Here is a 72,089-nt window from a genome sequence, read left to right on the forward strand (position 1 = left end):
CATTTATTTGCCCTCTAGTAGACACATAAATTACCGCATTTAAATGCATTTATTTGCCCTCTAGTGGACATATACGGTACTGCATTAATATTACTTATTTCCCCTCTGGTAGACACATAAATTACTGCATTTATGTAGTAATTAGTGGACTAGTGGACACATAAATTACTGCATTTAAATGCATTTATTTGCCCTCTAGTGGACATATAAGGTACTGCATTAAAATTACTTATTTGCCCTCTAGCGGACACATATATTACTGCATTTATATGCATCTTTTTGCCCTCTAGTGGACATATAAATTACCGCATTTAAATTACTTATTAGTGGACATATAAATTACTGCATTTAAATTACTTATTAGTGGACACATAAATTACTGCATTTAAATGCATTTATTTTCCCTCTAGTGGACACATAAATTACTGCATTAACATAACTTATTTTCCCCCTAGTGGACATATAAGGTAGTGCATTAAAATTACTTATTTGCCCTCTAGTGGACACATAAATTACTGCATTTAAATGCATTTATTTGCCCTCTAGTGGACATATAAGGTACTGCCATAAAATTACTTATTTGCCCTCTAGTGGACATATTAGGCTCGGTTTAACAGACTGGCCCAAGTCAGCCAAATACTGGTTAATCCCAGGAATGGAGTCATCAGGGGCAATAACCAAACAATCAACATGAAAACCTATAAATCTGAACAAAAGTATCAAGCGGAAAGTAAAGGCTACATAAGGGGACTGGTAAACACCTCCAGAAAAAAATTTAAAAACTAAGTACATAAAAAATATTCTGATAATCCAGTCTGAAATTACCGGAAGTCCAGGTTTATGGTAGAGACATATGTAATCCATTTTTGCTAATTATCAATAAATACCTCTCTTTGTGTTCTTAAATTAACAGTAATAATTTCCATTCCATATTTTGTAACAACATTCATCCATTCATCTACACCAGGCTCCTCCCTCTTCAGACAGTTATTGTTATTACAGTTATTCTTTGTTATTGATTTCTTACAAGCCACCAGTTAATATTCTCAGTAAGTATTTATCTTTATTCCTCCATTCCAGTTCCTCTAGATCAGGGGTCGGAAACTGAAAATGTTTAGAGCCATATTGGACCAAAAACACAAAAAACAAATATGTCTGGAGCCGCAAAAAATGTAAAGTCTTGTATCAGAATTAGAATAAAGAAACACATGCTGTATGTTTCTATATTAGTTAGAACTGGGGGGAGAATTATTTATTTATTATGCACTTCAAGAAAAAAGTCAAAATGTCGAGAAAAAAGTTGAAATTAGATCAAATAGGAAAGGAAAAAGGAAGAAAAAAAGAAGAAAAAAGGGGAAAAAAGAGAAAAAAATGAATAAAAGAAGAAAAAAAGGAAAAAAGGAAAAAAAAAAAAAAGGGAAAAAAATGATCAAACATTTGTGAAAAAGCTCCAGGAGCCACTAGGGCGGCGCTAAAGAGCCACGGGTTTACAACCCCTGCTCTAGATCCACCAAATATAACAAATTAAAGCAAAAAGTTATTTTTGTTGAAAACACAGTCAAGAATTGAATGTACTGGCAACCAAAATTGCGTCAAACAGGGCGACAGCAGAATATCTGATAGTGATATAATATAATATATAATAATATAATATATGATAGTGATTCTTTGCTTCGGCAACATCTCCAAAATTCTGTCTGATTAGAATACGATCTCTTTTGATATGGAGTGCAAAAATAGCAGATTACATTTTTCCAGAGTGGAGAATTGGTTGTTTTCCATTGTTGTTTAAAGATTTCCTTCCACTTTTCCTGAGAAATGATGACGTTGCCTTCAGTTTACCATCTTGATCTAACATTAGCTGTATTTTCTTTGTTAGATGATTAAAGATTTGTGTATAATTTTGAAATTATCTTCTTATAAGGTTCGTCTTTATAAGCGTTTAAAAATACCTGTAGAAAATCATTTTCAGGTTCATAATTTTTTATCATTTTTTCCCAACAGTTTTTTAAATGATTTGAAAGGTTTTTTTGTCTCTATAAAAAAATCAAAGTAAAAAAAAAAGTCAAATAACTGCAAAAAAATAATTAGCCGATATATCAAAGTATCTTTTAATTTTAATATCTTTCTGAAATGTTGATGCCATTTGTCTTAAAATGCCTTAGTGTTTTTTTGTTATTAATTTTACTTGTTTGCCTTATTGTTTGTGTCTATGTCTCTTGTTCATGAAACCTCCCAAAATGTTTTATTTTATTTTCTTATATTGTATTGTATTTCCTCCACACGCAGTTTGTATAAATGTGTTTTCTTGTTTTTGAATTGTGTTCAATAAAAAAAGAGACAAAAACGTAACATTTATTTTAATTTACCTGATTTTTGCAGGCCAAACATTTTATTAGGGAACCCTGTTTCCACATGAGTGGTTGTTTAGATTAAAGTCAATCCGAATTTTACATTTTAAAAGGGAAATAAAAATGTTTAGAAGTAAAAATAGAAAATAGAAATGTTGCTCTGATGAACTCTCAACACTCAGAGTCCCAGTGTAATCAATCACTGTGCAATAATGATAATAATAATGTAAATTGTTATGATGTAAACTAAAAACTAGGGATGCCCCGATACCGATACTGGTATCAGTATCGGGGCCGATACTGCCGATACCGGGCACCAATACTTCATTGTTGTTGTAGTTACTGATTAGCGCCGCTAGGGGGAGATGTTGAGATGTTGAGCCGCCCCGCGGTCAGTGTGCAGCCTGGGGGCGGAGCAGCTGTTAGCCACTGCTGCTAACCAGCTGTTCCATGTTTCAGTTTGTTCTATCTTCCTCAATTATACAAACTGGACAAGCCTTACTCACAGGGAACTTCATTAAACACTCCACGTAATTCACAGTACAACATAAACAATCCCATTGTTACATTCCGGTTAGCCGCGTTAACAAGTTAGCCGCGTTAGCCGCCCCGACAGCCTGCAGTCTGTCTCGCTTCTGTCGTCGTCCCTTATTTTGAAAGATGTCCACACTGCTGACGTCCCGCTGCATTAATTGTCACTATCTTTCCTGAAACGGCGCTGCCAGTCTCACCCACGGGTATCACTCTATAACCAGACTGTAACAATGGGATTGTTTAGGGTCTTATTCTTCTCTGTTTTATTGGTGGATTGCAACCAACTGTAAGGAGCATACTGCCACCTACTGTACAAGAGTGTGTAACATCATTTCATTAAGCCTGTTTTTTAAATTCTGTTTGATTGTTTATGTTGTTTCACACGGACGGCTTCAGGTGAAACACCGCACATGCTCAGTTCAGGTGAAGCCCCGCACATGCTCAGTTCAGGTGAAGCCCCGCACATGCTCAGTTGATGTTCCTGCGATGAGACTAAAGCGCGGAGGAAAGACCGGCTGCTGAATTTTGTTTAAAATTTTAAAAAAAAACATAAAACCACCAAAAAACCAGCTCGAGCATCAAAGGTACACTTTTTATGATATGTTTTATTTGTTGTGCACTAACTACGCTTAGTGTAAGTCTGTTACAAATACTCAGGTCCCTGAAAAAGTCCCTATAAAAAAGTTTCCTCCTCACACAAGGCCATCTCTGTTCTGTTATGTCGTTTTAAAGAGGGTTTCCAAACCAAAGAGCCGGCTTTTAATTTCTCTTCCAAATAAACCTGTCTTCCAATTCATTGCATTTTTAACCTAGTAATTTTTGTGGTAGAAGTATCGTATCGGTACTCGGTATCGGCGAGTACACAAATTAAAATACTCATACTCGGTGTGAAAAAAATGGTATCGGGGCATCCCTACTAAAAACAGATCAGACCAATCACAACATTGTATGAACTTAAAATGCACATGTGTAAACTGGAACATGAAGGAAATAAATGGAAAATGGACGATAAGTTGTTGTAAAGTCTGTCCAGCGTGACATTGGTGACAAAGTTGCTTTTGTCATCACAGAAATATGAAACTAGCATATTTCAAAAGCTGCCGCCTTAAAAGTTATGCTTAATTTACAAACTAGTTTATCAATATGATTTTTAAAAATCGTAGTTTTTTTTTGTTATTTACTTGCAGACTTCAAAAAAAGAAGCGTCATCATCGTTTTATTTTACTGTAATTTTACCCGTAAAACATCGTTTTAAGTTCACAATAATGGGTGTTCCTTAATTTATATATTTATACGTATCTTAGCGTCCTTAGTTACAGTTTAACTGACGTGGATCATTATATCCAGACACATTTATCAAGTTATAAAACTGCATTTATTTATGACAAATCAAAGCGTTTACAGAGCAAACAGACTTTTATGAGGAAGCATCAACTTTATACACGACAATAAAACAGTTTCATTGCAACAATAATTCTCAGGAAAACTTCAGAATAACAAGATAAAACAACGTTTTGTGCCTTAAACCAAATGCTGTAAAAATTAACATGTGAGTTTAAGAAACGAAATAGGTATAAAAAGCGCATAATAGCATCTAAAAAGAATAAAAATTGGAAAAAAAAAAAAAAAAGACAAAGCCTTTACTTGTCTCGTTTTCCAGAGTCCAAAAGGTTCAATATTAAATAAAATAATACACAGAAATTCAGATTTTTTTTTTAACCTTAGCTGCTTAATCGCAGGATTTGAGGAAAAATCCAAAAATTACTGGGGAATTATCGTATCAATCTGGGAATAAAAACGTTTTTGTGCAACTGTTTTACTTGAAAAATTTAAAAAGAAAATTATTGGAAAACTACTTTACTTTTTTTTACTTTAAAATTACTTTTTGGACCGACCTTTTAACCAAGCCGTGATTAACGTTGTTGGTTAGCAGGACGTTTTTTTCTGAACTTTTTATAGTTTTATTTAATATTTCCATCTTTTGGACTCCGTTCATGTCGACTTGAGACAGATTTTACAAACTAAACGAGCTTTAAATGATATAAAAGCAGATAAAACTGATGTAAAACTGCAGTTAATGTTTCCGTCTTTTTCTTTTTACATCTCAGTATCTACAAGTGGAATAAAAACTTCAAATCCAGACGGAATCTTCAAACTTAACATTTAATTTATGAAATACTTTCCAAAAAAGCGACACTATTTAAATATTCAATTTATCTATTTCAATAATATTTTGTTTCAATATCACAATTATCCTGTGTAACGATTAATTAATGATTAACACTAAACTGGGATTGTAGGAGGAAGTAACGGCCACTAGTTGCAGTTGATTAGCACCAAAACATGCTGCTAACACGCTGCTAATGCTAACGAGAACCTGGTAGCTACAAACGCTAACTACGGTCAAACAACGGAAACTAGTTTGTTTTTATCTAAAACCTGCTGGTTTTTCACGCTGCGCTAGCTGCGATGCCGTTTTGCTTCAAAAAAATTTATTTGGATCGGATGCAAAGTCAATAACCAGAAGGAGTAGTTTTACGCGTATTTATGCTAACAAATGTTAGCTTAAATGCAGGAGTTTTACGTTTCCATGGCAACAGCAAATCACTCAGGAGCATAAACACCAGAGACGGCATGTTAACGTACAAAGTTTAGGCTTAAAAAACTTTTATTCCGCCCGACTCATCCAAATATTCATAGTTGTTTTGTTCTTTTTTCAGAAAAATCTGCATTTATTCTAACAAATGTTAGCTTAAAGGCTAACAAATGTTAGCTTAAATGCTAACAAAACCTACATTCAGAAACACGTTTTTTGTCTGTTTTGGGACTTGTCATCTAAATATTCATATTTGTTTAGTTTTTTTCAGAAAAATCTGCATTTATTCTAACAAATGCTAGCTTAAAGGCTAACAAATGTTAGCTCAAATGCTAACAAAACGTACCTTCAGAAACACGTTTTTTGTCTGTTTTGGGACTCGTCACACCTTTAAATCTTTAAAAAACAGAAGACCCGTCTGCTCATTTAATAGAGAAACTTCAGCCAGTTCGTCCGTTAGCGGTTAGCGGGGACGTTAGCGGTTAGCGGGTTGTTAACGGGCAGGAAGCGGCTGCATCTGCAGGGACTGGTACGTGTCTCTGGTGGCCGAGCTGAGACCCTGGTACACTGGGTCGTTCTTCTTCTGGCGCTGCAGAAAACATCAACAATCATCAACATTAGCTCCTGAGTAACATTCTGTAAACGTTTTAGCGCGCGGATGAAGCTAACCACTCACCTCTCTCTTGACAGGAAGCTCCTTGTAAATCCCGCCCGGTTGTTTCTTCCAGTCCTGGATTCATTTAAACAAATAAATAGATCGTTAATCTTGTAATGTCTGAATACTGATGTCAGTGAGGTTAGCGTTAACTACCGTGTAGGTGGAGTCGTCCGGCGTCCTGCGGTTCTGTAAGACAGAGGTAACAATGAGTCAGCAGAATTTACAGGCAGAGCTAACAATGAATCAGCAGAATTTACAGACGGAGGTAACAATGAATCAGCAGAATTTACAGACGGAGGTAACAATGAATCTGCAGAATTTACAGGCAGAGCTAACAATGAGTCTGCAGAATTTACAGGCAAAGCTAACAATGAATCAGCAGAATTTACAGACGGAGGTAACAATGAATCAGCAGAATTTACAGACAGAGCTAACAATGAGCAATTCTTGAGCAATTAATCAATGTACAGATCAAGGACTTCCTGGCCTTACACAATATCCTTTCACCCTTGCAGTCTGGTTTTAGGAAGCAGCATAGCACAGTATCCGCTGCTCTTAAAGTGGTCAACGACATCACTGAGGCCTTGGACAGGAAGAACCACTGTGCCGCCCTTTTTGTCGACTTGTCAAAGGCATTCGACACCGTCGACCACTCCATCTTATGTCAGCGCCTCTCGGACATTGGTTTTTCCTCCCATGCTGTTGGCTGGTTTACAAACTACCTGTCTCAGCGTAAACAGGCTGTGCAGTTTGGTGATCTGTCCTCCAACATGCTTACTACCTCTAATGGGGTGCCACAGGGTTCGGTCTTAGGGCCAACCCTATTCACCATTTACATTAATGAAATAGGATCAACCTCAAATGCTGCTGTTCATCTTTACGCGGATGACACAATTATGTACTGCTTTGCTTCTTCCATCTCCCGTGCCTTGGAGTCTCTACAGACTGCTTTTGACACCCTTCAGTCCCAGTTGTCTCAGCTTAGACTGGTGGTGAATGCAGGGAAGACCAAGGTCATGCTCTTCTCCAACAGCAAGCAGGCGTCAGCGGCACTTCCTGGCATTGTGTCTCGTCAGGGTACACCTATTGAGATTGTGTCAAACTACAAATATCTTGGCGTTGTTCTTGACGACACTCTCACCTTCCAACTTCACATCAATATGCTCTTGAAGAAACTGAAGTTGAAACTGAGCTTTTTCTTCAGAAACAAGTCCTACTTTTCAGCTCTTGCTAGGAAACGGCTGGTTACTGCCACCTTCTTGCCTCTTTTGGACTATGGTGATGTCCTCTACATGAATGCATCTGCAAGCTGTCTCCAACTTCTGGATGCTGCGTACCATGGAGCGCTGCGCTTCATAACCGGTTGTAAACCACTTACACACCATTGTGTGCTTTACTGTCTGGTTAACTGGCCATCTCTTTCCATCCGCCGAACCCTCCACTGGTACACTCTCATTTACAAATCCATTCTTGGTCTGCTCCCACCCTACCTCTCTGTCTACTTTCCACGCAAGCGATCCAGATACGCTCTCCGTACGCAGGATATCATTTCTTACTCCATCCCCTTGGTCCGCACAGAGAAAGGCAAAAGGGCGTTCTCTTTTGCAGCCCCGTCCGCTTGGAACTCCTTGCAACAGAGTCTGAAGTTGACGAACCTGATTCCCCTTGCTAGTTTTAAGCTTTTGCTTAGAGACATGGAGAGTGCATCTTTATCTTGTACTTGCACTAGATGACCTCTGCCGCAGCTAAGCATTTAAAGCACATAAGCTAGTCTGTGTTCTACAAGTTTTATTTTTGTCTGGGGCTAGTGTACTAACCTGATATCTCTATTTTCCAGCTATTTAACGGTTATAGTGTATTGTCATTTCCACTCTGCATCAGTTTCAAGTGTTATGTCCTGTCATATCTTGTCATGTCTCATTTTTATGTTTTATGTAACTGTGTGGATGTGAACAGGTCACACTTGAAAATGAGTCTTCGGACTCAAGTGTTTTATCTGTATAAATAAAGGATAAATAAAAAAAAAAAAATAAAATGAGTCAGCAGAATTTACAGCTTTAATCAATCTACAGTGATGGACCTGGTAGGATCTACTGACGCAGGAAACTACCGCTCCATCAGTTGGGGGCGGAGCTACGCCAGTTTAGCTGTTTGTCAAATCAGCAATAAATAGAAAATGAAAAATAACATTAAGAGAAAAGAAAAGGAAAATGATGAGATGGTTGTTGAATCTCTTTGCTGCCTTTGCATTTATGCTAATGCTAATGTACCATAATATAAGACGACCCTGATTATAAGACGTATGGAGGTAGATTTGTTTCTTAATTATTCAATCAAAACAGATTACTTCAATCAAAAAAATGTATTTCAATCAAAGAAAAAAAGTGTTTGAATGCAAACAAATATTTGAGACAATAAAAATGCATTTGAACTGTTTTTTCTTTGATTGGAAATGTTTTCTTTGATAGAAGTTTTTTGTTTGAAGCAACGTTTTTGTTGTTTTGTGTTTGAGCCATATTATTATGGGTACGATATTTGTGTCTTTATCATTTAATCAAAAAAGAAGTTCCTATATATATATATATATATATATATATATATATATATATATATATATATATATATATATATATATATATATATATATATATATATTCAATCAAAAAAAATCACTTCAATAAAAAAAAACTTTTTCAATCAAAGAAAAAAAGTGTTCAAATGCATTTTTTTGAGTCTCAAATATTTCTTTACATTCAAACACTTTTTTTCTTTGATTGAAATATTTTTTTTTGATTGAAGTGATTTTTTTTAATTGAAAATATATTTTTTGATTGAAGCAATCTTTTTTTTATTGAATAATTAAGACACAAATCTACCTCCATAGTGTTTCACATACTTTCTCCAACTCTTCCATTACTGAACAGAAGATTCTAGAATAAGTCAACGAGTCCAGAGGATGAAGATCCATAATAATTCCAGAATGTTCTGAGTGGAATAAGTCAGATTTTTAAGTCTGTTATCTTCAGATATGAACTTACTCTTCTTCCTCCTTCAATATCTGATGTTCCAGGTTCTCTCAGGTCCTGGAAACAAGAACAGGTTCATTTAGGGATTTAAATATGGAAACATGTTGAGTCACGTTCAGCTAAAGTCCAGGTTTTGGTTTGGACTTACGGAGTAAAGGGCATCGTCCAACGCCTTCGCTTTGGTTTTGAAGAACTATGGAAAAAACACACAAGTGAAAGTTTACTGTACAATACTGTCTGACTCTCTTAAGATACATTAGAATATCATCAGCGTACAGGTGTTTCTCCATTTTCTGTTATCTCTTCTTTTCTTCTCTTTTCTTTCTCACCGCTATTTTTTATTTTTCTTCTTCGTGACAGGAAAGCTTTGTACAGAAGAGTATCAGGGCCAGGCAGGAGAAAAATATGAATAATATTTGAGAGGAGGAAGATTTTTTTTCATTAAGCACTTAGAGAAAAAAGTCAAAATGTCAAGATCAATGTTGAAGTACAATTTCAAGAAAAAAGTTGAAATGTTGAGAAAAAAAGGCAAGATTTCGACTTTATTCACGAAATTTCGACGTTATTCTTGAAATTGTACTTCAACATCAATCTACAGTAGGGTATCATCAGCGTACAGGTGTATTCAATTCAAATAAGCAGCGAATGTTTAGAGCAGTGGGCCTGAAACAGAGCCTTGTGGGACACCAGAGGACGGTTAGGGAGGTTAAAAACTAAACTAGCTGTGGCTAGCTAAAAACTAGACGAAGAGCCAACGCAGCGCAGCGTGAAACCTCCATCCAAGCTAGCGCAGGAAGTCGTTTTTGTCGACATACGAAGGTAGAAATGTGACAAAATACACAAGCTTGTGAAAACTCGTAGAATACATTGTGAGGTCAGACGCCCCAACCAATCATCAATCAATCAAAATATTTGTACAGCACCTTTCATCCAGGTACAGGAAATACAAAGTGCTTAACATTTTGACTGAAAAATAAGCACAATAAAAATAAAATAAAAACTGGGAGACCAAAAATTAAATAATGATACAAGTTCAAGAATTAAGGCTAAAAAATAATCAGTCCACAACAATAAAATATAATAATGATAAAAACATTACAAGAAATAGATAAATAAATAAAACAAAGACCTCTAAAAAATGTTAAACAGAATAAAACTATAACATTTGATGCTAAATAAAAGCCAGACCAAAGAAATGAGTTTTTAGTTTAAAAATGTCCACATTTCCAGCTGCTCTCAGAAGCTCCTCCCAAGTCCCGGTCAGAGTCCCCAGGTCCCCCTCCAGCTGGTCCTGGTGGGACCAGGTTCTGATGGACCCCCCTAGGAACCAGGACCAGGACCAGGTCTTGGTGGACCCCCCTAGGAACCAGAACCAGGTTACCCACCTTCTCTCTCAGGAACATCCCCGTCACCACCAGCCCGTACAGACCCAGGAAACAGTCCAGCAGGTAACAGAGACGGGGGTCGGACAGATGCAGAGCTGCTTCTGGAGGGGTCAAAGAGAGGTCAGAGGTCACATGTTAGTGTGTGTGTGTGTTAGGATTGCCACCTTTCAGAAATAGAAATAAGGGACGCCCTGATTTCAGCAGCACAGGAGCAAAAAAAAAGCCCCAAAACTTCTAAACTGAATAAAAATGTGTTTATTTTATATGAAAAAACTAAATGCTTTGATTTAAAGTTTAAAGTGCTTTAATAGCGTTGAACTTGCATGACTGTAGAGACAGACAACCATACTAGCAACTGAAATAGCCGCCTATGCTACGTATGTCAACATCAGCCAAGATGTAGAATATAGTTACAGGTGAAGAATATGGTGTAAAAGTTAATTTATTTCAATAATTCAACTAGAATTTGGTGTAAAAGTTAATTTATTTCAATAATTCAACTAGAATATGGTGTAAAAGTTAACTTATTTCAATAATTCAACTAGAATATGGTGTAAAAGTTAATTTATTTCAATAATTCAACTAGAATATGGTGTAAAAGTTAGTTTATTTCAATAATTCAACTAGAATATCGTGTAAAAGTTAATTTATTTCAATAATTCAACTAGAATATGGTGTAAAAGTTAATTTATTTCAATAATTCAACTAGAATATGGCGTAAAAGTTAACTTATTTCAATAATTCAACTAGAATATGGTGTAAAAGTTAATTTATTTCAATAATTCAACTAGAATATGGTGTAAAAGTTAATTTATTTCAATAATTCAACTAGAATATGGCGTAAAAGTTAACTTATTTCAATAATTCAACTAGAATATGGTGTAAAAGTTAATTTATTTCAATAATTCAACTAGAATATGGTGTAAAGGTTCATTTATTTCAATAATTCAACTAGAATATGGTGTAAAAGTTAATTTATTTCATTAATTCAACTAGAATATGGTGTAAAAGTTAATTTATTTCAATAATTCAACTAGAATATGGTGTAAAAGTTAATTTATTTCAATAATTCAACTAGAATATGGTGTAAAAGTTAATTTATTTCAATAATTCAACTAGAATATGGTGTAAAAGTTAATTTATTTCAATAATTCAACTAAAATATGGTGTAAAAGTTAACTTATTTCAATAATTCAACTAGAATATGGTGTAAAGGTTCATTTATTTCAATAATTCAACTAGAATATGGTGTAAAAGTTAACTTATTTCAATTATTCAACTAGAATATGGTGTAAAAGTTAATTTATTTCAATAATTCAACTAGAATATGGTGTAAAAGTTAACTTATTTCAATAATTCAACTAGAATATGGTGTAAAAGTTCATTTATTTCAATAATTCAACTAGAATATGGTGTAAAAGTTAACTTATTTCAATAATTCAACTAGAATATGGTGTAAAAGTTCATTTATTTCAATAATTCAACTAGAATATGGTGTAAAAGTTAATGAAAATACGGTACAAATCGTGTCCCGTATTAGTTCAATACGGGACGCAACATTTTTTTCTCAAATAAAGGACAATTCCGTATTTTACGGGACGGGTGGCAACCCTAGTGTGTGTGTGTGCGACTGCGACTGAGACCAAGCTTCCTGACACTAGGCAGCACATTTCTCTCCAGAATGCCTTGATAGTCTTCAGATTTCATTTTACCTTGCACACATTCAAGACACCCTGTGCCAGATGCAGCAAAGCAGCCCCAAAACATTACTGAGCCTCCTCCATGTTTCACCGTAGGGACAGTGTTCTTTTCTTCGTATTAGGCCTGTGTTGAAAAAATTGATTTTCCGATTCTAAATCGATTCTCATATTAATTCCTAAAAATCGATTCTTGTGTCTAAAGATCAATTTTTTTTTTTTTTTTTTTTTTTTCATCATTTTCACCAGGTGAACTTTAATCCCAGTAGTCGGACACAGTTTGTCATGACACTTCTGAAAAATGCCAGGTGCTTCATGGCAATATGTGTGTGTGGTGACATAATAAATTAGATAAGCTAAAATGATTTGTTTACTGCATGAACTGTTGCAATTTCTTTCTTTTTTGCACTTTAAATGGATATTGAAAGGCCTGTTTGAGTTATTTATTTCTTAGTTATTTCACAATAATTATTGTGAAATTGTTATTTCACTAGTTATTTTACAGTCATATAATTCAGGCAACAGCTCAAAAAACATTTTAAATAACACTAAGCCAAATCAATATCGAATTGGATGGAATCGAAACATGATAATCGATTCTGAATATTAAGAATCCCAATCGAATCGATTCTTGACATTTGAATCGATACCCAGCCCTACTTCGTATGCTTGGTTTTTGAGTCTATGAACATAGAGTTGATGTGCCATAAAAAAGCGAGACTGGAATTTGCAAAAATGCATGTTGACAAGCCACAAAGCTTCTGGGAGAATGTCCTTTGGACAGATGAGACCAAACTGGAGCTTTTTGGTGGAGCAGTTTGCTCATGAGGAGTGGGGCCAAACACCTGTTGACAGCTGCAGAACGCTCATTGACAAATACAGAAATACAGAAATCGTTTAATTGCATTGATTGCCTCAAAAGGTTGTGCAACAAAATATTAAGTTATGGGTACCATCATTTTTGTCCAGCCCTTTTTCATTAGTTTGTTTTTTTTAATAATTATGTTAATCAACAATTCAAAAATAATGGCTGATTTTTATTATTTAATTTTCAATACATTTTTATTTATTGTTACTTTTGTAAGTTTTAAGTGATTTCAGTGAGAATTGTGGGTTTTTCCTTCTTTAACTGAGGGGTACCAACAATTTTTTCCACGTGTATATATATGTGTGCATATGTGTGTATTAATGAATGAATGAATGAATGAATGAATGAATGAATGAATGTTATTTTTGTGTCATGTCCCTTACAGGATTATAAGACACCAGAAACAGAAAATCATCAATATAGATCACACTCACTTCATTGGGAGCTACACAATGTACACCAGAAAAACAAAATAAATCAATCAAATAAAAATAAATAAAAATAAAATAAAAATACTTAATATTTCTTTCTCCCCAACAAAAAACCAGAATGTATATTTTCACATATGTTACTTTTCTTCGTTTATCCCACGCTTTTTCTAAATAGTCAGCAAGTGCAAATACTTATACTATATACCAATGTGTGTGTGTGTGTGTGTGTGTGTGTGTGTACCAGCTAACCGTTTCCTCAGCTGCTAGCTTAGCTCTCATTGTGGTTCATTAGCTGACAGGTGTGTGTCGCCGTGTGGTCTAGTGTGTGTGCGTGTGTGTGTGTGTGTGTGTGTGTGTGTGTGTGTGTGTGTGTGTGTGTGTGTGTATGTATGTATGTATGTATGTATGTATGTATGTATGTATGTATGTATGTATGTGTGTGTGTGTGTGTGTGTGTGTGTGTGTGTGTGTGTGTGTGTGTGTGTGTTACAATGAGATGCAGCAGTCGCTTCTCATTTCAGAACTCGTTTACACAGAAAACTCTTTTAGTCTTGAAAAACTTTTACGATTCCGCTGGACTAAAGTGTGATTTCACAACCAGACGGAGGCAACTTTAGCAATCAATTGAACTATTTTTGATCACGTGACTCGGTACAATAAACACATGCATCAAACAAGCTGGAAAACGTTCCACTTTCGTCGCATATAAAGACGGTTTCCACCTGAATAAAACACAATGACAACATTAAGCAGCTGGAGGAACTTGGAGTGACATCACAGACAAGTCTACCAAGTTGGAACAGGTACATATACACACACATATGCAGACGATACTGTTATAAATAGTCAGTATAATAATGTATGCAGACGATACTGTTATATATAGTCAGCATAATAATGTATGCAGACGATACTGTTATATATAGTCATTAATAATAATGTATGCAGACGATACTGTTATATATAGTCAGTATAATAATGTATGCAGACGATACTGTAATATATAGTCAGTATAATAATGTATGCAGACGATACTGTTATATATAGTCAGCATAATAATGTATGCAGACGATACTGTTATACATAGTCATTAATAATAATGTATGCAGATGATACTGTTATATATAGTCATTAATAATAATGTATGCAGACGATACTGTTATATATAGTCAGTATAATAATGTATGCAGACGATACTGTAATATATAGTCAGTATAATAATGTATGCAGACGATACTGTTATATATAGTCAGCATAATAATGTATGCAGACGATACTGTTATATATAGTCATTAATAATAATGTATGCAGACGATACTGTTATATATAGTAACATAATAAGGTATGCAGACGATACTGTTATATATAGTCAGTATAATAATGTATGCAGACGATACTGTTATATATAGTCAGTATAATAATGTATGCAGACGATACTGTTATATATAGTCAGTATAATAATGTATGCAGACGATACTGTTATATATAGTCAGTATAATAATGTATGCAGACGATACTGTTATATATAGTCAGTATAATAATGTATGCAGACGATACTGTTATATATAGTAATTAATAATATTGTATGCAGACGATACTGTTATATATAGTCAGTATAATAATGTATGCAGACGATACTGTTGTATATAGTCAGTATAATAATGTATGCAGACGATACTGTTATATATAGTAATTAATAATATTGTATGCAGACGATACTGTTATATATAGTCAGTATAATAATGTATGCAGACGATACTGTTGTATATAGTCAGTATAATAATGTATGCAGACGATACTGTTATATATAGTCAGTATAATAATGTATGCAGACGATACTGTTATATATAGTCAGTATAATGATGTATGTAGACGATACTGTTCTATATAGTCAGTATAATAATGTATGCAGACGATACTGTTATATATATTCATTAATAATAATGTATGCAGACGATACTGTTATATATAGTCAGTATAATAATGTATGCAGACGATACTGTTATATATAGTCAGCATAATAATGTATGCAGACGATACTGTTATATATATAGTCAGCATAATAATGTATGCAGACGATACTGTTATATATAGTCAGCATAATAATGTATGCAGACGATACTGTTATATATATAGTCAGCATAATAATGTATGCAGACGATACTGTTATATATAGTCAGTATAACACTGTATGCAGACAATACTGTTATATATAGTCAACATAATAATGTATGCAGACGATACTGTTATATATAGTCAGTATAACACTGTATGCAGACAATACTGTTATATATAGTTATTAATAATAATGTATGCAGACGATACTGTTATATATAGTCAGTATAACACTGTATGCAGACGATACTGTTATATATAGTCAGCATAATAATGTATGCAGACGAATACTGTTATATATAGTCAGTATAATAATGTATGCAGACGATACTGTTATATATAGTCAGTATAATAATGTATGCAGACGATACTGTTATATACAGTCAGTATAATGTATGCAGACGATACTGTTATATATAGTCAGTATAATGTATGCAGACGATACTGTTATATATAGTCAGTATAATAATGTATGCAGACAATACTGTTATATATAGTCATTAATAATAATGTATGCAGACGATACTGTTATATATAGTCAGACTAACACTATGCAGACGATACTGTTATAGTCATTAATAATAATGTATGCAGACGATACTGTTATATATAGTCAGTATAATAATGTATGCAGACGATACTGTTATATATAGTCAGCATAATAATGTATGCAGACGATACTGTTATATATAGTCATTAATAATAATGTATGCAGACGATACTGTTATATATAGTCATTAATAATAATGTATGCAGACGATACTGTTATATATAGTCAGCATAATAATGTATGCAGACGATACTGTTATATATAGTCAGTATAATAATGTATGCAGACGATACTGTTATATATAGTCAGTATAATAATGTATGGTTACGTAACTCATGCCTCACTTTAAACTTAGAAAAAACTGCTCTGTTGAATATGCTTCCATGTTTCTATTTATCTAGTTTATCTGTTGTCTCTTTTCTTTTTTTCTGCTCTTTTACTTATTTTTTCTTTTTCTATACTAATTTTTATGTACTATTATTCCATCAACCTGCCCAGGGACGACAGGTGGAAAACAGCAAGCTGCTACAACCTGGCACTATGCATATTCTCTTGTACAAGATTAATGTCTTATAGTGCACTGTCGCTGTTTTGAAATACATAAATAAATAACAAAATAACAGACAGAACTGTCTGGGTAGAAACATGGAAAACAAGGTAGAAACCGGGGGACACGGTTGAACATCTTCTCCCAATCTAATGTTGTGTTTTGTTGGTCTAAATTGTGCTACTCAGCAAATCCGACATGTATGGCTAAGATGAAAACTTAGCCTTAAAAATAAAAATATCCCCACGATAAGTCATAATTATGAGATAAAAAGTCAAAATTATGAGATAGAAAATCGAAATTATGAGATAGAATGTCATAATTATGAGATAGAAAGTCGAAATTATGTAATAGAAAGTCATAATTATGAGATAAAAAGTTGAAATTATGACTTTTTATCTCATAATTATGATTTACCGTGGGGATATTTTTATTTTTAAGGCTAAGATTTCATCTTATTTTTTTCTTTTACTGGCGGAAATGAGCTTCCATAGACAATCTAATGTTGTGTTTTGTTGGTATGGATGTCATATCTGGCATTAATTTGCCGCCGGGACGAATGGTGGAAATTACTGGCTACAACCGTGAATATTTACACTAGTGTTCATTAATATGTACAGTCCCTGTTCAACAAATAAAGTCAATTGAATTGAATCCAGAAACTACATGTGGGGGGGTTGGAAAAATTATTTAGTCCAGACTAAAACTCAGTGTTCCTCCAGAATCGGGGGTTTGACTGCGTACAGGTCCAACAGATAGTTTTATTTAAGTAACAAAAATGTTCAACAGTGATTCTGCAACGGGAATCAAGACGGTGAACCAACAGAAAGCTGATCTTCAACATTTGCAAATGAGAAATCAGTGGTTCAGTAGACGACCAGAACCTCCACCACAGTCTACCAATCAGGACGGAACCAGAATGGAACCAGGACGGAACCAGGACGAACCGGTTCCACCCAGAACAGGGAACTAGTTCATGAGAAAACGCACTTCAAACCAACTCGATAACGTCTCCTTTAAACCCGACGACTGGGAAGAGTTTGGTTTTAGCATCACTAAGCTACGATAGCAAGCTCGTCGTTGGTTCCCAGAACCGTCTATCTCCTTCCATCACTACGGTTCCCTCTCCTCACGTCGTCATGGCAACACAGATGTAAAAACCAGATGCCTGCACAGCGTTCAGGGTCACTTTAGCCTCGTTTGGTGTTTAACTGAGCGCTGGGCTGATAAAAACAGAGATATTTGAATACGAGCAGCACAGGAAGTGGTTGTGGTGGCGACGCCGAGGCGAGTGGGGGGAAACTGATGAAGACCAGAACAGATTAACACGAGACAGAACATGAGTCTCTATTTGTTCTTAACTAAATTGTTGATCAGTTCACATGTTGTAGAAGCCCCAAGATATCAGTCTTTTTAATATTTAGGCGAGGCAAGTTTATCTTAAAAGTGCTTTAAAAGCGGCAAGACACACTTAAAACATAAATAACAAATAAAATTAAATGTATTTAATCTATATATCTACGGTACATCTTAATAACAGAAGTAAGTTGAAATAACTTAAACTTTGGAAAAAGTTGTGGTCCCTCATTGCCATCAGTTAAGATAACTCAAAAATGAATTAAATAAATGTTTGAAGCTGGTATAAGATGTCTGTGTTTGTTTTGTGTTAAAGCAACTTAAAGTTGAGTTATTTAAGTTATGACAACTAAAATGGTTTAAAATCGGTTTCCTAAAATGAATTGAGGAGCTAGAAGTTGTGACCACTAGAATGTGAACATTTAATTTAGAGGAATAAAACTGAGTAAATTGAACTTAAGTGCTAACATTTATGTAAAGAAGATTCAATTAAGTTAGTCTGGCTTGATGCAAATTAATACAATCAACACTTTTTAAATAAGTCTGAAGGAAATACCACATATGACAGTATAATACGTATTAGTTTTAAGTTCAGTTTACTGAATGAAATGGTACTATCAAATTTAAATAATAATAAATAAATATTTGAGTATCATATACATCTCCAGAAAAAATACTGTATTCTCTTAGACAAAAACAAAAAAAAAACTTATTTGGGGCCTTTTTGATTTTTTTGCCTTTATTGGACTAATAATGATCTGAATCATCTACTGCATTAATTAATGTGTTTTTCAGGAGTTGATTATTTACTTTATTATTAATTTGTTCCAGTATTTTTATGCATATGTGAAAAGAAGCTAAATGATTTTGAAAAATGTAATTATTAACCATAATTTTTCTTTTCTTATTATTATTATTTATTTTTGTTTAATTATGTTATGAAAAGTAAAAAAAGGGGAAAATATTGATATTTCTATCGTTATTGTAAATCTTTTTTTTTCTTATTGCCCTCAATGAATTTATCCATAAAAAAAACTAATAAAATGAGATAAAATGATAAGAAAAGAGGTAAAATAATAAAAAGTAAAGGCAGTAGATCCAGCAGGTTCATCTCATTCTTACAATGGTAAGAATTACTATTACTAATTACTAATCTGTAACTATTCATACGGTGAATTAAACCAATTTGAATATTCTACGCTACAATTCCTGCATTCAGGGATTATCCATAACTTTGCGCGGTTTTCAAAAAGTATTTCATTTAAGATGCTCAAATCAAATTAAATTATCAAATAAAAAAAAGATGCTCAAATTATTAAAATGATAAGAAAAGAGGTAAAATAATAAAAAGCACAAGTTGTTAAAAACTAAGAGCAGTTTAGTATCATCAGGAGAAAGCCACGCCCCCTGTGATGTCTCATGAAATCTCTTATTTCCTGTAAGTTGGTTATTTCTGTACAATATCGGAATAAATTACGCCTTTGGGTTAAATTACAGAGGCAAATGAAACCAAACAATGATTTTCTTTGAATGAATGAGTCAGTATTTTAGCTTTTCCCCACAAGCTTCTTTTCCTGCCTCTTAGTAGAAACAGAACTTATTCTCATGCTGCTGTGATAGAAGTACAGTCACATTTTCACATTTCAGACACTCCTAGAAATGAGTGAATGAGTGAATCAGAGAAAATGAAACTAACGACCTTCTCAAGTTCAGTATATCTACATTTACAGTTTCTGTTTTTGTGCATTTATTAAAAACGAGCAGATAAAACAGCCAAAAAGAACCTGTTAGCTTTTAACTTTAGAGTGATGTATGTAGTTTAAGAGTAAACCATGTATCAATATCAAAAACCCTGCAAGTTCTACACAAAACATTATGTTTCAGTTCATAAAATCATAGCTACAGCACCAGACATGAACACATGAAGACATGAAGACATGAACACGTGAACACGTGCTCTCAGAGGAAACTTTTACTGCCCATAATAAAGAATAAAGACCAACTCTGGTAAAAGAATAAAAGAACAGTGATTACAGATCTACGTCTGCATGAAACCACTTCCTAAACTCTTTAAACTATTAACACCAAATAATTCAAAGTGTTAGTAAAGAAACATCTCTTGAATAGATATATATAAAACTGATTTCATTATTATTAAGTAAATAAATAAATAATGTATATAATGAATGTATAATAAATGTCGAGAAAAAAGTCAAAATTTTGAGAAAAAAGTCGAAATCTTGGGATTAAAAAGGAAAGGAAAAAGGAAGAAAAAAAAGAGAAAAAAAGGAAAGAGTAGAAAAAAGAAAAAAAGGAAAAAAAGAAGAAATAAAAAGAGAAAAAAGGAAAAAAAAAGGAAAAAGAAAAAATGAAGAAAAAAAGGAAAAAGAGAAGAAAAAAGGAAAAAAGGAAAAGAAGAAAAAAAGAAGAAAAAAGAAAGAGAAAAAAAGAAAAAAAGGGAAAAAAAGAAAAAAAGAAGAAAAAAAGGAAAAAAAAAGAAAAAAAAGAAAAAAAAAGAAAAAAAGGAAAAAGAGAAGAAAAAAGGAAAAACAGAAAAGAAGAAAAAAGAAATGACAAAAAAAGAAAAAAGGGAAAAAAAGAAGAAAAAAAAAGGAAAAAAAGAAGAAAAAAAAGGAAAAAAAGAAAAAAAGAAGAAAAAAAAGGAAAAAAAGAAAAAAAAGAAGAAAAAAAGGGAAAAAAAGAAAAAAAAGAAGAAAAAAAGGAAAAAAAAGGTCAAACATTTCTGAAAAAGCTCCAGGAGCCTCTAGGGCGGCGCTAAAGAGCCGCGGGTTGCTGATCCCTGGTATAGATGCAGGATGGGAAATCATGACCTATTTAGGGCATTAATAGCTGAGGGGACAAAACTACATTTATACCTTTTAGTTTTGCACAAAGGCATTTTAAACCTAAAAAATAAATAAATAATGTAGATAGTATATGGGTATGTGTACATATATATATATATACATACACACACGTATATACACATTATATTATGTATATTATATATTATATAATATAAATAATCGAATATTTATTAAAAATGGTTATTGGTGCAAACTATGATAACTATACATTGTTTGAATTTGTTGATGTTATAAAATGTATGAATATGTATTGTTTGTATTTATATCTTTCCTTTTTATCTGCTACCTCTTTAGGTTTTAATGTTTTGTTGTAATGTTCTGTGTTTTATGGAGCTGATGGGGATCCACATAAAAACTATAAAACGATGTAACCAGTGAAACCGCTGAACTCCTCATATCAGCCCCGTATTGATCCCACAGGGCTCCGTCCTGGGCCCACTTTACATCCAGATCCAGAGTTACAGTAAAGAGAGATGTACGAGGTAAATATTCCTGCTAAACCTCAAAAAGAAACCTCCGAGTAACTGATGTCACATGACCTTTCAGTTCCATCTACAGGAAAACACCAACCGTCTGAAAGTCAAGAGCTTCAGAAACTAAACTTTTACGTAGAAAAACTGGAGAAAACATCATTAGAGCTGGGGATCGATTCAAATGTCAAGAATCGATTCGATTCTTAAGATTCCGAATTGATTATCAAGATTTGATTCTGATATTGATTTGGGTTAGTGTTAATAAAACTGTTTTCAGCTGTTGCATGAATGATATGACTGTAGTTCTGCAACATATTCATACTAGTATTATATTGAAATTCAACAGCAAGTATTGCAGCTAATGATGATTTTAGTTTTAGTTTTTCCCACATTCCGTTTTTATTTTTTTCCATTTTCGGTCTATTTCGGTTTTTAATTTTTGAGAATTTGGTTTTTAGCATTTTATGAAAATGTAACCCCAAAACAGTATATAAAGTAATGAAATATAGACAATTTATGCAATTATAACTGAAAACTTTAATGTTTTCATACCTTGAAACATATTTAAAAGGTGAAAACATGGCACTAGTTATTCTGGTGTCCAACAAAACGTTCCATAAAGAAAAAAACACCAAAAGTTGTATTAAAAAAAAAACAAATTTTAAAAATGTATCTTTACACATACGAATCGATTTTTAGGAATTTAATATGAGAATCGATTTAGAATCGAAAAATTTGATTTTTTCAACACAGGCCTAAACACCACTGCTTCAAAACCAGCAGCTCGACTGTAGGAAGGATCATATGTGACTGTTTGAAGCTTCTCACAGGGATTAAAACGATTAAAAGGTTATAAAAATGTGTTTTATTCCATCACATTGTGCAACTTTCTCTCTTCTGTGCATTTTTGCCCTAAAAAACCAAACCAAAGTGTTTGAGAACTTGGTTATTTTCCACTGAAACAGAATGAACATAAAGAAACTGGAGTGACAGAAAGTCAGCAGTTGTAACAAGTGGAAACAGATTCTTAGATTCTCAGAAATCATGATTCATCTCTGAGACGAAGCTGAGCTGCTTTCAGTTATTCTGATGACTGTTTCTATTTTAGTTTTTATTAGTTTTATTCTCCTTTTAGTCTTGTCAAGTTTCAGTCGACTAAAAGTCTGAGCATTTTAGTCTTATTCTAGTCAGAATTGTCCATTTTAGTCTAGTTTTTATTCCTCTACGATATTGCATTCTATATTTAATCATCGTTATCGTCACATGACCAGCATTTTTGTTGCGTCTCCTTTTCCACAGGTGATAAAGGTTCGTTGACGAAGATATTTAGTCACAATTTTAGTTGATGAAGCATCTTTATGGCGGAGTAGTGGAAAGGTTAATGGGGTTTGAGCCCACGTCTCATCGCTTGCTTCCAAAATAGTGTTTTTGTGGACTGACTCAAAAGGTGGTACAAATAAGAGTGAACAGAGTTCCACTACAACTATGTTGTGGGACCGGGTGCTGCATAGATTTAAGGCAACTAGTGCTCAACTACCAGTGTGACATTCAACATGTGAGAAAAAGAAAGACATTTGCAGACGAGTGTGCTAATGGCAGTGGAGTAGCTTTTAATGACAGTAGTCAGAACTTTGAGGTTGAAACATATCATGTCATCGTTGACAGACTTTGTGCAAGCTTATCGAAGCAGATATGGATAGTTCCTTATCAGAGGAACTTATTCACTTCAAGCATTTATGTGCAGAATGAGACTTCACCTGTACAGCTGCTGCAAGCTCTTGAGAGACATGGACTTAAAACAGCATTTCCAAATGTTTATGTTGCACTAAGACTGTTTTTAACCTTGCCTGTGTCTAACTGTGAGGGCGAGAGGTCGTTTTCTGTATTGAAAAGGGTTAAAAATGAGCCGAGGACCACAATGTCCCAGACACGGTTTTCTGCACTCTCTCTCTTGGCCATTGAACATGAACTTGTTAGTGGACTTAATTTTGATGATATTATACACAAGTCTGTACAGTCAAAGTCCAGAAAAAAGACAGTTTAAGATGTGTTCGTCAAATGAAAGCATTGCTTTCAATTATAGCAGACTATAGTAGATTTAACTGTGTCATACTCAAGTCTATTGTGCTTTTCATGACGAAAGCGTTTCGTTTCCTCTAGTTTGGACCAGGATGATGGAGATGATGATGGAGCGAGACAAACACCAGACTGAGCAGTTCAGTCGTCCACTTGGGGAAGTCGTTCTAAACCGAACTAAAGAGCAATGAAGTGGAAACAGGACTTTTTCTCCAACCTGAGAGTTTAATGAGCAGATTAAACTGAGTGTAAATACAACTGAGGTTTCATTAACGAGTTCATCAGGTCATTCTCCACCTGCCGGAAACTTCAGAGGATAAGATATCAGCAACGCTTTCCTGAATGAAAGTAGAGAAATAACTGATGGTTTGATGTTTTTAGGCGTTTTATCTGATCCAGTAAAAGCTGGAGACACAAAAAAGAGCTAAGCCAGGTCGTAGTCATAGTTACTGAGACGACCACCTCTGGATGGTATGACAGGAAGTAATTAACACCATAACTGCCATTCAAGAGACCACGCCCCTAATTATGCACACACTTATGGTCTGATGTCATTTTAACTTTGAAGGGAATATAAAAGAGCTCCAAACTTTGATCCAGCACCTAGTGGTGATTCCAGGAAGTGCAACATGAGGTTCTGCAGGGATCCTGACCCGGCCCACTGTAGTTTGGCTTTCCTCCATCATACTTTATGTATATTTTCAACTTCAATTTTGACCGTTACCTCATTAAAAATAAGTGATTAATCACTAGATAATTCTCTGCACTCTAAGGGCCTGATTTACTAAGATCCTAAATAAAGAGTACTAAATTGCGTGTGCACTGAAAAAGTTTGCACGTGCTGTTGTTGTGTGTTTTGCGGGTGATCAACTAAGAATTATTATTATTTTGTTTATTTCGGCATGTTTATATAGACACATTTCATCTCCAGAACATTATACATTGCATACTCAGCACATGACGAAAAGGGTACGGGAGAAGCTGACGCTTATCAAAGTCCCGCCCCGTTCTATGTAAGATTCATGATCACATCAACAACAGAATTCAGTAAGATACATAGTTTACCACATAGCAATTTGCTATGCACAATTGTGCAATGCTTGCACAATTGATAACAGGTGCAAACTGCAGTATTTAAATGAGGTGTTGCGCGTCTTACGGTTTGCGCCATGGAGAGTCTGGATGGAAAGCAGGATAGTCGCAAGCACAAAATGAAATTTGACGAGTTGGAGTTAGAGATATTAGTGGAAGAGGCAAATAAACACATTCATGAACTACAGCAAAGAAATTTAAACATTACCAAAAGAAACGCAATATGGGAGAAAATCTGCAATAGAATAAATGCAGTTGGTAAGACAAAAAGAACAGATGAGGTTAAAAGAAGGTGGCAAGATATAAGGCGAAGAACTAAAGAAAAAGTGGCCTTTAATAAAACTTGTGCAACCATTTTTAAAATAGCATGCAGCAGAATAAAGACTCTCTCTCTGCGTATTCTTTGATTTTGGATGTCGCCTCCTTGCCACAATAACAGCAGCAGCAGATTAGCACCTTCCTTTCAAACGTATTAAATACAGACGCTTTCAGGCTTGGTAAATCTCATTGCGCGTGGTAAATGAACCTATTTGCATTTTCCCCTCCCAGTATTTATGATTTCTGGCGGGTACGCCCCATATTGATTATTCATCAGGGCAAAAGTACTAAATGAACAGCGTGTGCTATTTTGCTCATTTGAGAGGCGCAGTCCTCTTTGCACGCTGTTAGTAGATCAGCTGTTAGTAGATCAGCTGTTAGTAGATCAGCTGGCACTTTGGTTTGCGGGTGATGTCAAGTTTGCACACGTTTTTACACACGCAAACCTTTAGTAAATCAGGCCCTAAATATAATCAAACGTCTATTTTATGGGGAATTTGTTTACATATAGTAGAACATTATAAACTACCAAATAAATGATTAGCATAAGAAAACTTAGACGGGCAGGAAAAGCAAAAACAAAACCAGACTTTGATGTTTCACTCAGTAAAATGAGAGAACAAGAACATGAAGATCTTATACGAGGTTGATGGGGTTTTCAACAAAACTAGCTTTAGTACTGAGAATTTACATCTAAAACAAGCCAAGTTTATTTATATAGCATAATTCAACACAAGGTAATTTAAAGTGTACATCTCATTCTTACAATGGCAAGAATTACGTTCTATACGGTCAAAACGTACAAAGACCGGGTCAAATACAGGATTACAAAAGTAATCTGTAACAATTCGTACAGTGAATTAAACCAATTTGACAATTCTACGTCACAATTCCTGCATTCAGGGCTTATACATAACTTTGTACGGTTTTCAAAAATTACAAGTATTTAAAATGAAACAAAACCATCTGCTGCTAAAACTGAATCTGTAAACCGGTTTCAAGTGTCAGAAATAAGAATAGAGGGAGACAGGAGTCCCACAGGGCTCTGCCCTCGGCCCACTTTACTTTCACAGGGAATATTCTGGACATCTGGACCCTTTATTGGTCATTTTATCTTGGAAAAAGGCTTTAAAGGTTAAATCAAACATAACTGTCTCGTCTTAGAGCAGATTCTGGTCCTCAGGTTCTCTGTCCTGCACGTTTAGATGCTAACAAGCTAATAATCCGTTCATCTGAACCCGGTTTACCAAAGCAACAACTGAAACATGCAGGATCCTTGAGGACGGAAATGGACGTCTTTAACTATTTAACATCAGTATTTGTAGAAACCTGTACAAAGTTGGTTTAGTTACAGCTTTTAGTTTCAGTGAACCGGAAATAACGGTAGACGGGTTTCCTGTACAAAGACCACAACATGAGCTGCAGCAGCAGACATGAACACATGAACACATGAAGACATGAAGACATGAAGACATGAACACATGCTCTCAGAGTTCCACTGCCAGAAATAAAAACCAAATGGTAAAAGGCCGGTGATGTACAGAACTACATCTGCATGGAACCCCTTCCTAAGCTTTTGTGTGGTCCAGGTCCATTAATCATGTTGCAAAGGGACGGCAGCTCAAAACACTTACAAGCAACTGAATTTGAAATCATTCTGATTGTTTTTAAGAAATGTATGCTAATTCTTTTTAAAGTCCTGGTGGTGTTGCACAGGTCCAGTTTTTCCCATCCCTTCATGACGTGATACAGGGCCGGTTCTATAAAATGATGACTAGGCTGCATCTCAGATCAGAGGGGGTGCACATGCCTGGCACGTTATTCAACACTAAATTATGCATTTTCCCATAATTTCAAGCAGAATGATACTAGCAAAACAATAATATTTAAAGTGTCTTTCAAGTGCATTTTTGCAGCAATATCACTGCAGAACAAAGAAAATGCTACATTTAGTCTGGACTACCTCACCCATCAGACAATCTAGCAACAGAAAATAAAACATAGCAACAAAAATAAATATAACTATAAATATACAGGACTGTCTCAGAAAATTAGAATATTGTGATAAAGTTCTTTATTTTCTGTAATGCAAAAATGTCCTACATTCTGGATTCATTACAAATCAACTGAAATATTGCAAGCCTTTTATTATTTTAATATTGCTGATCAGGGGTTACAGCTTAAGAAAACTCAAATATCCTATCTCAAAAAATTAGAATATTCTGGGAATCTTAATCTTAAACTGTAAGCCATAATCAGCAATATTAAAATAATAAAAGGCTTGCAATATTTCAGTTGATTTGTAATGAATCCAGAATGTATGCCTTTTTTGCATTACAGAAAATAAAGGACTTTATCACAATATTCTAATCATCTGAGACAGTCCTGTAAACTTGCTTGCGTCGTTGTGCTTGAACCACTTCCGAATATCCATCGTTACTTTGTTAACGGAGCAGCAGAGAGCAGCGTCTTGCTGGTGCAGGAACGGCTGGACGCAGATCAGTGACGGACACTGGCTGATTTATGGTTCCGCGTTGCACCAACGCAGAACCTACGGCCAAGGACGGATTACCGCATGGGCAATGTGGGCGTGTGCCCAGGGCCCTGGAGCCAATGGGGGCCCTCGGGCCTCGGCTTTCAAAAAAATTTTTTATGTGTAAATTAAAATAAAATAAATATATAAATTACATAAATGTGATTTTGAAAATGTAATTATTATGTAATTGTTTGAATGTTATGCAAATTATTGTATTAAATAATTTCAATATCCTACTGACGTTATGACGTAGTTCAAACGCAGGGCAAACCGTTACTCTAGCGCGCAAATGGAGAAGCGAACAATAAGCGGGGCGGCAAAGAGGAAAAAAAAGAAAGAAAAAGATGCTAAAGATGCTGCTTTGGCGCAACAAACGCCCAGTATATCACATTTTTTTAACAAAAAACGGGACGTGGAAGAAGAGGGGCTTGGCAGCGGTGCTGTTGCTACAGCGCTGCCTCCGAGGGACACAATGGATGACGCCGGCTCTACTAGCGCCACCTGCCCGCCGGTCTCAGAGGGAAGTCGGCTATGCCCTCTCACATCGTCTGTGGATAAAGACGGACTGCCGCCGGCTGAAGACGCACCTGACGGCCCGTCAGGTGCGTGCGTCAGTGACGGGAGCGCATCACATAAGAGCGGGGATGGAGACGCCTGGTGTGAGACTGTTACAGACCCCGCGCTGTGGGGAAATACATCCAGTGACAGAATAAAAACTATTCTAATTGAAAGAGGCCCTTCGTCTGTGGATAAAGACGGACTGCCGCCGGCTGAAGACGCACCTGACGGCCCGTCAGGTGCGTGCGTCAGTGACGGGAGCGCATCACATCAGAGCGGGGATGGAGACGCCTGGTGTGAGACTGTTACAGACCCCGCGCTGTGGGGAAATACATCCAGTGACAGAATAAAAACTATTCTAATTGAAAGAGGCCCTTCTTCGTTTCACAACAGGAGGACGAAATACCCTGCATCGGCAAGAGACTGCGGTCTAGGTGGTCGGGTTCGTTCTTTAACAAATGACAGCCTGTGCAGCCGGTTGCCAAATGGACAGTTTACACCACGAGAATGGCTGTTATATTCACCATCTACTGGACATGTATTTTGCTTCGCCTGCAAACTTTTTGGGACAAAAAGGAATGTATTTGTGGATGGTTTTTGTGACTGGAAACACTCGCACCGCATTTCTGAACACGAGAGGAGCCCGGATCACATGTCCAACGTGCTGATACTGATGAAGAGGCAGAGTGCTAAAGGGACCATTGACTCAGCACTGACAAAACAAACTTCGGATGCGAGGCAATATTGGCGGGAGGTACTACGACGTGTTGTGACAGTGATCAAGTTTTTAGGAGAAAGAGGACTGGCTTTCAGAGGAAATGACGAGCTCCTGGGATCACCACACAATGGAAACTACCTGGGGATTTTAGAGGTAATTTCCCAGTTTGACCCATTTCTGGCAGAGCACATTAAAACTTATGGTCAGAAGGGCAGAGGGAGTGTCTCATACTTATCATCAACAACATGTGAGGAGTTCATTGATTTAATGGGAGAAAAAACCAGGCAAGTAATTGCAGATGAGCTTCGTGATGCAAAATATTTCTCTGTCATTGTGGATTCGACTCCTGATTTATCTCATGTTGATCAGTTAACATTTATATTCAGATTTGTTAGCAAGCAAGGTAAGACTGTAGAGCGTTTTCTGGCTTTTGAGCCAATTCAAAGCCATACAGGACAAAGTTTAGCAGATTGTGTGGTTGCCATGGTGACCAGTCTTGGGCTGGACTTGTCTAACTGTAGAGGCCAATCATTTGATAATGCCAGCAACATGTCGGGGCGGTACAATGGACTGCAGGCGCATTTGAAACAAAAAAATCCATTAATACATTATGTGCCTTGTGCTGCGCATTCTCTTAATTTAGTAGGTGTAAACAGCATAGACGCCAGCAGCTCAGATGTGGGAGAATATTTTGATTTACTGCAATCCGTGTACACATTCAGCGCTGCATCTACACACAGGTGGGGGCGAATTTTTCGCAACTCTGATTTTGATATAGACTTGACGTTAAAGTCACTTTCAAACACCAGGTGGAGCTGCCGAGCTGATTCAACTAAAGCTCTCTGGCAAAACTATTGTAAAATAAGAGAAGCCTTGGAGAGCATATCTGCAGATGAAAATGAGAAAAGAGACACCCGAAGTGAAGCCGGCTCACTTGCTGCAAAGTTAAATAAACTGGAAAGTGCATTTATGGCTAACTTTTGGAATACTATTCTTATGCGATTCCAAATGACAAGTTTGCAGCTTCAGAAAGTGGACATTGACCTCATGACAGCAGTGCGGCTTTTGAGGTCTCTGCGTGATTTTGTGTCAGCCCAACGAGATCGTTTTGCAGACTTTGAGAGAGAGGCTTTGGCTGTATCAGGTGTGTGTCAGATGTACAAACACGACCGCCAGCGCACCAGAAAGCGCAAAAGATTTGAAGATGAAAGTGCAGAAAATGACACTGTATTTGATGGGCAAAAGAAATTCCAAATAGAAACATTTAATGTGGTTATTGATAAATTAGTCAGCTGTCTTGGCCACAGGCTTGACGCATACGAGCACCTGTGTGATCTGTTTGGAGTTCTGTTTTTGTCAGAGACTGCACCGGACAGTGAAGTGATTAAAAAAGCGAACACGCTTTCCGCTGCCTATCCCGCTGATCTGGATATAAATCTTGCAGATGAACTGATTCACTTCAGATCTTTTGTCAGATCTGACGGAATGAGCATCTCCCCTCCATCACAACTTCTGAAAACAATACTAGATTGTGGTTTACAGTCAACATTTCCTAACGTATTTATTGCGTTAAGACTGTTTCTGACGCTTCCTGTCAGCAACTGTGAGGGAGAACGGTCCTTTTCAAAGATGACGAGGATTAAAAATGAACTGCGGACTAAAATGACACAGCGACGTCTCAACATGCTGTCACTCATGGCAATCGAGTCAGAGCTTACCCGGGAGTTGGACTTTGACGATCTGATTAATGACTTTTCCTCCAAGAAGGCCAGAAAAAAGACAATTTAGACGATTTAGGCGAGATGTTTTTCCACTGTGGTTTTGTGTGATCGGTTTTGTGTGATTGCACTGTAGTTTTGTGTGAAGTGGAGCTGTATGTTTGATCCAAAGCTGTATGTTTGATCCAAAGCGATCAGTTTTTTTACGTTTCATTATTAATGGTAAATGTTTTTTGTTTTTTTTACCAGTGAAGAAACGTAGATAGAATGGCAGTAATTTAACCTGTTAAAATAAATAGCATATAATTTAAAAGTAATGCCGTGTGATTGTGGATTCTTTGTGCTATTGTGTGACCAAACTGACTGCTTGAGGAGGGCATGCACCGTGCATGTAGGATATTATTGTAGGTAGGGGGGCCCATAGCGAGTTTGTGCCCAGGGCCCATGGTCATGATAATCCGTCCATGCCTACGGCGTAGGATACGCGGGGACGCGAACGTACGGTGCGCGTCGCCGCGTATCCTACGCCGTCGAATTAACGCGAACCATAAATCAGGCTTAACGCACGCGCATTTGTCAGTTTTCTTTTCGTCTTTTCAACTGAGCATGCAAACAGCTTCAGCCCCCGGGTCTGGCACTCAGAAGGCGTGCCGGTTTCCCCCAGTGGTCAGCCGCGGTACTGCAACCAAAAATCCCATGGGGCCCAGAAAGCTTTTTTCCCATAGACCGCAATAGTAAAAGATCGTCCTCTAAAACTGTTCACAGGAACCTCCAGCTGGAATCACCGGTAATTACTAATCTTTGTATTCTATATTTTTAAGTCATGGACTTTATATCCGTCAAAAATGTTTTATAACGGCCAGAAAAGTCAAAGAAAAGTCTCTTTCTGGGCGTGACGTCACGGCTGACGTCACAGCCGTGTCCGTGCATTCATGGATGTTTATATTAATATATATTATATTAATACATTAATAATATATGTAATACTATACATGTGATAATATACATTAATTAATATATTATATTAATATATATTATGTAATTATATTAATACATTAATAATATATGCAATACTATACATGTAATAATATACATTAATTAATATATTATATTAATATATATTATGTAATTATATTATATTAATACATTAATAATATATGCAATACTATACATGTAATAATATACATTAATTAATATATTATATAAATATATATTATGTAATTATATTATATTAATGCATTAATAATATATCTAATACTATACATGTAATAATATACATTAATTAATATATTATATAAATATATATTATGTAATTATATTATATTAATGCATTAATAATATATCTAATACTATACATGTAATAATATACATTAATTAATATATTATATTAATATATATTATATTAATACTCGCGTCATTGCCCCGGGGCATGATGGGAGGCCCCAGAGCATCATGGGAGGTGACTCAACTGAGCATGCTCTATGGGCCCGTTAACACGGAAGTAAACCCGGAAGTCAGAAATTTTTTCTGCGTATGTGCTGGCTGAGCAAATTACATTGAAATGAATGGGCGGCCATTTTTAGTGTCCCATCCAGTTCTATAATACATCCATGATGCAAACACATAAACTGAGGGTGCAATGCTGATGCACCCTCGTAGAACCGGGCCTGACGTGATGGACGGCATTTGTTTGCTTCCTGTGTCAAATGTCTTTAGACGACTTTAGTTGGTGTTGAATGTTTTGAGAATAAGTTGAGTTGAGTTCCTCAGGGAGCAGAACTGGGACATCTGTACCTGTAGATGAGCTAGAGCTGGTGCTACGTGGGGATATAAACGTATCTTTATATCTTCTTCACATTACTCCAGGACACACGAAGGTCTGGTTTTGAGTGGCCCAGTGATCAGTTTTAACTTGTTTTCTTCTGCTTTTTTACTTGTTCAGTTATTGAACCTCCTCGGATTTGGTTTCCTTCTTTAATTCTGAGCAGAAATTACCTTCAATTGTGTCTCCTTAAAACTGGTTAAACCTAAGTGGTGGGGCGGCGCTTTTATGACTCTTCGTCAGGAGTCAAACCCTAAGATTGGTAACTCTGCTCACGCTTCTGGGTAAAGTTATTAACCTTATATTTTTTGTTAGAAGGAACCCCTAGGAGGAATAATAGGGTGTTTCATCTTGGATTGTTTTGCTGGTGACCACTGGAGGCGCTGTAACATTCAAATACTCAATTCATGCATATGGTCACAATAATGGTCCAAATGTACAGTTTATGCAAAATCTTCAATGTTCAACATTTTATATTTAGGGAAATGGATAAAACATCAATTGAACAACTTTTTTTTTTTTTTTTTTTTTTTTTTTTTAAATTGTATTGCTATATTTTGTCCAATATTGGTTAAAAAATATGACTTTTTTATAGGCGTTTTTAACACACACATAATAACAAAAAAGTTGAAATTTCAAGAAAAAAAGTCAAAATGTGAAAAAAGTCAAAATGTCGAGCAAAAAAGTTGAAATTTCAAGAAAAAAAGTCAAAATGTCGATAAAAAGTCAAAATGTCGATAAAAAGTCAAAATGTCGAGCAAAAAAGTTGAAATTTCAAGAGAAAAAGCCGAAATGTCAAGAAAAAAAGTTGAAATTGAGAAAAAAAGTCGAAACTTTTTTATAGGCGTTTTTAACACACATAATAACCATCTTTTTTTCTTTTTTTTTTTACAGTGAAACACATTTTCTATGAAATCCTGTGTCAAAAAGTCTATAAAAAAGTGATATTTAGTATCAAATATTGGCTAAAATATTACAAAATGATTCATAAAGGCTTTTTTACTATTGTTTTATCTATTTCCTTAGATATACAATGTTTTAATGTTGACAATTATGCATATACATTGTACACACCAAAACTGACCATATGCCTGAATGGAGAACTTGAATATTCTAGCGCCTCTAGTGGTCACCAGCTAAACAATTCAAGATGACGACACCCCTAAAATTCCTTCTTTAGATTTGTTCTAACAAAAAAAATAGGTTGTCAAACTTTACCCAGACATGTGAGCAAAAGTCTTAACGGAGGCTTTTATAAAGTTGCCCCTTGACTATCTGGACTGCTGATTGTGATCAGGAGATTAGCTGCCGCGGCCTTGCTAGCGTCCGCAGAGCCGAGGGCCTGATGGAACCAACACAGATGAACCAACACCGATGAACCAACACCGATGCTGCAGATGTTTTAACGATTGTCGCTTCACAAACAGCCGGAGAAACCCCAGATCTACTTTAGTGTCTCTGTGGTTTCACCGTTTTGGCAGTTTCAGCAGCTGAATCTGAATCCAGGTCGTTACACCGTCTGAGTTTGACTTTCTTGTTCAGGTTTCCTGACTTCACATGACACCATTTCCCTCCATCTTAGAGACGAGAAACGACCTGAGCTAGAGGTCCGTCCTCCTTCCTTCCTGTCGCCATGGCGACACAGCGGTGCCACGGCGGCGCCGCTAACTCCTCCGGCCACTAATCGCCTCGTCGCCCTGATCAGCTCGTTTTAAAGAAACGTGTAGAGCTGAAGCCGCAGAGCTGTTTCCTGGACGGGGGGTTTTCTCTCTGTGGTCGGATGCAAGTCTGCAGCAGCAGAAACAACAGACTCTTGAGAGTCAGTCGTCTCAAGGTTTCAGGTTTGATAAAAGTTCAGCTGCAGCTCAAATGGAACCTGCTCACACGTTCGGGCTGTTAAGAGTCCCTGACGATCCAGCCGATCCAGAACCTGAACCAGTGATACCCGAGTCCCATCAGCTCCACCAACAACGTCTGAATAATCAGGAATCACAAACGTCCCAAACCCCCATTTTTTGCGTTTATGTCTTTAATTGCTCCACTTGTTCAGTCCGAGGCCACAAAAGAGTATTTTATTGGCACTTTCAAGGTTTGTAGTCATGAATGTTTAATGATGATTAACACGTTAACTGAACGTCCAACATTCTGAACGTTTCTCCTGGGTAATAATAATAATAATTAAAGCTGAAAGCAGCGATGAACGGGCCCTCGCGTGTGCAATTTTCACCAATAAAGATCAAGGAGTCAAAACTAAGTCCGATGACACCACCATGACTCTCTATGTCAAACCGTTCAAAAGTTATAACAGAAAGTAGGAACTATCAAATATGGACCAATCAGATGAAGGGTGGGCGTGCTTTTTGGCGTCTAGTGTCGCCACGGTAACGCTTTTGACTGAGAAAAGTAATGTGTGTAGTCGCAGGATGGAGACGCACATTTTGATGTATAACACATCTGGGTGCACGTTACGGTTCGGGCCGTATTAACGGCTGAAGAAATGACATAAATTGCGCCAAAATTATCAGAATCAGAATCACAATCAGAATACTTTATTGTCAGTGTACCTGGGTACAGTGAGATTTGAAGCAGATTCACCTCTCCAGTGCAAGACAAATAGCAGTAGTGCAAACAATAAGAAATATAAAGCAATAAGAAATATAAGAAATATGAATAATATAAAAAATATAAAAAAGGTTAAGGTGCATTTGAATCGTTTTTTTTACAGATGACAGTATATACATGTGTAGGAATATTGCACAGAGTCCGGGAGAAGTATTGCACAGTTAAAAAAGACAGTAACGAGGATAATTCACAAGTTGTTCAGGGTGATTATGTTAATGTATGTTAATGTATGTTAATTAAACCATTAATTCAAAATGGCCGACTTCCTGTTGGGTTTGGGCCATGACGCCAAGAGACTTTTCTTTAAGTTGTGACATGATACAGGTGTGTACCGATTTTCGTGCATGTACGTCAAACCGTATTGTGGGGCTTGAGGCACAAAGTTTTCCGGGGGCGCTGTTGAGCCATTAGGCCACGCCCATTAATGCAAACCATTAAATATCACATTTATCACCAGGGCACGTTTAGGGGGAAAAGGCCCTCATTTCGTCAGAAGAAAAACAATTCCTACAGATGCAATAGGGCCCTAGCACTGTAAGTGCTCGGGCCCTAATTATAAACTATAAACTAGTTCAGTTCGACACCGCAAAGTCTTCTTTTATCAGCACTTTAAGGTTCGTAGTCATGAATGTTTAATGAAGATTAACTCATTAACTAACGTCGAACATGCTAACGTTTCTCCTGGGTATTAAAATACATCTACAAGAGAAAAGAAGCATAAATAATTATTTACCAGCCGGTCATTTACAAATTAGCCTAAGGCTAACTCTGGTGCATCAAATGTTTACATTTATAGATAGATAGATACTTTATTGTCATTATAACTATGTACAATGAAATTAAAAGTGCTCTCCAGTCAGCGCATCATATATAAGAAAATAAAATAACTGAAAATAATTAAAAAAATGTAATATAAAATATAAACAAATAAAATAAATAAATATATATATATATATATATATATATATATATATATGTCTAGACACATTCACCCTTCCACATCAACACACGGACCCACAAGAACCTTCATCAGCATCATTTCTGTTATTGTTATTGCACATTAGCTTGTTTTTGTTAAAAGGTTATTGCTGTTGTTTGTCCTCGTTTTCATGTTTCATTTATGTTTTTAATTAATGCACCTGGTCCCTCTCAAATAAAATTTAAGTACCAGGCGGGCGTTAATATTTAACAGGCAGTCGTTTTGTCAGTCCAGGTTAGCAGGTTAGCAGGCTAGCAGGTTAACCTGCTAACCTGCTAACCTGCTAGCCTGCTAGCCAGTGAATGTGTAACAGCAGCTGCTGAAGTTAACGGACCAACAAACTCCTGAATCCTCATTTAGACCAGGATAAGAGTTCCCTCTTAAAAGCAGCGCAGCGCGTTGACCTCAGATACGGCATCGCGGTGCAGCTAGGCGCGCTCAGCTAAAAACAGCTTAGCTGCTCTGAAACTTCATCCAACACCAAGGCCCCGTTTACACGGAGCAAAAACGCTGGTGTTTTCATGCGTTTTGTTCGTTCGTTTACACGAAAATGAAGCTCAAAGTCTCCAAAAACCATCATTTCTGAAAACTCCGGCCAAAGTGTAGATTTTTAAAACTCTGTCTTCACGTTTGCTTGTAAACGGAGAGAAACGGACATTTAGGCTTCAGAACGTCACATTATGAGACAGAAACGTCACCAGCGTCATGAGTGACACCTGTGGTTACAATTAGTTTGTAACCGTCAATATTTTCTTGTATTTTACCTGTTTTATATTCTAAAGTCACACTTAAAAGTAACTCCACTTCTCTGTCACTCCAAACCAAAGACTCTGGTTCATCTTGGAAGTAAAGCCTGAATTATGGTCCTGCGTTAAATCGACGCAGAGCTACGGCGTAGGGTACGCGGCGATGTGCGCCGTACGGTGTGCGTCGCCGCGTAACCTACGCCGTAGCTCTGCGTTGGTGTAACGCGGAACCATAAATCAGCCTTAACTGGAAGTTACACGTGTCATTTGTTGATGTTTTTTCAGGATTCTGATTGGCTGGCATGACGTTAACAGCTTATTTATGCGGATTCGTGTAAACGAAGAGATTTTGAAAACGATCTCGTGTAAACGATGGAAGTTTTTCAAAACGTAGAGGGGGAAATATCCGTTTTTGTAAATACCCGGCTATGTGGAAACGGGGCCTGAACCTCCTCGACTGAAGGTGAGCCACCTGAACTCCACAACGACAAAACAACCAAACCAGACCAAACTTGGAGTTTCACGTCCGTCCTCAACGGTTCCCAGAACCAGATCTGGTCCAAACCAGTCCACTAAACCCCAGAACCTCCAGTTCTGGTTCTGGAGAACCAAACTCTGACGTGGGAACAAGTTCATTTACACCAATACAGTCAGAATCAGAATCATCTTTATTCTCCAAGTTTCAACTTTGCCCAACAAGGAATTTGACTCCGGTTATTTCACTCTCTGAACCAGATTTTAAAATAGCAAACAGTAAATGAACAAATGTGGCTCTTATTAATATACAATTAAAAAGTGAAAGGTGCAGCAGAATGAGTTAGACACGGTGAACAAAGAGCTAAAAAGTAGCAGAGAGAGAAACACCAGAGGAGGAGCCATCTTGTTGTGTTTTTCTGAACATTTCTAGAGACTGAACCCGCTTTTTTATCTCATTTATTGTATTTTTCTTTACTTTTGATCAAACATGGCTGATCTTTGACACCAGGTTCTTATTCTGGGGAGGAAACTGACGACGGTTGATGGAATAAAATAGAATAAAATAAAATAAAATAAAATAAATTTAAAAAAAATAAAATAGAATAGAATAAAATAAAATTAAATTAAATAAAATTAAATTAAATTAAATAGAATAAAGTTTATTGATCTCCCAGAGGGGGAAATTCTCTTCTGCAGCATCAAACACACACAAACACACACACACACGACAATTTATACAAAAATACACAAAAGTATGAAAAGGTATAAAAAAGTATATCCTAAAAAAAATAACCAATAAATAGCTAAGTAATTAAAAAGAGCAATATAAAGAAAAGAGCAATGTACAAAAGAAATACTAAACCCGAATAATAATAATAATATAAACATGTGTAAAGAGATGCGACTCGTTCCTTTATCTCTTTTTACCGCTGAGGAAACAGGAAAGTAGATAAAGAGTTTTAGGAGTTTTAGGAGTTTTAGGGTCCAGCGGTTCTGGAAGCGGTTCTTACCTGTGGAGGGCAGCGCTGAGACCAGGACCAGCAGGACCAGCAGGATCTGGGTCTCCATCCCGGACCAGGACCAGTTTATACACCAGAACCAGAACCAGAACCAGCGTCTCGTAGACCAGAATCTTTTACTGATGTGAGCGACGACAGCAGCGTCTTCCTCTGCTTCAGCAGAACAGGAAGTGGTTTTTCTGCAGGTGACGCCGCCGCGCTGGTTGTTCCTCCCCCTCAATGTGCAGCTACATGCTGCATTTACCCAGAATTCATCTGCACATGGAAACATTAGTTACCATCCATCTACTTGTACAATCTAAAACATTCTTACATGCAGATATTTCTACACATGTACTTGTTACTGTCCAGATATGTGACGGATGTTTGTCATTAATCTGTGACCGATGTTTCTCTGCTTTAATCTCACTCTGGAACTGGTGGTGGAAACGGCTCAAAGGAGTTTATTCTGCAGCGTTGAACAGAAAAAGGGCTGCAGGAGACACACATGCACATTAGGGCTGGGCGATATATCGAGATTTTAATATATATCGATATATTTTCAAACGCAATATGGTACGAGACGATATTGTTTATATCGATTTAAAAACATTTTTTTTTATTTATTTTTTTATGATTTTGATATAGCTTATTTTGTGACAAATTGACTTCTATGTTTTATTTGAGATTTGCAAAAATTAGAATTAGAATGTCTTTATTGTCATTTGTACAGGTACAACGAAATTGGATGCTATCTTTAAGGTGCATGGTTTAAAAAAAATAGATATATTAAAACAACAACTATAAAAATAAATGTTTTGTTATTTGCACAACTGTCAACCTCAGTGGAAAAGTCTGCCTGTTACTGTCTACATTGTATTAATTACAGTGTATTTTAATTTAATTGTTATGCAGGAAAGGGATATTTGTTTTATTTTATTCAAGAAGCATTTTTATTCTATATATGCAGCAGTTTATTTTTATTTCATGTGTTTTATACATGTTGATATTGTGCAGACCTCTGTTAATAAAGGAACCTGTGTGACATTTGGCACGAGGTTTGTATTAAAACTGGATGTTTTTTTAAGAAATGAAGCTAACAGAGATGCTAACAGAGATGCTAACAGAGATGCTAACAGAGATGCTAACAGAGATGCTAACAGAGATGCTAACAGAGATGCTAACAGAGATGCTAACAGAGATGCTAACGGATATGCTAACAGAGATGCTAACATAGATGCTAACAGATAAGCTAACATAGATGCTAACGGAGATGCTAACAGAGATGCTAACAGAGAAGCTAACAGAGAAGCTAACAGAGATGCTAACAGAGATGCTAACAGAGATGCTAACAGAGATGCTAACGGAGATGCTAACGGAGATGCTAACGGAGATGCTAACAGAGATGCCAACAGAGATGCTAACGGAGATGCTAACGGAGATGCTAACAGAGATGCTAACAGAGATGCTAACGGAGATGCTAACGGAGATGCTAACAGAGATGCTAACGGAGATGCTAACGGAGATGCTAACAGAGATGCCAACGGAGATGCTAACGGAGATGCTAACGGAGATGCTAACGGAGATGCTAACAGAGATGCTAACGGAGATGCTAACGGAGATGCTAACAGAGATGCCAACAGAGATGCTAACGGAGATGCTAACGGAGATGCTAACGGAGATGCTAACGGAGATGCTAACAGAGATGCTAACAGAGATGCTAACAGAGATGCTAACGGATATGCTAACGGATATGCTAACAGAGATGCTAACATAGATGCTAACAGAGATGCTAACAGAGATGCTAACAGAGATGCTAACAGAGATGCTAACGGAGATGCTAACGGAGATGCTAACGGAGATGCTAACGGAGATGCTAACAGAGATGCTAACAGAGATGCTATGTTATAATGCTTTGGGGGAAACCCCAAATATGTCACAGAAAAAATATATCGAGATTATATCGAGTATCAACATTCAGCTAGAAAATATCCAGATCACCCAGCCCTAGTGCACATTAAGTTTATTTATTAATTTATTTATCTTTATTTAATTAATTGATAAAATAAAACAGCAAACAATTGAATATAAGCACAATCGTTCCTAAATTCTGAACTAAAGGGAGCAGAAAGAAGAAGAATCTTATTTAATCTGCCCCTTTTTTGCCAAGAAATCAATTTACAAAGAACGTCAATTCAAAAATTCAAAAATAACAACAAAATAAACAAAAAACTAAAGTAAAATATCTGCCGGCCGAGACAGACACAAACATTCCCTTTTAGTTCCCATATTACAATTCAGTTAATCCCATTCAACACCAACAAACTATGTTTATACCTTTCATGACGATGGGGACGTCAATCAAACTAACTAACATATTTCATTATATTTCTTAACATTCTGGTTTAATTGTTCTTTTGAATGTAATGTTTGATTTGGATTCTTTGTTTTCTTTATTCAGATTGTTCCATAAACTGATTCCTTTCACAGAAACACAACGTTCCATCAATTTAGTCCTGAATCTTGGATTTTAAACATCTCTGTTTTACTCTTTTAAGTTAAACTTGCTTTCTCTTATTTTAAATCTTAGTTATATGTGTGACCAAAGCACACGGTCCGTCTGGGAAAACACAATAAAACCTGTCAGCTCCTGGTAGTGGACACGTTCTTTTACTGGTAATAAACCTGCACAGAACATGTTTGACTGAACAGAAAACGTGACAAAGTTGGTCTGATATAGTTATCTCTCAGACATTTATCCCAGATTAACCTTTAAGTGCTTTCAAGACGTTTATAATTAATTTTGTCCACAGACGTACAGATGCATTAACATAATATATTAATATTCATGGGGATCCTCCAGAAACACTGAGGATTTCCCACAATTCCCTGCTAATACGAAGCCTGATGCATGTAGACATATACACATATATATATATATATATATATATATATTTATATATATATATATATATATATATATATATTGGAAAGTGTACACACAAAGTGTACACACAAATACAGCAAATACTGACCCCTGGTGGCCAAGAGAGGAATTACATGAAATAATACAAATGTAAATGTTCTTTATTTCTATAGCCCTTTACAGCCACATCGAGGTGCCAAAGTGCTTTACAGAATAAAACATACAGAAATACAACATACGATATGTTGCACGCAGGTCACTAATGTTGTAAATGTTGTATTGCTCGAAATAAATATGAACTGAACTGAATGTTTGTTAAAGTATTATTTTGTAATGGTAAATTCAACTGATGCTTATTGTAATGTTGCACCGTTCATGTTTTTATTCAATCAAGTATTTAAACATGACAGTAGCTGAAAATAAAGTCAAATGTAACTTCCATCTTATCATCACTATTAATAAATAATATCTGCAAATCAAACGTGCATTTTAGAGTCGGTTTCCATTATAGTTTCTTACCGAGACGATCCAAACTTATCAGAATAAAAGTTTAGTTTGATTCAGTTGCTTCTTAGGTTTATTTTTCTTAACTTTAACTCATAAAACATAAAGAAAACAACAAACCAAACTGCTCAAACTTCCAAAAACACATAACGGTTTGTTTCTCCAATCAGCATCACCTGTTTGTTTCACCAGGTAAAATAACCAGCTGATCTGGAATCAGTAAATACTGTAAATACAGCTAATACTGACCCCTGGTGGCCACGAGAGGAATTACATGAAATCCAGGACCAAATTAATGGAATGTTGTGTTTCTGTAAAAGGTTTCAGTTTATTCTGGAACAATCTGGATCCAGAAGACAAAGAATGCAAATCAAACATTACAAATATTTTCTTTTTACAAAAAAAAGCCATGAGAATAATTAGTAGAAAACAATATCCTTCAAATAGAATTCTGCTAATTAGGGCCCGAGCACTTACTATTGTATCTGTAGGAATTGTTATTCTTTCTTCTGACAATATGAGGGTCTTTTTTCCCCCTAAACGTGCCCCAAAAGTCACCAAATTTTGCACCAAGCCAGGACTGGTGAAAAATGTGATATTTAAGGGTTTGCATTAATGGGCGTGGCCTAATGGCTCAACAGCGCCCCCTAGAAAACTTTGTGCCTCAAGCCCCACAATACGGTTTGACGTACATGCACGAAAATCGGTACACACCTGTATCATGTCACAACTTAAAGAAAAGTCTCTTGGAGCCATGGCCCAAACCCAACAGTTAATTCAGCCCGAACCGTAACGTGCACCCAGGTGTGTTATACATCAAAATGTGCGTCTCCATCCTGCAACACCACGCATTACTTTTCTCAGTCAAAAGTGTTACCTGGGCGACGCTAGACGCCAAAAAGCGCACCCACCCTTCATCTGATTGGTTCATATTTGATAGTTCCTACTTTCTGCCATAACTTTTGAATGGTTTGATATAGAGAGTCGTGGGTGGTGTCATCCACTAAATGTCCAGTTCTGAAGAATCTACATGCAATTCATACAAGCTTCCACTGCAGCCTGAACGTGCACCAGGGTGGAGGACCGTTCATTCGTTCATCGCTGCTGCAGCTTTAATTTGGTCTTTGCGGTTTGACGTCAAACTGGATTGAAGCGGCGAGTAAACAGGAAGTGAAGAGAGGTGATTCTGCAGCAGAGCTGCTTTCAGACGACTCTGTCTAGTCGTAGCAGCTGAACCGTCATGGAGCTGTGGAAGATCCTGCTGCTGGTTCTGGTGCTGGTTCTGGTGCTGGTTCTGGTGCTGGTTCTGGTGCTGGTTCTGGTCTCTGCAGAGGACGAGGAGGTGACGGAGGTCAGAGGAGATCTGGGTGGAGATGTCACTCTGACCTGCTCCAGCAGGAAGGAAGACATTTACTGGTTCATGGAGATCCACCACCAGCTCAAAGGATACATCGGACGTACTTTTTCCTCAGATCCCCAGTACCTATCCCCTGGTTTTGAAACCAAATATTTAATCCAAGAAAACAGACTTGTGATCAAAAACCTCACAGCAGAAGACTTCAGACGTTACTTCTGTGCAGAGAGGAAGGATGGAAAGATTGTGTTTTTGGACACTTTCCTCCTGATCTCAGGTAAGATCCTGACTTTTCCAGTAGAATATGAGAAGCTGCAGGATGTCTAGTCAAAGAAGACTTTTATTTTGACGGTCAGACGCTGCCGTCACCGTTTCCTCAACATGAGTGTTAGTCCACATCTTCCACGTGTCCAGAATCAGTGTTTTTATTCAGTAGTTTTCTTTTTGTCGTCATGTTTCAGTCGTTTCTGTCACCACTTCTCTTAAACTGAAAGAGGCTAAATTAACCCTGTACGCAGACGACACTAGAGTGTTTCCATCAGCAACAACTCCTGCTCTACAGTAGAATATAGATCAATAAATCATGGAATTATTTACCACTGTATGACTAAATTAACACAGAAATCAATATTCAAAAGGAAAATTAAGAAACACCTTGGAATATCATATGTATATATACCAGACACTTATACAGATACATGTACACACTGGACAGGATCAGGTGTATTTTTGATTTTCATGGCCTAGATGATGTTTTACTGTATATTGGAATGTTTCATGTATGTTTTTTTGCTTTAAGATAATGATTTACATGTACGGTAAAGTTTAATGTAGGTTATTACGATGTTAAAGGGTTAAAAGACCTCGGTGGACAAACCAACCTCCTCTGTGGTTTTAGACCTCATGAAACTTCCTGTGCAGAAGGACTGGTGTCAGTTTAGGACAAAGTTGCTTCTTTTGTACTTAGTTAGTTAGTCAATCTTTATTTTGGTCAATTATAAGCATAAAAATCAATAAGCAAGATAATAAACATTTACAGGTTTGTCTTTGGTCAACATGGTGATTATTTTGACCAAAAAGGTCTGGGCTTGAAGCAGAAAGATTATCTTGCCTTTTAACATAATATAATATACAAAAAGAACAAATGAAGTATCATGAGGCTACACACAATAATAATAATAATAATAATAATAATAATAATAATAATAATAATAATTTGGTCTTTGTGGTTTGACCTAAAACTGTATTGAAGCGGCGAGTGAAACAGGAAGTGAAGAGGAGGTGGTTCTGCAGCAGAGCTGCTTTCAGACGACTCTGTCTAGTCGTAGCAGCTGAACCGTCATGGAGCTGAGGAAGATCCTGCTGCTGGTTCTGGTGCTGGTTCTGGTCTCTGCAGAGGACGAGAACCAGAAGGAGGTCCAAGGAGATCTGGGTGGAAACGTAGATCTAACCTGCTCCATCAATATACCAGACATTTACTGGTACATGGAGATCCACAACCAGCTCAGAGGAAACATTGGACGTACTTTTTCCTCATATCCCGACTACTCATCTCCTGATTTTAAAACCAAATATTTGATAAAAGGAAACAGACTTGTGATTAAAAACCTCACAGCAGAAGACTTCAGACGTTACTTCTGTGGAAAGATGAGGAGTGGAAACATTACGTTTTTGGACACTTTCCACCTGATCCCAGGTAAGTTCCTGACTGTTCCAGTAGAATATGAGAAGCTGCAGGAAGCTTTTATTTTGACGGTCAGGCGCTGCCGTCACCGTTTCCTCAACATGAGTGTTAGTCCACATCTTCCACGTGTTTTTATTCAATAGTTTAGTTTTTGTCATCATGTTTCAGTCGTTTCTGTCACCACTTCTGTTATACTGAAAGAGGCTAAATTAACCCTGTATGCAGACGACAATGCAGTGTCTGCTAAACGTCATCTTGAACAGAGAGCTAGATATAATCAGGAAATGGGTCGTTCAAAACAAATTGATACTTAATACAAGCAAAACAAAATCTATTATATTTGGTTCAAACTATTCTCTCAGGAGAAAGAGTCGGAACTAAATCTATTCATGAATAAAACACCAATCCAGCAAGTGAAGGAAACTAAACTCCATCTTTCTGGAAAATTAGGTTTCCTGGTCAAAACACATTGACACTGTTGTAAGAAGAAAATATCTAACATCAGAATTGACTAAAATAGTACTAAACAATATTGTTCTCTCACAGCTTACTGCCAAAAAGTTTGGGCGAATGTTACTAAAAGAGATTTAAATAAACTCCAGCTGGTTCAGAACAAGGCCTTTGTTTTGGCAGAAAATCACTTACAGAGGCTCGAGAGTGGTCGGCTGCGCAAAAATGAATCACACACACACTCGCTTTAGCTATAATATATATGAATACATTTATTAGCCAGCAGTGGATATAGAAAGACTCACACACAATTGCTCTTTTTGCTAGGATAACTCTGTGTCAAGTTATCCCCCGCAAATGGCAAAGCAACAGACAATTACACAGGGCTAGGCGGTGTACCCAGAGCCATCTGGGAGATTTGCGAGGCCCTGTGCGAAAAGGCCGGGGGGGGCCCTCGCGCGTAGCGAGCGCGCGCAAAATCTTTGGGTTTTTCGAACAACCCAAAAACCCAGAAATATTTGTGTTTTTCGGGTCGGATCGGGTGTCTATATGCGCAATTTTAACTCTCCAATGATCAAAATACTGGATACCTTCCCCTGCCTCATCATCATCTCTTGCCTCGACGCGGGGCCACACGGCTGCTTGAGACCCGGTCGGATCGGTGATTTTTGTAACAAATTTATCAAACGAGCCTTTCAGAGAGGCATTAAACTCTTCCATTTTCTTTAGTTTTTTTCTTTTTTCATCCCCTGATGGAAATTTCCTGAATCTGTCTCGTTCTCTCGACATTGTGTGACAGTTTGTTCCAACTCCACCGTCTGGATCAGAGCAGCTTGTGTCTGCGCTTGGTCTGATCAGTTGTATTGAACAACAGACACATATATTTATTGATATGCACAGACTAGTACACATTTAGGTCTGTACTGGAACGTGACTGTTGATATTTATAAGGGAAAAAAGGAAGAAAAAAAAAATCTTTTTTTTTTTTTTTTTTCAAAACCGGCCCATAGCGCGAGGCCCCGTACGGTCGCACGGTTCGCACACCCCTTGCGGCGGCCCTGTACCTCTTACCTCGACACAGAAGGACTGGAGAGCCGGACAGTCCTGGCAGAGTAGCCATAAACCCGGCTGGGCGTTGTGCACTAGACCCGCAGCTGACTCTGACCCGAACTTCAACAGCAGGTGCATGGCTGATTAAAGCTGTGTTTTGGGAATTCAGGGCATTTCAAGACACAAAATGTATTTTTCTCCCTTCAGCCTTGTTCTCCAGTAATATAACACCAGCATCAACAGCAGGCACTTCTGTCTACGATGGTTAAAAGTTGAGTACAGAATGAATAAATGCTGCACTTCTGTTTTCAATATAGAAGGTTTTACAATCCAAAACTCCATTATATCAGAACAATCTAGAGTCGTCTGCATACGCCACTAGACTTGAAACAGAGGGCCGGTTCTCACTTCCTAAACAGTAGAATATAGATCAATTAAATCATGGAATTCTTTACAACTATATGACTAAATTAACACAGAAATCAATATTCAAAAAGAAAATGAAGAAACACCTTGGAATATCACATGTATACAATACCAAATACTTATACAGATACATAGACATACTGGGGTGAGGTGTATTTTTGATTTTCATGGCCTAGAGATGATGTTTTACTCTATATTGGAATGTTTCATGTATGTTTTTTGATGATTTACATGTACGGTAAAGTTTAATGTAGGTTTGTCGTGTTATTTCTTTCTTTATGTCTGGTTTTTAACTGTATGTTTTAAATGTATTGTTTTTAATGTGGACCCCAGTAAGACTAGCTGTGTTTAAGGGTTACAGCTGACGGGGATCCTCACAAGTAAACTAATAAACAACAATAAACTTGTACAAACAGCTGCTGAAGCTCAGAGCTTCATTATTACACTATTAAAGGGTTAAAAGACCTCGTTGGACAAACCAACCTCAACTTCCTGAAACCTTTCAGTCACTTTACAAACCTGAGCAGAACGACTGATGTCAGTTTAGGACAAAGTTTTGTACTTTTTTGTACCTTTAAAACGGTTCTATGTTTATTGATCGTTGTCATTTCCAGTTCTAGTTGTGTCTTCTACTCCTCACGAGGATTTGAACCACCACACAGGAACCACAGACGAACCAGGAACCGGAGACACCAGAATTTGCCAGAATGAGCCGATTGTTTTCAGCTCGTTCTGTCTGAACTTCACCATGACTTTAGTTTTCGTAGGTGAGTGTTGTTTCGGCGCCGCGGCTGGCCAGAGTTTACACCCTCAATTTCTGCATGTTTTTGTGAGGTTAGCTCAGGTTAGCTACCCAAGCTAACACAGGGAGAACATGCTAACTCCACACAGAAAGGCCCTTTCCTCAACCTCACCCTAAACTTTTCCATGACACACAACGAATCGCCTATAAAACCTCCTCTTGGAAGCGTAAAAAGGTTTATCTAATATTTGGGGGGGGGGGGGGGTGGGGTTTTGTGCCATTTCCATTACAGGATTTCTTTTTCCATATTTGGTTTTTGGTGGTGGGCTAATGGAACGCTCCTGATGGTTTACCAGAACAGAACAATAACTACTTAAACAAATAAAGGAGGTCCATTTTACTGAAACAATCTGTAAATGTGTTGGTTTAACTCTATAATCCTTTACTATTTACTTACTTACTTAGTAATAAATGAAATAAGGAGTTCTGCTACTACATGGTGGGTTCAATAACAAATACACATGCAGACATTAAACTATTAAAACTGGTTTTTCTATGTGCATAAACTAAAAAATAAAAGAGGAGGGGGCCCAGGAATGAGCCCTGAGGAACACCTGCAGCAACTGGAAATGGCTGCAATTTAAACGTTTTGAGATTATCTGAGGTGTTAGCTTGTTTTCTTTTTCTAAGGGTTTTTTTAGAGGTACGATGGAATGATTCAGCTGCAGATTCCCATGATGGAAGTGTAGATAATAATAATAATAATAATAATAATTAAAGCTGCAAGCAGCGATGAACGGATGAACGGGCCCTCGCGCGGGCAAGTTTCACCAATAAAGATCAAGGACTCAAAACTAAGTCCGATGACTCTTTATCACAACCCGTTCAAAAGTTACGGCAGAAAATAGGAACTATCAAATATGGACCAATCAGAAGAAGGGGGGGCACATAAAAGAATCTGAGGTTTGAAGGTTGGTTGCATTAGTTTGAAATCCGTTATTTCTATAAAAAGTTATTCTGAATTTGAATCATTGTGACATTGTCAGATCTGATTTAATCAACTGTAAACTGCATGTTCATTGTCAGGAACTCAGTCGTTTCTCTGTCATCTTTGTGCAGGTTTGACTTGTCGGTACTTCAAGAGGAAGAGGAGCAGCTGCAGGATGAAGGATCCTTCACGTTTGATGAATCCTCAGGTAACATGGTCTTTCTACCGAGACCAGGAGACCAGAGTCCTCTGATCTGGTCCATGATGGACCAATCAGAGGACTCTGGTCATTCAAGGCCACGCCCACTTCCTGTACAGAGTTAGAACCAACCAGAACCCTCAGGTCGTCAGGGCCACGCCCACTTCCTGTTCAGAGTTAGAACCAATCACGGTTCAGCTTTTCTGCTCCTCACCTGAGGAACAAACTCCCAGGATGCATCAGGGCTGCTGGAACTCTGTTTCTCTTAAGTTAAAGTTGATAACTATTTTAATTAAGCTCCCACAATGCACTGCAACCTTTATTTCTTGCATCTCACTTGTTTGATTTTTTTTTTATTGTGCACTTAGAAAAAAGTCGAAATGTCGAGAAAAAAGTCGAAATATCAAGAAAAAAGTCAAAATGTCGAGAAAAAAGTTGAAATGTCGAAGTTAATGTTGAAGTACAATTTCGAGAAAAAAGTCGAAATGTTGAGAAAAAAGTCGAAATATCAAAATTAATGTTGAAGCATAATTTCGAGAAAAAAATGGAAATGTTGAGAAAAAAATGGAAATGTTGAGAAAAAAATGGAAATGTTGAGAAAAAAATTTAAATGTTGAGAAAAAAAGTCGAAATAACGAGAAAAAAGTCGAAATATCGAGAAAAAAGTTGAAATATCAAGAAAAAAGTCGAAATGTCGAAGTTAATGTTGAAGTACAATTTAGAGAAAAAAAGTGGAAATGTCGAGAAAAAAGGACCGGTTGGGACCAGACGGGACCAGTTGGGACTGGTTGGGACCAGACGGGTCACCACACTGATCTGGAGGCTGAATGTAGCTGCTAGCCTCTGACGTGGAAGTGATAAAGTAGGTTTTTATGGTAAAGTGCATCATTGTAAGAATGTTTTTCTGTTTTAAGGACGAGGACGTCGACCTGTTTCCATCTGGAATCATGTCAGAGTGTTTTTACCACAAAGTTCAGCTTCCTGGACGATTCTCTGCTGACTAACACACACCTGCACAGGTGGAACAAGACCAAACACACACCTGCACAGGTGGAACAAGACCAAACACACACCTGCACAGGTGGAACAAGACCAAACACACACCTGCACAGGTGGAACAAGACCAAACACACACCTGCACAGGTGGAACAAGACCAAACACACACCTGCACAGGTGGAACAAGACCAAACACACACCTGCACAGGTGGAACAAGACCAAACACACACCTGCACAGGTGAAACAAGACCAAACACACACCTGCACAGGTGGAACAAGACCAAACACACACCTGCACAGGTGGAACAAGACCAAACACACACCTGCACAGGTGGAACAAGACCAAACACACACCTGCACAGGTGGAACAAGACCAAACACACACCTGCACAGGTGGAACAAGACCAAACACACACCTGCACAGGTGGAACAAGACCAAACACACACCTGCACAGGTGGAACAAGACCAAACACACACCTGCACAGGTGGAACAAGACCAAACACACACCTGCACAGGTGGAACAAGACCAAACACACACCTGCACAGGTGGAACAAGACCTAACACACACCTGCACAGGTGGAACAAGACCAAACACACACCTGTAGGTGAAACAAGACCAAACACACACCTGCACAGGTGGAACAAGACCAAACACACACCTGCACAGGTGGAACAAGACCAAACACACACCTGCACAGGTGGAACAAGACCAAACACACACCTGGACAGGTGAAACAAGACCAAACACACACCTGTACAGGTGAAACAAGACCAAACACACACCTGCACAGGTGGTTTTAAGTTCATATTTGTGGTTTTAAGTTTATGTTTGTTGGTTTTAAGTTCATATTTTTTTGGTTTTAAGTTTATATTTGTGGTTTTAAGTTTATGTCTGTGGTTTTAAGTTCATATTTGTGGTTTTAAGTTTATATTTGTGGTTTTAAGTTCATATTTGTGGTTTTAAGTTTATATTTGTGGTTTTAAGTTTAAATTCGTGGTTTTAAGTTTATGTCTGTGGTTTTAAGTTCATATTTGTGGTTTTAAGTTTATATTTGTTGGTTTTAAGTCTATAATTCTGGTTTTAAGTTTCACTATGTCCAGACTGTATTGATCCACAGATAAATAAACATGTTTTAATATAATGAATGAGTCTCCAGTTTTCCTTCATAATATTCTCATGTTTCTCCGTCATCTTGTCGTCATCTCTTCAAAATAAAAGCGGCCACAGCAACAAACGCCTCTTCACAATAAAAGAGGAAATAATCTGCGTTGTATTTCAAAATCAAAATTTTCGAGTTCCAACTTGTAATTTTTAACTAGAACACCTTTAAAACGTCGCTTACTAGCATAAACAAATTAGATATTTGATTAATTTTAATTGTTAGCAGCAGTTAGAATAGTTTTATCAACATAAATAGTGCTTATGTATTTCTGTTATCAGTAAACATGTTGTGATTTTCCTGCGATCTAAATAGCGCCTCGTCATAGCTCGGTGATGCTAACTGGGCTAGCAGGTTTTCCGATGTTCGTAAGTTCCAGTTTTCCGACTTTCCAAGTTTCAAAATAAAACAACTTCAGCCGTTTTGAGTTGAATGTAAAAATATTTTATTACAAAACCATAGGAAGAAAAACGAGGTAACTCATGAATAAGAAGTGGGCGGGGCCTCGCGGTGGGCGGGGCTCCCCGGTGGGCGGGGCTTCAGGGCCGTCAGGGGGCGTCGGCCTCCAGCAGCTCCTCCTCGTGGACGTGCAGGTAACCGCGGCAACCGTCGCTGCAGCAAAGACACGGCACTTCCTGTCCGTCCGCCGCGGCGGCGCTAGCCTGCGCCGCGTAGTTCCAGGTTAGCTCGCCGCCGGCCTTCACCACCCTGGAGGAAACAAAACAAACTTTTATTATTGTGCAAGTTGAAATGTCGAGATTAATGTTGAAACACAATTTCAAGAATAAAATCGAAACTTCGTGAATAAAGTTAAAATTTTGCCTTTTTTCTCAACATTTCAACATTACTCTCAAAATTCTGACTTTTTTCTCGAAATTGTACTTCAACATTAATCTTGAAATTTTGACTTTTTTTCCAATACCTGGAGGTGAAAAAGGCGACGACAGGAAACGCCGGGTCGTGAGAGTCGGTGAAAACGTTTTGGAGGAAGAGGTTTGGACGACAGCTGTGCTGTGGGCGGAGTCACACGTTAGTGGGCGGAGTCACAGGTCACATGATCAATATGTGGGCGGAGTCACAATGATCAACAATAAACATCTAAACATACTCAATTATACTAAATAAAAATTGTTGATATTTTTAAATTTTACTCAAAAAGATGAAATAAAAACAAATGAAAATGTGAAAATTGCTGCAAATCTGATGCATAAAAAAGTTTAAAAAAATATTTTATAACGCAGAAGTAAAAAAAATGAAGAAAGAAAAATTTAATTAAAATATATTTAATTCTAAGAATTTATTATGAATAAATGTAAAAAATAAATCTGTTTAAATATTTACGAATATAAAACATGTTAATTAAAAACACAAGAAAGTACATACTCAAAATAAGAAATTAAAAAAAAAATGTAATGTAAAAATTGCCGATTTTAAGAAAATCTGATGCATAAAAAAGTTCTAAAAAATATGTTATAGTTAAAGTTGTAGTTTAAAGTTAAAAAATGAGGAACAAAAACTGAATTAAAATATATTTTCTAAAAAGTAATCAGAATCAGATCAGATTTTTTCATTTCAAATACAGAATTAATTTAAAAAATGTTAATATATATACAAAAATGTAAATGTAATGTAAATATGTAAATAAAAATATGTAAAACATTTAAATCAAAAACACAAGAAAATAAATATGAATATATTTTAAAGGTAAACTCACGTTGAGGAAGCGGCTCACGTTCCCGTCCCTGCTAGCGTCTATGAAGCTAACGTCGTCCACGCTGGATCTTCTCTTCAGGTTCCTGCCGTCGCCGTCCGTGCCGTTGACGCCCGTCGCCACGGCGACCGTCTCCGGCGGCGAGTCACCTGACGACGGAGAGAGCCGGGCGTTATTATGGGCTGTAATTCCAGGTTAAATTAAGTTATTATGGTCTGTAATTCCAGGTTAAATTAAGTTATTATGGTCTGTAATTCCAGGTTAAATTAAGTTATTAACGTCTGTAATTCCAGGTTAAATCAGCGGATCTGAGTTCAGTTTCTGCACCTGAAGGCGACGACGAGTCCGGAACTCCGACCAGCACGGCCTGCACCTGAACGCACCACGACGTAAACATACACCATTACATTATCAAGTCATAGAAAAGCTCTTATTTCATAAAAAAATAAATACAAAAATACAAAAAAAAAAAAAAAAAATATATATATATATATATATATATATATATATAAATATATGTATACACACATAAATCTACGGAAGATTATTAGGGCCATAAAGGAGAAAAAATATTTGAGGGGAAGATCGTTTTTTATTGTGCACTTCAAGAAAAAAAGTCCAAATGTCGAGATTAATGTTGAAATACAATTTTGAGAAAAAGTAAAACTTTCGAAAAAAATGTCAAAAATTTCGAGAAAAAAGTCCAAATGTTGGTAAAAAAGTCAAAATTTCGTAAATAAAGTCGAAATTTCGCCTTTTTTCTCGGCATTGACTTTTTTCTCAAAGTGCATAATGAAGAAAAAAATCTTCCTCCTCTAAAATATTCTTTTTATTTTTCTCCTGCCTGGCCCTGATACTCTTCCATAATATATATATTAATAAAATAAATATATATGATATATTAAAATATACATGATAAATATTAAATATTAAAAAAGCATATACATAAATGCCTCAAGTTTTTACCAACATGTTATTAACAATTAATAATTATGCAGGCAAAAAATAAAAAATAAAAAGGAAAGCTCTTATTTTGGCGGAGACTTCCTGGTACCTTGTAGCGGTCCAGGGCCGGGGCCGTGAGCTCCGGGGGCCTCTGGATGACGGGCACGTGCAGCGGGGGGGATGTGGGCGGGGACATGGTCGGAGGGGGCGTGTCTGCCAGCTGGCCCCGCCCCTCCAGCAGAAGGGGCGGGGCCAGCCACTCCGTCACCACCTCCACCTGTAAAAACAAATTAATTAATATTATCAGGGTATTTAAGGATTATTATAATACATTATTAGACAATAATAAAAATACAGAACTAGCCAACAATAAACAATAATAAATAAAGAATAAACCTCGTCGTCGGACGGAAGGTCAGCCCGGGAAAGCTTCGGGGGGGGCAGCTCGGGGGGCGGGTAGACTCTCTGCAGGACCACGCCTGGGGGGAGGAGAACCGGGTTAGAACCAGGACCAGAACCAGAAACCAGGTTTGAATCAGACTTTTTTCTCTAAATTTTGACTTTTTTCTCAAAATTTTGATTTTTTTTTTATTTGAGGACCACAGACCAACCTTTTTGATTTACATGTTTTATATTTGTAAAAATATTTTAACAATTTTGTATTTGAAGTGAAATAATAAGATTTTTTTTATATTAAATAATTTATAATTACTTTTTAGAAATAAACATATTTTAATTCAAAAAAAATTTCTTAACTTTTTGAATTCTCCTTTTATAAAATATATATTTTGAAATGTTTTATTTTAACTTTTTAATTCAAGTTAATTTAGTTAAATATTGTTGTATTTGTATTGTAGGTTTAAAACCTTTTAAAATATGTATTTTCTTGTGTTTTTTATATGTTTTTATACGAGGCACTCACTCACTCAGCTGCAATAGCAGTGAGAGTGAGAGTGAGTGCCTCGTGCGAAGCATTATTTATCTATTCTTCCGTATAAACTTTGGCGCGTAACTATTCCCGCAGCTTTCAGAAAACGCCAAAAGTTAAAATGTAGAAACATGCGACCTAATCGGGAATTGAGTGGTATAACTTTTATCAGCGATTGGTGCGCACGTTTTCGCACAACATGAACTTTTGGCTCCATCTGGAATGCATTGGGAGAACTTTGGGGCCTCACCACTCGCACACCGTTACTCCAAAAATTATGAACCGATTTAGAAAGTTTATAAAAATTTCCAAACTAATGGGGAGATTTTCCCATGTATGTGTGTGGCGCGGAATGTCACAAAAGCCTACTGTGGATGGGAGAACGTAAAAAAAACAAAAAACAAAAAAAAAACACCTTTTCTCTGAGTCACTTTACTTTGTCATACCTGCACGTAGAAATGTCATTCAAACTTCAAAACGGAGAAAACTTCTCTTCTCTCTCCAAACCCCAAACAGTTTTTTCGTAAGGTGTACACTTTTCAAGATATGAGCACTCAAGGGAGGACTGGAAATCACTTTTTTGTCAAATCTAGAGTGCGGATGTCGGTTGGTAGAGTGCGAGAAACAGTAAAAAATAACCTGAATTTTTATTTGTAACTCGAGCTCACGGCCAAACCGTAAAAAGGAGACCAATAATTTTTGGTCAGAATGTAGACATAGGTGTTGGGATTCATAAAATGTGACTTTGACAGGCGGGGTATGCACAACATTTAAACGGGGAGGCTAGAGCGGCGCCAATACCTGTCTCAGTCCCCATTGACTGTAATGTAATCAAACGTTTTCTTCAAAATAATCTCACTGTCTTCGCACTGAGCTTACTCACTTATTTTAAGGAATATCTGAATAAAATTAAGATTGTCAGAATCTGCCGGCTTCTGTGTCTCTCACGATGTTTTTGTTTTTCTGCTACGAGTTAACGTTTGATCACAAATCGGAGTGATTTGAGACCTTGTCAGGTTCTTATCACCATGGCAACCGCAGGTCCTAAGTTTAGCTGTCACTTGTCTCCGGGCAGAAATTGAGACTCTTGTCTGTGATTGGCTAAATATGATAAACACAGACACATTTATATTAACTAAAATATTACTTCTGCTAAATTAAAATATACTTAAAGAAAAGTCTCTTGGCGCCATGGCCGAAACCGAACAGGAAGTCGGCCATTTTGAATGAATCGTGTAATTTTGGCGCAATTTATGCCATTTCTTCGGCCACTTCTTCGCCGGAACAGGTCTTGGTACGGTTCCCGGGTCTCACCTGCGTAGATGCAGATAAACGTCCCCTGGTCCAGGTCGTCCCGGCACCGGACCCCCCATCCTCGGTCCCGGGTCTGGAAGACCTGCAGCCGGACCCGGATCCCCCTCTGGACCAGCCGGTTCTGGCAGCGGGACCGGTCGCACCCGCACCAGGGCCCGCACTCCATCAGCCTATTAGAGAGAGGGGGCGGGGTTAGTGAAGCTCCGCCCACCAGGGCCCGCATTCTATCAGCCTATCAGGGAGAGGGGGCGGGGTTAAACTAGCTACAATTTCAAGAATAAAGTCAAAATTTCGTGAATAAACTCGAAATTTCGCCTTTTTTTCAACATTTCAACTTTATTCTCGACATACCGACTTTTTTCCACGAAATTTCGACTTTTTCGTCATTTTGAATTCTCGACATTTCGACTTTTTTCACGAAATTTTGACTTTTTTCAAAAGATTTTGACTTTTTTCGTGAAATTTCAACTTTTTTCTCGACATTTAAACTTTTTTCTCGACTTTTTTCATGAAATTTTGACTTTTTTCATGAAATTTTGACTTTTTTCATGAAATTTTGACTTTGTTCTCGACATTTCGACTTCTTTCTCGAGATTTCGACTTCTTTCTCGACATTTCAACTTTTTTCTCAACATTTTGACTTTTTTCAAGAAATTTTGACTTTCTAACTACTAAGTCAAACAAAAAAGTTCTTCCATCTAGTTTTACTGTACAAGTGTATTTGTAATGACATGAAATAAGTTTGTAGTGGAGCAGGGGCCTATAGAAGAGAGGGGGCGGGGTTAGTGAGGCTCCGCCCACCAGGGGCCGCATTCTATCAGCCTATCAGGGAGAGGGGTAGGGGTTTAGCTAGCTACTAAACTAGCAGGAATAAAGTCAAAATTTTGCCTTTTTTCTCAACATTTCAACTTTATTCACAAAATCTTGACTTTTTTCACGCAATTTCGACTTTTTTCTCGAAATTTCAACTTTTTTTTCGACATTTTGACTTTTTTCCTCGACATTTCAACTTTTTTCACAACATTTTGACTTTTTTCTTGAAATTTAACTTCAACATTAATCTCGAAATTTCAACTTTTTTACCAAAATTTCAACTTTTTTCCCGACATTTGGACTTTTTTCTCGACTCTTTCCCCTCCATTTCTCTCACCCCGCCGGTACCGGCTCCTTCAGGCGCTGGTGGCTGTAGCTCCGCCCCAATAATCAATAATCAGTGTTATTGGCAGTAATAGAGGCCCCTGGTACCCCCAGGTTCTCACCCCGCCGGTACTGGCTCCTTCAGGCGCTGGTGGCTGTAGCTCCGCCCCCCGGTCGTCGCGGCGACGCAGGCGCAGCGCGTGGCGTCGCCGCAGCCGTCGGTGCAGTCGCAGCAGCAGCGGAACAGCGCCGGCCCGCGGCTCAGGAAGCAGCCGTGCGGCCAGCGGTCCTTGCGGTAGCGGAAGTCGGCGGGACGGGAGCCGTCGCCGGCAGCGACCAGCTCCACCGGCGTAGGCTCCGCCCCCCAGCTCAGGTCCTGCTCTGGTTGGTTGGAGCCCGGCACCGGGGGCGGGTCCAGCAGCACGGCCGGGTTGAAGGTGAAGAAGTCCACCTGCCAAAGGAAACATGGAGGTTATTCATTCATTCATTCATTCATTCATTCATTCATTCATTCATTCATTCATTCATTCATTCATTCATTCATTCATTCATTCATTCATTCATTGATCCATTCATTTATTCATCCACAGCACGGCCGGGTTGAAGGTGAAGAAGTCCAGGGGGGAACGAGGGAGGAAACATCGTCGTTAACAAACTTTTAACACCTGAGGAAAACGAGACGCGACGAAAATGCTGGTCATGTGACGATAATTAAATATATAATGCAATATCATCGACAAAGCTTTTTTTTTCATTATGCACTTCGAGAAAAAAGTCGAGATTTCGAGAAAAAAGTCGAAATTTTGAGAACAGTCAAACTTTCGTGAATAAAGTTGGAATGTTGAGAAAAAAAGGCAAAATTTCAACTTTATTCTTGAAATTGTACTTCAACATTAATCTCGACATTTTGACTTTTTTCTCGAAATGCACAATAAAAAAAAAATCTTCCCCTCTCAAATAGTGATGCACCGAAATGAAAATTTGTGGCCGAAACCGAAACCGAAACCGAAAATAATAATAAACACTTGGCCGAATACCGAACAATACCCAACATGGTTCTTCAGCAGTTTTTCATTTATTTTGCCAATTGTTTCACCATTGCATAATGCCTTTCAAAGAAGAAAATCTTTTACAAAATTACAAGGTAGAAAATATTTATTGAACATAAAAAAATGAAATTTTTTTAATTTCCCAGCATTATGTTGTTTTGGTTCCTCCTCCTGGTGAATGTTGGTAAAATTCTTATGTGGTTACTTTTTGGTTGGCCAACGATTTATTACGGGAGCGGCCAGTCTATTTGGTAAAATTCTTATGGGGTTAGTTTTTGGTTGGCCAACGATTTATGTTTGTGGTGCAACAGGTACGGGAGCGGCCAGTCTATTTCCTTATTTTACAACGCCGTTATTAATTGTTCGTTTTTTTTCCCACTTATTCCACCGAACACCCAAAGTGTTTTTTTGCCATTTTCGGCCGAACAATTTCAGTTACTGAACAATCGGTGCATCACTGCTCTCAAATATTTTTCTCCTGCATGGCCCTGGTACTCTTCCGTGGAATAAAAACCAGACTAAAATGTAGATTACAAAATAAAAACTGCTAATGTGTCTCACTTGAGTAAAACGAGACGGAAATGTTGGTCATGTGACGATAACGATAATTAAATATATAAAGCCATATCGTCGACGAATAGAATGAGACTAAAATGTTTCTGGACAATTCTGACTAAAGTAAGAGTGAAATCTCAGACTTTTAGTTGACGGAAACTCCTGACCTGCAGGACGTCGTAACTGTCCGTACAGTCATCCATCCATCCATCCATCCATCATCCATCCATCCATCATTCATTCATCATCCATCATCTTTACCTGCAGGACGTCGTAACTGTCCGTACACAGCAGGTAGCACATGACGTCGTCGTAGCTGCGCAGGCTAAGTCCACACGGCGCCTTGTAAACCACGTCCCACTTGTCCCAGTTTAGCTCCGCCTCCTCGCCGTCCCAGGCCCCGCCCCCCTGGGCGTCCCAGGCTCCGCCCCCTGGGGGCGATGACATCAGCGGCATGGCGCTGAGACGCTTGAAGCCGCAGAGCAGCGGAACCTTCAGGGGGTTGTGGCCCCAGAACGGAGTCACGGCCTGGTGCAGTCTGGGTAACGTAGGCAGGCAGGTCTGGGGGGGGGGAGAGGTGGTTAGAGTCACTTCCTGTCCTCACTTCCTGTCAGGACAGGAAGTGACATATACACGTAGACGCCTCATAGACTGACGCTGCTATTGGAGCTGACGTTCAGCGCGGCCGCCATCTTGGATGGGTCTCCGGGCTATGGTTACTCTTTCTTTCTTTCTTTCTTTCTTTCTTTCTTTCTTTCTTTCTTTCTTTCTTTCTTTCTTTCTTTCTTTCTTTCTTTCTTTCTTTCTTTCTTTCTTTCTTTCTTTCTTTCTTAAGCTAGTTCTTTCTTTCTTTCTTTCTTTCTTTCTTTCTTTCTTTCTTTCTTTCTTAAGCTAGTTCTTTCTTTCAGATGCGTTTCTTTCTTTCTTTCTTTCTTTCTTTCTTTCTTTCTTTCTTTCTTTCTTAAGCTAGTTCTTTCTTTCTTTCTTTCTTTCTTTCTTTCTTTCTTTCTTTCTTTCGTAAGCTAGTTCTTTCTTTCAGATGCGTTTCTTTCTTTCTTTCTTTCTTTCTTTCTTTCTTTCTTTCTTTCTTTCTTTCTTTCTTTCTTTCTTTCTTTCTTTCTTTCTTTCGTAAGCTAGTTCTTTCTTTCAGATGCGTTTCTTTCTTTCTTTCTTTCTTTCTTTCGTAAGCTAGTTCTTTCTTTCTTTCAGATGCGTTTCCTTCTTTCTTTCTTTCTTTCGTAAGGTAGTTCTTTCTTTCTTTCTTTCTTTCTTTCAGATGCGTTTCTTTCTTTCTTTCTTTCTTTTCCGATTGTCTCTGGCGCTAGCCTGGATGCTAGCTTGGATGCTAGCCTGGATGCTAGCCTGGAGTGAGGAGACCCATCCAATATGGCGGCGACGCTGGATTATGTTCCAGCATGTCACAAGGCGTCTACGTGTATATGTCTGTGATGAGGCGTCTACGTGTATGTGTCTGATCTACGTGTATGTGTCTGTGATGAGGCGTCTACGTGTATGTGTCTGATCTACGTGTATGTGTCTGTGATGAGGCGTCTACGTGTATGTGTCTGATCTACGTGTATGTGTCTGTGATGAGGCGTCTACGTGTATGTGTCTGATCTACGTGTATGTGTCTGTGATGAGGCGTCTACGTGTATGTGTCTGTGATGAGGCGTCTACGTGTATGTGTCTGTGATGAGGCGTCTACGTGTATGTGTCTGTGATGAGGCGTCTACGTGTATGTGTCTGTGATGAGGCGTCTACGTGTATGTGTCTGTGATGAGGCGTCTACGTGTATGTGTCTGTGATGAGGCGTCTACGTGTATGTGTCTGTGATGAGGCGTCTACGTGTATGTGTCTGTGATGAGGCGTCTACGTGTATATGTCTGTGATGAGGCGTCTACGTGTATGTGTCTGTGGTGAGGCGTCTACGTGTATGTGTGTGTGGTCTACATGTATGTGTCTGTGGTCTACGTGTATGTGTCTGTGGTCTACGTGTATGTGTCTGTGGTCTACGTGTATGTGTCTGTGGTCTACGTGTATGTGTCTGTGGTCTACATGTATGTGTCTGTGGTCTACGTGTATGTGTCTGTGGTCTACGTGTATGTGTGTGTGGTCTACATGTATGTGTCTGTGGTCTACGTGTATGTGTCTGTGGTCTACGTGTATGTGTCTGTGGTCTACATGTATGTGTCTGTGGTCTACGTGTATGTGTCTGTGGTCTACGTGTATGTGTGTGTGGTCTACATGTATGTGTCTGTGGTCTACGTGTATGTGTCTGTGGTCTACGTGTATGTGTCTGTGGTCTACATGTATGTGTCTGTGGTCTGCGTGTATGTGTCTGTGGTCTACGTGTATGTGTGTGTGGTCTACATGTATGTGTCTGTGGTCTACGTGTATGTGTCTGTGGTCTACGTGTATGTGTCTGTGGTCTACGTGTATGTGTCTGTGGTCTACGTGTATGTGTGTGTGGTCTACGTGTATGTGTCTGTGGTCTACGTGTATGTGTGTGTGGTCTACGTGTATGTGTGTGTGGTCTACGTGTATGTGTCTGATGAGGTGTCTATGTGTCTGTGGTCTACGTGTATGTGTCTGTGGGCGTTAGCTCTTACCCTGCAGCAGCGGTGCGGCTCGTACTGCAGCTGCACCACGGCCAGCGGGGCCAGCAGCTCCTCCCGGCCGGCCGGGGAGGGAACCTTCCCGTTGGGGGGGCCGGGGGAGGCCTCGGCCCGGTGGGGGGAGGCCACGCCCTGCTGGGGGGGCTCGCCCCGGTGGGGGTGGCCCGGCAGCACCTCCCCCGACCCGATCACCACCTGCACCACCGACCAGTCCTTGTCCGGGTCCCGGGGAGACGGGGGGGACGGGGGGGACGGGGCGGGGCCGTCCAGACACTCCAGCAGCTTCAGGCCCTGGACGTACTCTGGGGGACAGACAGGAAGTTACACCTCAGCTCCCAACTCCCTTCACCCGCCACCTTACTGTGGTGGAGGGTTTGTGTGCCCGAGTGATCCTAGGAGCCGTGTTGTCGGGGGCACTTCCGCCCCTGGTAGGGTCTCCATGGCAACCAGGTCCTGGGTGACGGGCCAGAATAAGAGCGGTTCACAAGCTAAACATGGACAAAAGTTAAGTTTCGACTTTTTTCTCGACATTTCGACTTTTAACATTTCGACTTTTTTCTCAACATTTCAACTTTTTTTCTCAACATTTTGACTTTTTTCTCGACATTTTGACTTTATTCTCGAAATTTCCACTTTAATCACGAAATTGTACTTCAACATTAATCTCGTAATTTCGCCTCTTTTCTCGAGATTTCGACTTTTTTCTCGAGATTTCGATTTTTTTCTCGAGATTTTGATTTTTTTCTCGACATTTCGACTTTTTTCTCGAGATTTCGATTTTTTCTCGAGATTTTGATTTTTTTCTCGACATTTCGACTTTTTTCTCGACATTTCGATTTTTTTCTCGAGATTTCGACTTTTTTTTCAACATTTCGACTTTACAATATTTTGACTTTTTTCTCGAAATTTTGCCTCTTTTCTCGACATTTAGACTTTTTTTCTCAACATTTCGATTTTTTTCTCGAGATTTCGATTTTTTTCTCTAAATTTCGACTTTTTTCTCGACATTTCGACTTTTTTCTCAAAATTTTATTTTAACATTAATCTTGAAATTTCCACTTTATTCACGAAATTGTACTTCAACATTAATCTCGAAATTTCGACATTTTGACTTTTTTCCTCAAAGTGCACAATAAAAAAAAATCGTGGCCCTGATATTCTAGGATTTCCCCATCAGAAGGAACAGGAATCTGTTTTCTGTTCTTTTCTGTTCAGTTAATACGGCCCGAACCGTAACGTGCACCCAGGTGTGTTATACATCAAAATGTGCGTCTCCATCCTGCGACGATGCACATTACTTTTCTCAGTCAAAAGCGTTACCGTGGCGACGACAGACGCCAAAAAGCGCGCCCACCCTTCATCTGATTGGTCCATATTTGATTGTTCCTACTTTCTGCCATAAATTTTTAATGGTTTGACATAAAGAGTCATGGTGGAGTCATCGGACTTAGTTTTGAGTCCTTGACCTTTATTGGTGAAAATTGCACGCGTGAGGACCGTTCATCACTGCTTGCAGCTTTAATTGTAATTTATTTATATCAAAACAGGGACAGTGCACAATAAGACATGAATCTTGTCCAAGAGAATATGCGTTGTTCCAGGTTTTTAGCAGCTTACTATTTTCCACCTGTAGTCCCTGGGCATGTTGATGGAATAGTACATAAACATTAGTATAGAAAAAGAAAAAATAAGTAAAAGAGCGGCCCCCGGTACCTTTATCGGAGGCCGTGCCGGCCTTCAGCGCCCCCTTCAGCCGGTCCAGGTAAACCAGAACCCCTGTAAAGACCTGGTCCACGTCCTCCTCGGCCCAGAAGCTCCGGGCCCGTTCTGGAAAACAAAGAGGACAAAGTCTGAGACAGAGATTCTTCTGGACCCCAAGACCTGGTCCAGACCTGGTCCAGACTCCCCAAACCAGGACCAGGTCCAGACTCCAACACGACACTCAAAGGACTTTCACCTTCCTTTATGCCGTTATAACTTCACACAATCACTGCACTTTAAAATACAGAGGAACAATTTACCTCAATCACTAAAACCAATATCTTCACTGGCTTTGATCAAAAAACACTTGAAAAAAATCATTCTTTAGTCAAAGGGAAAGTTCAGTTTTTTACAACCTGGACCTTATTTCTGGCATTTTTTATGGTTGTATACTCACCCAGAGGTGTTTGGTGTCATTTGGAGTCCTTCGGAAGATATTAGGGGTTTTTTGCGAGCCTCTTCTCCATATAACGGTAGTGAACGGGGCACAGCGGGACACAGACGATGCAGCGTCTAAATAACACATGATTGCTGCAAAACTCTTCATTTCTTTTATGAATCACTAGATCTGCTTCCAGGACCTGTTGTCTTCATCTGGGATTGTCTGTGTATTAAATAAATCAGTTTGTAAACAAGACCTCTGAACTCATGACGTCATCTCTGTGCAGCACTCTGTCCTCCGTTCAGTGAGCTCTTCAGCCGTAACTCCGGCTCAAAACGGTAAGGACGTCCATCATATTCAAAGTCGTCGTCCACAACCTCAGAATGTGACAAATATTCAGACATGTTTCAAATAACTAACAGTAAACTAACAGTAGTGAACTCCAGCTGTACACAGAGCTGTGTCTGGGACGCGCGCACAGAGATGACGTCATGAGTTCAGAGGTCTTGTTTACAAACTGATTTATTTGTTACACACACAGCCCCGGATGTAGACAACAGGTCCTGGAAGCAGATCTAGTGATTCATAAAAGAAATGAAGAGTTTTGCGGCAATCATGTGTTATTTAGACGCTGCATCGTCTGTGTCCCGCTGTGCCCCGTTCACTACCGTTATATGGAGAAGCGGCTCGCAAAAAACTCCTAATATCTTCCGAAGGACTCCAAATGACACCAAACACCTCTGGGTGAGTATACGACCATAAAAAATACCAGAAATAAGGTCCAGGTTGTAAAAAACCGAACTTTCCCTTTAAGATCAGAAACATTTCTGGAGTTGTTAAATTGTACTTTTTTCAGGCAATTATTCTACATCTTCTTCATTTTTCCTATCTTTCAATAATTCAGTATTGTTTTTCTTTTTCAAGTTAAATTGTCTTTTTCTTTTTTATATTTTGCATTTCTTGTTGTTATGTTTGTTTTATAAAGGGGAGGCATTTTCATCAGCCTTTTTGGCTTCCACCTCTCCTGCACAATGCTTCATTTGACCATTGTTTTTACTGTTTATACACTGTTTTATACGACGGAGTATTAGGGCCAAACTAAGACAAAAGAAAATTGGAAATTACGAGAATAAAGTCATAATATAATGAGAATAAAGTCGTAAAATTACGAGAATAAAGTCATAATGGTGCAAGAATAAAGTCGTAATAGAATAAAGTCGTAATATTATGAGAAAAAAGTCGTAACATTACAAGAATAAAGTGGTAATTTATGAGAATGAAGTTGTAATATTATGAGAATATAATTTATGAGAACTCTAACAGGAAGAGTGTGTTAAAATGAGGACTATTGAGCATCTTGTGAAGTTATATTTATATATTTATAATATATTTAATATTACGACTTTATTCTCGTAATATTACAACTTTATTCTCATAATATTACGACTTTATTCTCGTAATATTACAACTTTATTCTCATAATATTACGACTTTATTCTCAAAATATTACGACTTTATTCTCGTAATATTACGACTTTATTCTCGTAATATTACGACTTTATTCTAGTAATGTTACGACTTTATTCTCGTAATATTACGACTTTATTCTCAAAATATTACGACTTTATTCTCACAACATTATGACTTTATTCTGGTAATTTTACGACTTTATTCTCATATTATTATGACTTTATTTTCGTAATTTCCATTTTTTTTTGTCTTAGTTTGGCCTTAATACTCCGTCGTAGTTTTATGTGCAAATACACTAAACTAAACTAAACCCCCCCACTTCATCACAGTCTGATCACGTGATTGAGTCTGATCATGTGACCTCATCCAGCACCGGCGCAGCGGCGCGTTGCATTGTGGGAAGAGTCTTTTATTGACTGTTTTGTTTGGTTTACTACACATTAATTAGTAAAGCACGTTAAAGGTGCACCTGTGCACCGCGCATGCGCAGCTGCCGTCCTCACCTACGTCCCCCGGGTCCAGCCGAGCCTCCATTCTGGAACAAAAGCCTCAATAAAAGCGTTTTTTCAGATCAATTCAGCCTCGTTTTGGTCCATCCAGCCGCGCAGGCGCAGTGCTGCCCGCCCGGAGAGTTACAGACAAACTACTCGCTGCAAAAACTCAAAAAACTACAAAAACAGGAGAATTCCTGAGCTAGGAGAGAAAATAAAAGAATCTGCAGCCGCTTTGAATCAGCGAACCAGATTTAACCGACTAGTTTGGTCCTGGACGGCACCCGTAGAGAGGAGGGCGAAGCAGCCCCGACCTCTGTCTGACAGGCGCTGCAGCTGCATTAAAGACACAATTAAAGACATAATTAGACAGTAAATAACAAATAAAATGTAATACAATGATAAGAAAAGAGGTAAAATAATAAAAAGCACAAGTTGTTAAAAAGTAAGAGCAGTACTCTGCAAAAACTACAAATCTTACCAGGAATATTTGTCTTATTTCTAGTTAAAATGTCTCATTTTTAGTCAAAAAAATCTCATTACACTTAAAACAAGAGTCATCACCAGAAAAATAACTTATTTGACAATTTTCACCGGTTTCAAGTAACTTTTCACTTGAAATAAGTAGAAAAATCTGCCAGTGGAACAAGATTTATCTTCTCATTACAAGCAAAAAAATCTTGTTCCACTGGCAGATTTTTCTACTTATTTTAAGTGAAAATCTACTTGAAACAGGTGAAAATTGTTGTTTTTTCCAGTGATGAGTCTTGTTTTAAGTGTAATGAGATTTTTTGATTAAAATTAGACATTTTAACTAGAAATAAGACAAATATTCTTGGTAAGATTTGGAGTTTTTGCAGTGTAGATCCAGCAGGTTCATCTCATTCTTACAAAGGTAATAATTACATTTCTATACGGTCAAAACGTACAAAGACCGGGTCAAATACAGGATTACAAAACCCAGATTCGGCCTAAATGTCACCCTGAGATAAACTACGTTGGTTTTGAGTTTGTACTAAAGAATTAAACTAAATTTACTTGATTTTAACTCTACTTTTTCAATCATATAAAACACTTGCAGCTGTGGAGACAGAAAAGCTGAAAAGAAGACAAAAAATAGGATAAATTAACTTTCAAAAGGAATACATCAAAACAAATCAAACTTAATTCTGTCTGAAGACTAAATATTAGTCACATTAGATAAATATCAATCATTACATGTTTAAAACACAGGACGTGTGTTTTCTTTAGTCCTGCCTGCGAGTCTCAGCTCGGGGCTTCAACCCCCGGCTAACCAAAACAAAGCGTCGCTTCGCGTTTGTCCCTCCTCGGCCTCCGTAGACTCCGTTATGAAAACACCGACATCAACAAAAGTTTGTGTTTTATAATCTAGTTATGTGTCGAGGTTGTGACGGGTTCGGCTGCAGACGCGCAGCTTTTCCTGCTTTTATCTGGAGTTTGAGAAACTCAGGAAGGTTTTAGATCCGCAGAGCCGACAGGTGATAACACCTGTACTGACGTCACCAGCCTCACCTGTGCAGGTAAATGTTCATGTTTAAAGATCTGCTTTTAGTCTCTTAGTATAATCGTGTTTATTGCAGGAGCGTCTCCAACTGTTTCAAAACTAAAAACCTCATTACAGGACTTTATTATACTGTTGTAGTAACAGGCTCAGAAATACTGGTTGTTTTAACTTTCTAACTTGTCTGCATATTAATGGTTAATACCATGTTGGTAAAAACCCAAGGTATATATATATATATATATATATATATATATATATATATATATATATATGTATATATATATATATATATATATATATATATATATATATATATATGTATATGCATTTTTAAGATACAATATATATTGTAATATTTATTTATTTATTTATTTATTTATTTATTTTTATTATTATTAGGCTCAGAAATACTTAGTTTTATACTTTCTAACTTGTCTGCATTTATATTAATGGTTAACACCATGTTTGTAAAAACCTAAGGCATATATATATATATATATATATATATATATGCATTTTTAATATATAATATATCATATATTTTAATATATCATATAATCATAAAAATGTCGATTAAAAAAGTTGAAATATCGAGAAAAAAGTCGAAATGTCGAGAAAAAAGTCGAAATGTCGAGAAAAAAGTTGAAATATCGAGAAAAAAGTCTAAATTTACAAGAAAAAAGTCAAAATGTGGATTAAAAAAGTCGAAATATCGAGAAAAAAGTCGAAATTTAGAAGAAAAAAGTCGAAATATCGAGAAAAAATAGAAATTTACAAGAAAAAAGTCAAAATGTCGAGAAAAGGTTGAAATATCGAGAAAAAAGTCAAAATGTTGACAAAAAAGTCGAAATGTTGAGAAAAAAGTCAAAATTTCGAGAAAAAAGTCGTAATGTCGAGATTAAAAAAGAAAGAAAAAAGGAAGAAAAAAAAGGAAAAGAAGAAATAAAAGAGAAAAAAAGCTATAGTATACATGATTGCGGAATTATTCTATTCAGATTTAAAATCGGAATAAACCAGCCACTTACTTCGGAATTAAGTTTAATTCCAAATGGCCATTTTCATTCTGAATTAGGTGTTCATATGTTAATTTTTGCTTATTTTAAATCGGATTTAATTTTCATTCTGAATTAAAGAGGAATTAAACTTCCCATGTAAACTTCCTCCTAGCTGGCTCGCCAAGTGCATTACAGGCGCAGCATTTCAACACTTTTGAGTAAATATCAGTATACATTAATTCAGACGTACTACTCAGAGCCACACAGCACTTCCTGCCGTTGGGAGGGGGAGTTGTTACCATGGTAACAGCAGCACTTCCTGTCGTTGCAGCTAGCTGTGTTTACGTGGTTTTTCTTGCAGCTAGCGTGCTAACCGCCCCCCGATGTCGGGGCTCCGGCGGTCCGTGTCCGAGGCCTGGTGGTCTCTCTGCGCCGCCGACTCCATGTCCATGCCGGTCCACTGGTACTACGACGTCAGCGACATCCGTCGGGACTTCGGGGGCTGGATCTCCGGGTTCAGAACTCCGGCAGACCGACACCCGTCCAGCATCCTCAGCCTGTCCAACACCGGTAGGAACCGGGACTCCTGAAGGGGGCCCAGAACGCCGCCCTGCGGGACTCCTCCCTGATTAGAACCTGGTTTTACTGGGCCCAGAACGCCGCCCTGCGGGACTCCTCCCTTCACTTCACTTTATTCATTCATCCCTTGAAGGGCGATTACACTGCAAAAACTCAAAATCTTAACAAGAAACAACAAAAAAATCTCATTAAACTTAAAACAAGACTCATCACTGGAAAAAACAACTATTTTCACCTGTTTCAAGTAGATTTTCACTTGAAATAAGTAGAAAAATCTGCCAGTGGAACAAGATTTTTTTGCTTGTAATAAGAAGATAAATCTTGTTCCACTGGCAGATTTTTCTACTTATTTCAAGTGAAAATTTACTTGAAACAGGTGAAAATTGTCAAATAAGTTATGTTTCTGGTAATGACTCTTGTTTTAAGTGAAATTAGATTTTTTTGACTAAAAATGAGACATTTTAACTAGAAATAAGACAAATATTCCTGGTAAGATTTTGAGTTTTTGCAGTGTGCAAGTGCATTTTGTAATAATCTTCTCAAAATACAATAACTTATTACATAATGTGGCAAAATGTATTACAAAATGCGGCTTTATTACAAAATGAAATGAAAAAGTTATTGCATTTTGGACGTTTATTACAAAATGGGCCCAGAACGCTGCCCTGTGGGACTCCTGACTGTCTCAAACCTGGTTTTTCTGTTTCCTGTTCCGTTAGCCGGTAGCGGTCGTACCTCCTGGTCGTCGGGGCCCAAACGCGTGGACGTCGTCGGCAGCGTCATCCTCCACGACAAACTGGACCTGTGGAAAAGTTCGGACGGATCGGTTCATTATCACCGAGGTAACTAGCAGGGAAAATAAATGATTTTACGATTCTAAATCCATTCTAACGACGGAGTATTAGGGCTAAACTAGAAAAAAGAAAATTGGAAATTACGAGAATAAAGTCGTAATATTATGAGAATAAAGTCGTAATATTATGAGAATAAAGTCGTAACATTACAAAGATAAAGTCGTAATATAAGAATAAAGTTGTAATATTACGACTTCATTCTCATATTATTATGACTTTATTCTTGTAATTTCAAATTTCTTTTGTCTTAGTTTGGCCCTAATACTCGTCGTCGTAGATTCTCATATTAATTCCTAAAAATCGATTTATATGTCTAAAGATCGATTATTTTTTTCCATCATTACATTATAACTTTTGGTATTTTTTTGTTTATGCCCAAAAAAGGAATGTTTTGTTGGACACAATGTTTTTTGCCTTAAAATATGTTTAAAATAGGCCCGGGGATCCATTCAAATGTCAAGAATCGATTCGATTCCGATTCTTAAGATTCAGAATCACGATTCGATTTAATTTGATTCCGATATTGATTTGGACAGATTTGCAGGAGAAAAAATATTTGAGAGGGAAGATTTTTTTTTATTATGCACTTTTATTATGTCAAAATTTCAACTTTTTCCTCAACATTTCAACATTAATCTTGATTGTATTTAACATGATTCCCCCCCCAGGCCTGCAGGCGGGTGAAAACACCCTGAACGTTCTATTCCAACATTAATCTTGATTGTATTTAACATGATTCCCCCCCAGGCCTGCAGGCGGGTGAAAACACCCTGAACGTTCTGTTTCAACATTAATCTTGATTGTATTTAACATGATTCCTCAGGCCTGCAGGCGGGTGAAAACACCCTGAACGTTCTGTTTCAACATTAATCTTGATTGTATTTAACATGATTCCCCCCCAGGCCTGCAGGCGGGTGAAAACACCCTGAACGTTCTGTTTCAACATTAATCTTGATTGTATTCTCCATGATTCCCCCTCAGGCCTGCAGGCGGGTGAAAACACCCTGAACGTTCTGTTTCAACATTAATCTTGATTGTATTCTCCATGATTCCTCAGGCCTGCAGGCGGGTGAAAACACCCTGAACGTTCTATTTCAACATTAATCTCGGTTGTATTCTCCATGATTCCCCCCCCAGGCCTGCAGGCGGGTGAAAACACCCTGAACGTTCTGTTTCAACATTAATCTTGGTTGTATTTAACATGATTCCTCAGGCCTGCAGGCGGGTGAAAACACCCTGAACGTTTTATTTCAACATTAATCTCGGTTGTATTCTCCATGATTCCCCCCCAGGCCTGCAGGCGGGTGAAAACACCCTGAACGTTCTGTTTCAACATTAATCTCGTTGTATTCTCCATGATTCCCCCCCCAGGCCTGCAGGCGGGTGAAAACACCCTGAACGTTCTCTGCGCGCTGCGAGCGGCTCGAACCCTCGTATCCGGAGGTTTCCCTGACGTTTCTCAACCCGAGGCTCGCGCCGCCGTCCTGGCCGACTACGTCCAGTTCCTGACGGCGCCGGGTTCCCACGCCGACTCCTACGCAGAGTCTTTCCACCGAGCTTTCTTCTCCGACTGGAGGGACGACCGGCCCACCGAGCCAGACCAGGTGAGAGGGAGAGAGAAGTGAAGAGTTTGAGAATAAAGAACTTTAGGTCAAAATTTAGTGAAAAAAGTGGATATGTCGAGAAAAAAGTCAATATTTCATGAAAAAAGTTGAAATGTCAATAAAAAGTCGAAATGTTGAGATTAATATTGAAGTACAATTTCAAGAAAAAAAACTGGAAATGTTGAGAAAAAAGTCAAACTTTCAACTTTATTCACCAAATTTTGAGGAAAAAAGTCGAAATATCGAGAAAAAATTCAAAATTTCGTGAAAAAAGTCAAAATGTCGAGATTAATGTTGAAGTCGAAATTTCGAGAAAAAAGTTGAAATTTTGATAAAAATGTAAAAATTTTGTGAATAAAGTTGAAATTTCGACTTTTTTCTCCACATTTCGACTTTTTTCTTGAAATTTTACTTAAAAAAGACAAAATGTCAGGAAAAAAGTTGTAATGTTGAGATAAAAGTTCTGAATTTATTCACGAAATTTCGACTTTATTCTCGACATTGACTTTTAATAAAAATATTGAAATGAACTGAATTTGAACTAGTTCAAAGTGAAAATGGTGAACTATGAACTATTTATTTTTCTCCCGTGTTCCAGGTCCTGAGCTCTGTAGTTTGGCCTTTGACCTCTGTGTTCCAGGTCCTGCGGTTTGAACTTTGACCTCTGACCTTTGACCCCCATGTTTGCAGGTCCTTCGGTTTGCAGAGAAGCAGAACTTTGACCTCTGACCTCTTTTCTCCGGTGTTTCCAGGTCCTTCGGTTTGCGGAGAAACGCTCGCAGCAGAAACTCAGCGCTCCGTTCCCCGACGGCCAGCTCGACGCCATCGGCTGCTTTCCCATGATCCTCCCCTTCGTGCTGCTGTCGGCCTCGGCCAATGAGGAGCGAGCGGTGAGGATTCAAACGTCAACAATCCATTAAGATTCAGAATCCATTATCGAGATTTGATCTGATTCTGATATTGATTCTGTTAGTGTTAATAAAACAGTATTTTCAGCTGTTGCATGAATTATAATGTAGTTATAAGTAAAAATTTTGTGAATAAAGTGGAAAATTTCGCCTTTTTTTTCAACATTTCAACGTTATTCACAAAATTTTGACTTTTCTCGACATTGTGACTTTTTTCTCGAAATTGTACTTAAAAATGTCGAAATGTCGAGAACAATGTTGAAATGTCGAAATTAATGTTGAAATACAATTTCAAGAATAGTTGAAATTTCAACTTTTTTCACGAAATTTTGACTTTTTTCTTGAAATTGTACTTTAACATTAATCTCGATATTTCGACTTTTTTCTTGAAATTTTGACTTTTTTCTCGACATTTCGACTTTTTTCTTGAAATTTTGACTTTTTTCTCGACATTTCAACTTTTTTCTCGAAGTGCACAATGAAAAAAAATCTTCCTCTTCTAAAATATATTTGTATTTTTCTCCTGCCCTAATACTCTTCTGTAGTTTTTACTGCATGAGCTATTTGAGTTATTTATTAGTTATTTCACAATAATTATTGTGAAATTATTATTTCACTAGTTATTTTAAAGTCATATAATTCATGCAAAAGCTCAAAAAACTGTTTTA

General features: G+C 37.6%; 3 protein-coding genes and 1 long non-coding RNA gene across 4 annotated transcripts; 2 read left to right on the top strand and 2 right to left on the bottom strand.

The window, feature by feature from the left end:
• Positions 1-4,237: 4,237 nt before the first annotated feature.
• On the bottom strand, positions 4,238-38,257 carry LOC133425404 (T-cell surface glycoprotein CD3 zeta chain-like). The gene is made up of 7 exons (XM_061716254.1): positions 38,127-38,257; positions 10,551-10,651; positions 9,314-9,358; positions 9,178-9,222; positions 6,293-6,325; positions 6,158-6,211; positions 4,238-6,070 (listed from the first exon to the last, which is right to left on the bottom strand). The coding sequence occupies exons 1-7, from the start codon at positions 38,182-38,184 to the stop codon at positions 5,975-5,977; spliced, it is 432 nt and encodes a 143-aa protein (XP_061572238.1). The 5' UTR covers positions 38,185-38,257; the 3' UTR covers positions 4,238-5,974.
• A 5,922-nt stretch (positions 38,258-44,179) lies between these two features.
• LOC133425396 (uncharacterized) lies at positions 44,180-49,555 on the top strand. Its single transcript, XM_061716241.1, has 4 exons — positions 44,180-44,594; positions 47,123-47,275; positions 48,370-48,446; positions 49,352-49,555. The coding sequence occupies exons 1-4, from the start codon at positions 44,240-44,242 to the stop codon at positions 49,439-49,441; spliced, it is 675 nt and encodes a 224-aa protein (XP_061572225.1). The 5' UTR covers positions 44,180-44,239; the 3' UTR covers positions 49,442-49,555.
• A 1,503-nt stretch (positions 49,556-51,058) lies between these two features.
• setdb2 (SET domain bifurcated histone lysine methyltransferase 2) lies at positions 51,059-65,226 on the bottom strand. The gene is made up of 12 exons (XM_061716222.1): positions 64,969-65,226; positions 62,566-62,679; positions 60,847-61,154; positions 58,499-58,798; positions 56,756-57,084; positions 55,497-55,666; positions 53,651-53,733; positions 53,364-53,531; positions 52,637-52,682; positions 52,313-52,458; positions 51,521-51,609; positions 51,059-51,306 (listed from the first exon to the last, which is right to left on the bottom strand). The coding sequence occupies exons 1-12, from the start codon at positions 64,997-64,999 to the stop codon at positions 51,147-51,149; spliced, it is 1,944 nt and encodes a 647-aa protein (XP_061572206.1). The 5' UTR covers positions 65,000-65,226; the 3' UTR covers positions 51,059-51,146.
• Positions 65,227-66,298: 1,072 nt separating this feature from the next.
• On the top strand, positions 66,299-68,815 carry LOC133425409 (uncharacterized). The gene is made up of 3 exons (XR_009770966.1): positions 66,299-66,497; positions 67,838-68,046; positions 68,775-68,815. It is a non-coding gene; the product is annotated as an uncharacterized LOC133425409 (long non-coding RNA).
• The last annotated feature ends 3,274 nt before the right edge of the window (positions 68,816-72,089 follow it).

Source organism: Cololabis saira, chromosome 24 (assembly GCF_033807715.1).
Source record: "Cololabis saira isolate AMF1-May2022 chromosome 24, fColSai1.1, whole genome shotgun sequence".
Lineage (NCBI taxonomy): Eukaryota > Metazoa > Chordata > Actinopteri > Beloniformes > Belonidae > Cololabis > Cololabis saira.

What these genes read in the sequence shown, in the direction of transcription:
- LOC133425404 (XM_061716254.1), bottom strand. Translation starts at nt 38,184, where the DNA reads ATGGAGACCCAGATCCTGCTGGTCCTGCTGGTCCTGGTCTCAGCGCTG. An exon ending in CTCAGCGCTGCCCTCCACAG is followed by an intron (nt 10,652 to 38,126) that starts GTAAGAACCGCT and finishes TGACCCCTCCAG; the next exon opens with AAGCAGCTCTGCATCTGTCC. An exon ending in ATATTGAAGGAGGAAGAAGA is followed by an intron (nt 6,326 to 9,177) that starts GTAAGTTCATAT and finishes TCTGTCTTACAG; the next exon opens with AACCGCAGGACGCCGGACGA.
- LOC133425396 (XM_061716241.1), top strand. Translation starts at nt 44,240, where the DNA reads ATGGAGCTGAGGAAGATCCTGCTGCTGGTTCTGGTGCTGGTTCTGGTC. An exon ending in CACTTTCCACCTGATCCCAG is followed by an intron (nt 44,595 to 47,122) that starts GTAAGTTCCTGA and finishes TGTCATTTCCAG; the next exon opens with TTCTAGTTGTGTCTTCTACT. An exon ending in CATGACTTTAGTTTTCGTAG is followed by an intron (nt 47,276 to 48,369) that starts GTGAGTGTTGTT and finishes ATCTTTGTGCAG; the next exon opens with GTTTGACTTGTCGGTACTTC.
- setdb2 (XM_061716222.1), bottom strand. Translation starts at nt 64,999, where the DNA reads ATGGAGGCTCGGCTGGACCCGGGGGACGTAG. An exon ending in GCTGGACCCGGGGGACGTAG is followed by an intron (nt 62,680 to 64,968) that starts GTGAGGACGGCA and finishes TTTGTTTTCCAG; the next exon opens with AACGGGCCCGGAGCTTCTGG. An exon ending in ACCTTCCGTCCGACGACGAG is followed by an intron (nt 53,532 to 53,650) that starts GTTTATTCTTTA and finishes TTGTTTTTACAG; the next exon opens with GTGGAGGTGGTGACGGAGTG.